Here is a 72089-nt window from a genome sequence, read left to right on the forward strand (position 1 = left end):
AGTATTATTAGGGCTCGGTACCCTCTTTCCTCGAATATTAGTAGGGTTCGGTTCCCTAGTTCTCGAATATTAGTAGGGTTCGATTCCCTCTTCGTTACCATACAACCATACATCATACCTCGAGTATTATTAGGGCCCGGTACCCTCTTCGTAACCATAAAACCATCCTTTCCTTCTTTTATTAACTTTATCACATTCATACAAATAAGCATACATATCATACTTACCTTATACTTAGCGTTACAACCTGACAGTACGTGCAATATCCGAAGATCGTTCACGTACCGTCAAGCCATCATTCATACATATCACATTATTCACATAAGGCATACACTTATCTCTTAGGATAAGCGTATTAACAAACATATCGAGTATGCACACAGCCCCGAAAACATAACACATAAATGGGGCTAGAAACTCACCTGAATCCTGTTACGCTCTCCGTTAATAGTTATTCCCTTCTTGAGCTGTGCACGGCTAACTGTATAATATTTACGCGTATCAATTAACTACTACTACTCATGTTGTATTTCTATCTTTATATGACCCACAACGAACGGGGGTCCGGGGGCAGCGCCCCTGGCAGCGAGGTCTAGGGGCGGCAGCCCCTAGCAGGGTCCAAGGGGCAGAGCCTCTGGCTAGGGTCGAGCTGCCAGGTCAGCTTGGAAAAATTTTATTTTCATTAACTGTCTTAACACATTTTTCATTAGTTTTTTAATTTATTTTCTAATCGAACTTAACTTTAGGCGAAGTTAAACCTTAAGCGAACTTAGCTTTAGGCGAAGTTATCAGTTAGGCGAACTTGGCCTTAGGCGAAGTTATCAATTAGGCGAACTTGGCCTTAGGCGAAGTTACCAGTTAGGCGAACTTGGCCGTAGGCGAAGTTATCATTTTGGCGAACTTGGCCTTAGGCGAAGTTACCAGTTAGGCGAACTTGGCCTTAGGCGAAGTTACAAGTTAGGCGAACTTGGCCGTGGGCGAAGTTATCAGTTAGGTGAACTTGGCCTTAGGCGAAGTTACCAGTTAGGCGAACTTGGCCGTAGGCGAAGTAATCAATTAGGCGAACTTGGCCTTAGGCGAAGTTACCAGTTATGCGAACTTGGCCTTAGGCGAAGTTACCAGTTAGGCGAACTTGGCCGTAGGCGAAGTTATCAATTAGGCGAACTTGGCCTTAGGCGAAGTTACCAGTTAGGCGAACTTAGCCGTAGGCGAAGTTAAGCTTTGAAGGCGAAGTTAAGCTTTTGCAGGCGAAGTTATCAGTTTGCAGGCGAAGTTGCCCAGTTCGCAGGCGAAGTTGCCCAGTTCAGCTACGGGTTTGGTTTTTATCAAGCATTTTGGCGATTTTAATACCCTTGTTATGGTTCGACATCACCCACTAACGTTCCCTAACCATTTTCGGTCGTATATATATCCCGTATATACTATAAAGCTTGGATATTTAAGCTTAAGGACATTCAAAAGGCTAAACGTTCAATAAAACGTAACCTTTAAAGGTCAAGAACATACCTTTAGCGCTCGTTCGATCTTGGTTAGCTTGTTTATGCACTCTAGATCTCGTGTAATAAGATCTAATACCAACTAACGTTTACTCTCTCTCGGGTCTTGCTCGTTTATGGTGTGTGTGTGTGTGTGTTTGGAGTGTGTAGAGATTATGATGGAAATGAAATGAGGGTTTAGGGTTTTAGCTTGGTTTAGGGGATATTTATATCCCTTAAAGCCCATGGACCTAAGGCCCATTCTCATTTAACCCATCTCAATTAATCTAAGTCCATGATCCGTTCTTTACTCGATATTAATTAATTAATAACGCGAAATCACTAAACGTAACTTTCTTTATTCAACATTATAAATTTTAGGATGTTACAAGTTTAGTGTTTTGTAGTTATCCTAAGGATACGTTATCTTGACAACAGTTAGAGGCTGATCACCTCCCACACGAACAAGATATCCTTGATATCTTCTAAGGTTTAAAGGTTTTCACCTTTCTAACGCCGCCTGGAGCGCACGAACAAGATATCCTTGATATCTTCTAAGGTTTAAAGGTCTTCACCTTTCTAACGCCGCCTGGAGCGCACGATGATTCGGATATAGTTTGAGGCAGGCGGACCAGACCAGCTGATAATCCGTTTGTTGTTGGCTATATACCAAATCCTTAAGATAAGTGGCAGACGTGTCACACATATGGTTTATAACATTTTCATGTTATCTAAGGTTTATAACATTTTCATGTTATCTAAGGATTCGGCATTTTCATGTCCACACGTTTTGGACTTTCCCCAGTTTTATCTAAGGTTTAGACATCTTCATGTCTCTCAAGTAAAGGCCTTGTCGCCAGCAAAGAGGCTTTATCGCCAGTAAAAAGGCTTTATCACCAGTAAATGGGCTTTATCGCCAGAATTATCTCACTTTGTCTTATCAGGTCGGAGATCGGCCAAGTCGCCAAGTGTAAAGATGTTACTAAATTGTTTTTAAAATTCCAAAAGCATAGCATGTAACAAGATCAAAAATTAGGGACATCACATGTAAGCTTATTAGATTTATAAATCTACCGATAAAGGTACTCTTTACACTCAGTCTTATTTATATTTCAAAGATATGATCTTTTGTTTGATTGTGACAACTCACACAAGGTATAAGGATATGTTATCCTTAAGATATTTTATACATAATAAGTCTTAAATACATGTTTTCTAAAATTATATAATCTTTAAGATATTTTATGTTTAGGATACATTATACTCAAGGTGTTTTACTAAAAGTCCTAAAGATAAATTTTATGGAGATATAATCTTTAAAATATACAAGAATTGTATTTTCAAGGCACGTTATCCTCGAGATATTTTATTTCAAAAAATTGAAAATATTTCACAAACATTTCAAAGCTTATTCTAATAAGACATACAGAACACAATGCTTAAAGCCAAAAGGTTATATTATTACTAATGATAAGTGCAGATAAACAAAAAGACAATGCCGGGGCTTCGTCTTCAACAAACGGAAGATCCCTCCACCCATGCATCATCACACAGTTATGTTCAGGAAAACATAGGTTTCGTCTTGAAATTTAAGATCCCTCCACCTATGTTTCCTTATTGTCAATTAACCTAAGCATAATTGTTTAAAGACAGAAAAGTAAATTGTTCAACAAACCACTACAACCCATCACCAACCAACAAACACATAAACCTTAAAAAATTGGGCTCAAGCCTTTTCTTTACTGCTATCATCGCCCAATTGCGCCTCGTCATATTTAACCGCCTTCACGACATCCTTGATTGCCACCTCCACAGCCTCCTCCGCTGCCTTCTCCGCTCCACTCGGACCAGCCTCCTCCACACTCTCACTATTGAGCTCAGCCAAGACTCTCTCCCAAGCAGCCACATCCCAGAAAGGAGTATCGACACCAGCATCCTTAGCCTCCTTGGCTATCTTGAAACGAGATTGGAAGACTGAGATCGCCGTGGATTTCTTAGCTCCATCGGCAACCTCTTGAATTGTAACATTTCGGATTTTTCAAACCCGTATTCGTTTACGTCTAACCCGACCGGAACAATTTTTAGATCTTCAATCTTAAATCAAAACAAATATTTAGGTTTCATATGTTTAATTTAGACATTCATGTGTATTATATTGATTATTCCTAAATTATTTCATATAAAATCCAATAAAAGACCAAACACCAAACTATAGGGGCTAATTGTAACAAAACTTGAAAACCATCCTAAGATGGCCGGAGCTCCACGCGGCCGCCACCATCACCTCCATCGCGCAGCACTTTGGGAGACCTGCACAGTCAGTTCGCGAGATATTGTTTCCTAGTTCGTTTATGGTATAAAATCGGTTATTTTAGGCACTTTAGAGAGAAATAAGGACCAAGTAATCATAATATAACTAAAACACAACTTCTAATTCGTTTTACCCAGCCCAAGATCAAATCTTACTGATTATTTCATTGATTCTCTCATTAAAACCATATTTACTTGCCTAAAAGAGTTATATGTCCAAATATAGTTCGTTCTTGCTATTCCTATATAAACACATCATAATTCCCTGCTGTAAACTTTAATCTAACCCTAATACACCTCCTCCAGCCATCACCGACCTCTGGTCATCCCCAAACCCTTCAGTTTTTGCATATTCGTTGAAGATACAAGACTTGTTCGTTGACTTTGCTTACTTTAGGACCTTTAACTTTCGTTTCTCATCGATCCTTTCACTTTCAGGGTAAGTTGTCAATATAGGAATCGTTCATACATATTCCCTAGTCAATAAACTTTAATCAATTTCGGTGGTTGAAGGGTGTTGACTAGTCAATTCGCTTAAAACCTGATAGAGGGCAAAACAGTCAACAAGTTTGACTTTACGTTTTCTCATACTTCTGACCGGATTCAACGTTTGGTCCAGAAGAATTTTATTCTCGAAACGAAATTTTAAGGCTACTAACCAAAACCCAACTTCCGACTCGCTGTTCGGATTCTGGTCAGTACCGGCTCGCTTAAACGTTTAATTCAACATAACTAGAGTTCTACCCATCCGTTTGGATTGATTCCAGTGGTATTAAGTTTTTTTTTATTTATAGTTTCATATCACAAAGTTTAAGGTTCTGGTTATTTATCTCGTTGACGCGTTAGTGGACGACTCGCTTAAACCTTACTCGTTTATTCGTAATTATATTCACTTGCCTTTAATCTAAGGTGAGTTTTATCATTCCCCTATTTTACTCAGTTTTCTAAAACGTTTTGGGGACATATGCGTATATCATACTATATATATACATATATATACATATATATATACATATGTATCAAAAATAGCAAACGTGTAATTGTGTGCGATTAATCAAATATACTTGTTATGTGCTTATTTGTCTTTGTATGCAATCATTTGACATATCCCCTTGGAGAGGGTTCACATATTGACAACCGCCCGATTCGCTTGGCAATGGTCTTACTCTTATTACTTGCTCATTGTTGATTACCAACGCCCGATTCGCTTGGCAATGGTTTAATCGACAACTTATTTGCTTATAGTTTGATTTCATTACCGCATTTATTATGTTTTGCTTATTTATTATATTAACATTATTTTTGGTGTCAAAAATTGGTGATAAACTCACTCAACATGTTTGTTGACAAAACTCCATTTTCTACGCATATGTAGGTTGCTTGAAGTTGAAGTATGTAGAAAGACCTTAGAGTTACATTGAAGACAAAACTTGAATTTAAATGATATATATATTTATTTGAATTGTTTGTTGTATTTGAATATTTTGTGCACATTTGAATAAAAATAATTAATTAGATATTGTCATGTTTATATCATGATAGTATCTTCGAGCTGTGAGCAATCGGATCACGCCCCGACATTTTCGCCTTAGGTTGGGGTGTGACATGAATCCTCATTAAAGCACTTGCCTCTTGGTGAACGAACTCCATCCTTGCCAGTGCGAGTTCCTGCTTCAGGTCCTCGTTCTCCTTGTCCTTCTTGTCGAGAAGATTGATATTAGCCGTCCCAATCTTCAACATATCGGCAACATGAGTGTTGGCCTCGAAGAGCTCATGATGGAGATCGTTGAATTTGGAGGATAACAATCCTAGCCCTTGCTCAAATCAAAATATCCTCAGCATACATTATCTACAGGATATAAGGATAAAATATGAAGACATACCTGGTTGAATTCAAGATCACATGTCAGATAGGAGTCGGAGGTATCCTGGGTCTTCCTCTTTTTTGACCCCTTGGCACGACTGCTTTCGGGTTTAGGAACTGGAGCGGCTTTTTTCTTCCTGGTGCTACGGGTAGAGACCATGCTGTCAATGTCGTCCAGAGCAAAGACTGAAGCGGATTTACCTACGAATATACAGGTTAGTATCCCTAATCCTTAAATTTTCCTACTAACATATCAATATTTCTTACCAGACATAACGGAGCCTGCTGATGGCGATGGTTCTTGGAGGCTTGACTGAAAATAAAACGTCATTTCCTCCTCGTCAATAAGAAAGAAAGAACTGAGCTTGGTCTCAGTGTCTTTGGTGGGAGGGGCAATCTCAAAGAACTTCAAAGCTGCAAAATAGCAAAGACAAAAACATATCAGTTACAAAGATATCAGCATACATCTCCGAAATAAGGTATCCTACTTTTGGAAACCCAGAGATAAGGAAGAGTATCAGACTGTGGGAGAGAATCTCTCCTAACAAAGAAGAATTGTCTCTTCCACTGGTCATTATTCTAGGTGTTTCTCAAAACGAGCGGGGTTCGGCCGGATTTGGTTTTGAGAAGGTATCTTGAAGATCCGTGGCTGTGAAGGTCATACACAGAAGCAAGCTCAGAAAGGGTGAAATCAAGAGCATAGTCGGCGATTAATCTCTCCAAAACGAACAAGGTCCTCCAAACCATGGGCATGGTTTGGCCAAAACTAAGACCAGTTCTGAAAAAGAACTCGGTGGTAAAGGCAGGAAATGGGTAAGAAAAGCCGATTTTAAACGGAAAATAGATCTAGGTTTTTGAAACAAGATCAGAAGAAAGAGTGACATCAAAGGGTCTAAAAACAGTTCCAGAGGAAAACAACCTCGAGATTGTAGATTAGTAATGTCGGTATTACCAAAAATACATATCTCACTCACAGGACTAGCAAGGAGATTTTGTGACAAAAAATCTTCAACACCAGATTTATGAAGTTTTGGACTCATGATTTGAGAAGATGAAGATCAAGAGAAATAAGAAAAATTACCTATGTAGACGGTTGATTGAATTGGGAAATATTTATCTTGGATAAATATAGATATTCGAGGGTCACTGATGATTGACACGTTCAATGAGATCTTCCAAGCATATAGAATTCAAAATTCAAAAATTTACAGTTGTTTCCCACTATTAACAGCCGTAAATTTTGGGGACATTGTTAGGGCTCAGATTTTCGGCATACTCAGCAAATAGTATATTCAGGGTAGCTTCAAGATATGGTATCTTCCAAGGTAACAGGTATCCTGAGTTTATTGTATAAATTAACAAGTTGTCCGCCATCTTTCCTTGTTTACCAGGTCAAGAGATTTATCGAGATTTCCTGGAGACCCGGACTTGCTGTTAATAGAACGTGGCCGAAAAAGAAACATGCTTAATAAAGGGGTTAACGGCTAATTGGATTTATCTATAGTTTCCTAATTTATAGGAAAGTTTGTTAGCGACTTTTTGTTATAAATAGAGCACCAAATCGGATCAATACACACACTTTAGCACACAAGACTTACTAGTACTCGCTCTCATTGTAATCACGATCCAGTTTGAGCTCCACCAATTGTAACCACTTTTTGTTATTAATAAACTGGTGGTGATAGTTTTCACCACCCGGGGTTTTTTTTCTTGTTATCCTCAGGATAACGAGTTTTTTCCTCGCAACAAATCTTTGTGTTCAAGCCATTTTTACAAGCATCTAGTCCTATTACTAATTTGGTTGTAAAATCACGTTTGTTAATTTTTGACCAAAACACCGTTTGGAAAAGAAAAAAAAGAAGGAAGAAAGAAAGAAGAAAAAACAAAATGTTGTGAAACTAGTCTAATAGCAAAACTATAAGAGATGGACATGTAGGGAGAAAGCGAGAAATTTCATTCATAAGGTATGTGTTACAATGAGGTAAATAAGATGCATATATAGGAGAAGATAACTTGGAGAAAAAGTCTAATCTATATTAGGTATTGATAACCACAATAAAATATATTTATAACACTCCCCCTTGGTTATCAACTTAATACGCTTGGATATGCTGCCTCATTAAACACCTTGCTAGGAAAACCTAGTGGGACAAAACCATAGCTAAGGGAAAAAGAGTGTAGCGCGTATTGTCTCCCCCTGATTTGCATATCCGTTAAAATGGTAAATATCGATCTTCTATGAAAGCTTCAAAACTTTTATACTCATACATTTATAATCGTTTACAGGTTACAACCAACTAACACACCAGCACAGTTGGCTGGTGTGTGTGTGTTCACTACAGCCTACCGGCCATAGGCGCGGGTTTGAGTCTCGGCCGGCCATGTTTTTTATATGTTTTTATTTTCATTGTTTTAACTTGTTTTAATTATTCTTAATATATAATAATTGATATTAAATATTCAGTAAGCAATATTTTAATTAAACTGACATCATAAAGTTAAACGGTTCGTGTAAATTAATCTCGTTACAAATTTTCGTATATATCTATATATATTTATATATATACTAGTTTGAGGCCCGTGTATTACACGGGAAATTAATGAAAATTACAATATTTAAACGTTAAACAAGATACAATCAACAACACAATTATCATATATTGTTAATACAATTACAACTTTCGTTAAAATTACAGGAAGTACAAAACAAACATTACGCAAGTAGTCTACAAATAAGAAAAAATTTCCTTGTACACTACATTTGTGGTTGTATTGGTCAGATTACTTTGTTTATCAAGAATCAGAATCAGAATCTTGAGCCCAAACCTGCTTGTAACTTTTGACAAGGCGACATATAACTGTCCATGTGAGAACATGGGTTCTTTCAAGTACAAACCAAACCCTAGATAATGATTAACCTTGGCTTTTGTTTATGGTCATCGCAAAACATACTGCAGGGGAAAACTGTCGTCTTTGAAATTTAAAATAATAAATAAATTGTGATGATCTTTTCCCTAACAAAGTATTACTAAAATAGTTTATTGATTTATATTTAACATAATATTTTGTTTTATCTAGAATATTCTATAATAATAATAATTCAATTGAATAGCAGTGACCTGACTAAATATAATTGAATTAATAAAGAATGTTTGAAAATTTAAATATAAGAAGTAGTTTCAAAATTTATTTGAATTGATAATATATTTCCCTATAACTATCTAAAGACGAATTCGGAATTATATGCAAATATCATGCTAAATTAGTTGAAAGGGTTCAATATATATCTTCCTATAATTATTTAAAATAATTAATAAATTGTTGATTTATATTTAGCATAATTGGTCATTTTGTTTAAAATATTCTATAATCTTAAATTTTACATTGTTCGTTATTTATTATTATTATTTGATTAGAGCAGTAAGATTCAATTTGATCACTAAACAAAACAATCATTTAAAATAATTTAAAACAAAAAAAATCAAATAAGAGCTTAATTATTTAAAATAATTAATAAATTGTGATCATCTTTTTCATAAAATAAAGTCAATCAAATAATTTGTTGGTTTATATTTAGCATAATTGATAGTAATCAACACCTACAAGTCTATTACGATACATTTACTCAAAGGGTGTTTAAAAAAATAAAAAAAATCAACTACTACTTGGTAATCTAAATCTACCAAGTAGTGTTGTACATTAGAAATCCAAAAAGATACCACCGAATGGGTCAAAGTTGGATTAACAATTGAGAATATCACCGGTTAATAAAAAATTGTAAATAGTAAGGACTTTCAATCATAAGCACCACTTTTTATTGATTGAGAAATTAGAGTACATAAAGACCTAAACCTACCATGTCCTAACTTCATGAGAACAGGTAAAACAATTTTTTTGCCTACTAAGTTGAAGTTACAAGTAATTAATAAGAAAATCAAAATGCAATAAATAAGCTTATTGGTGGTGATGATGGACGTGAGAACTTTATGACCCACCACCCTTCTTCGTGGTTGCAAATTGTTTCTAGGTATCGTTTGACCCATTTCCTACGATTAGTAGTCGTTGGGTGGGACGGTGTTAGCTCGATTAACTATTGATGTGATAAACATGATAATTTTATATATCAGAAATGTAAATCATATCAATTAAACAAATGAATTCACACAATCAATAGAAAGAATTGTAAATCATCACATATTCATGTAAAAAGAAGCATATTCCTGTATCTACTTCATGTTATAAATGTAATATATTGTAAATCCACTCACCTCGCCTAAGGAACATCATCGCGAACACCAAACCCATTAGTATCAACGCGTAAGCAAGACGGAAAGACTGCAACAACAAAAAAATATAGGGTCAACGCTCAACATGGACGAAAAACAATATAAACAACAGTAGGCTAAATTCTAAACTTGAACATTCTAGAGCAAATTCAAAATAATAATAATAAATAAGGAACAATGTAAAATTGTTCAACCATATCAAAATAATGTTACTACTCTAATCAAACCTACAAATTGACGATGGTGGCGATGACGGTAGGCGACGGCGGTGGCGATGAGGGTAGGAGACGGTCGTGGCGATGACAGTAGGTGACGGCGGTGGCGATGATGGTCTCGTAATGGAAAAAATACATGGATTCAACAACTGATAGTAGGAGACGAAGATAGCGATGGCGGTATCGTGGGTGGCGATGGCGGTATTGTAGGTGGCGATGACAGAGGTGGCAATGGAAGAGAGGAACGGCAGTTGGGATGAATGGGAATTAGGGTTTGCTATCTCTTTTGGCGTTGAATGAAAAGAAAGAAAGAATAATTAAAAATGATCCAGTTAGTATTATTGGGACGAGTTGACCCAAAAGAGATACCATTTTTTAAAAATAGGTTGAAATTTGTGAGAGTTGATAAGAGGTTGACAAGTGGCACATAGGAGTAGTTATTTATTAAAATAGTAAGATATATATATATATATATATATATATATATATATATATATAGATATATATATATATAGATATATGTATTATAAATGTATATATATTAACAATTATTTTATTAAAATCTTAACAACAATATTGATGATTCTCGTCGTAAATCATTTTTTATAAATTTGCTCATATTTATTAGCTATATGTTATAGGTATATAAAAATAAATATATATATATATATATATAGGGGTGGGATCTAGTGAAAACTCCTCTTAAAGAGAAAACTTAAAAACTCCTAAAAAACTATTTTTAACTTTTTAAAAAAAAAAATTTGAAGTTTCTTTTTTTTCCATTATTCTTATATGTTGTTATTGGTTCAAAAAATAAAAAATAAAAACTTGTCGGTAACCTCGTCGGTATAGTGCGCATGTGTAATAGTGTGCATTGCATATATGCAAAAGTGTTTGTATTGCATAGAATACAACACTATTGTACATATTTGATACACACTATTGTATATATGCAATATAAGACTAATACACACATCGAATACACATTAGTACGTATATGTAATACAACATTAACATACATGTGCACCACATCAACTTTTATTTTATTATTATTTTTTTTTCATATAATACAACACTACTACACATATACAATACACAAATATTGAATATAAGCAACAAAACACTATTAAACTCAAAAATACATAGTAATACACATGTGTAATACAACGGTATCACACAGTAATACGTATGTGCATCACAGCGGGTTTTTTTTATTTTTTTTATTTTTTTCCAGTGAAATATAAGAAAATATAAGAATAATGGCTAAAACAGAATTTTGAAAATATTTTTTTTATTTTTAATTACAAATAATTCTTTAAGAGTTTTTTGGAGTTTTAAGTTTTCTCTCTAAAGATGAGTTTTCTCTTGATCCTCTCCCTATATATATATATTATTTGTTTTAAAACCAAACTATAATAAACGTATTAATGGATTAGAAGTATTAATTATATTTTTGCCATCGAATTTTGTTAAAGATTCTAAAATATAAATTTTATGTTAATTATATATTTAAACGTTTATCATTATATATCTCGACTCATATTTATTCAAAAACTAATTATTCGTAAGTTCGATTATACGATAAACAATAATTTTATAATTAAACGATAATAAAAATCCGTAGAGATCAATCGTTCAATCCATAATATACCAATCATAATTGTAACTCAAATCACATCAAAATCTTAAATTCGTTATACATATTATATCATTATAATTCACTTGTAATATCATTTAATTAGGATCCTTGTCGGTAATTCTCGAAGAGCGTGATTATCGTTCTTGTCGTAAATATTCCCGTTTGGCTTAATCGATCAGGTGAGTTTGATCATTTCCCTCTTTATATACTGTTTTCAAATGTTTTGAGGACATATGCGTACTTATTTATATTTTCTATCATATATATATGAATCAATCGCAAACATGATCATTGTGTGTTGTATCAATTAAATGGTATTTGCTAATTGCCATTTGTTTAAGTGCGTTTGTTATCTATCAAGTCATGGATTCTCATTAGTATGATCATACGACCGTCTTAGTAACCGGAGCCTGATTCGCTTTGCGAAGGTAAACCGACAATCTCAGTCATTGTAATCAATGCCCGATTCGCTTGGCAACGATTCATTGGCACACTATCAAGTCTTTGGTTGTGATTTTTTTGTTATGATTTGATTTATTACTATCAAATGGTTGTTTTGCACATTTATCACTTATCATTTATCAATTATCTATCATATATATATATATATATATATATATATATATATATATATATATATATATATATATATATATATATAGTTCTTAAATATATTAGCGGGCGTAATTCGATGTGTCAGGACAATCCTGTTTTATGTCGTAATGCGATCACGAATACAATTTAATTTGAAATAATATCGCATGTAATTTGGTTCTGAATTTATTTTCAGAGTAAAACTGATGGAAACTATGTCCGAATAAGAATACGACATGAACGAGTATATGATATGAGATAATAATAATAACTTGTAAAAGAGAACTAACGAATGAAGTTAAAAAGCCTATACTATGCAAATAGTAAAGGAAGATATCCGCACCTTCAACGATTGGGATGTTTGAAATGGATACCCACTTGTTTACGAGCGTTCGTGACGACATACATATATTTAGTTGGATTTCAATTAGAAATTTCTAGATTATTATTCATTTATAATTGTCATGTATTATTTAGAATTAATTTATCAAGCTTTCGTTTATTATAGTATTGGCTTATATGCACATAACTAGGTATATATACAAGTATGAAAACTTCTTTCATAGGAAAATATATGGTTGTCAATCTCAATTAACATATATATTATTTATTTATTTAGTAATATAATAAAAGAATTTGTGATTTAAAACCTTTTTCTGGAAACAAAGTTTTACATGCATCTAAACTTATTCAACTAATATTTTGATTGAGTACTTTTTAGGTGTCTTCTCTCCGCTTGTGGAGGTGGTAGTTTGTGATGTTGGTTTTTTGGTTTATAAAATTTACAGTTTTGAAAAAAAAATATTTTGATTGAGTGACTTTTAATTAAATAATATCCACTACCTACTTGAACTAGTTTTCCATTTATTTAGTTTTCCATTTATTTGCTTATTTAATTGTATATTTGAACATCAAGTTTACTGAGCTCCATCTTTCTTTGGTAGGAATTTAAGTTTCTAATGTATAGAAGTAATCATATATGTAGGTAAATATGAGCACTTAATTATTTCCATACCTTTCCGAAGTAAAACGAACTTAATATGTGCTACAAAGTTCTCTGGGGAAAACGGACTCCTTCCGTTTATGATTCACCAGAAAGTTGTTTTGGTTTGTTTGACAAAAAGGATTTATGGAAGTGGTTAGCGTTGACTTTAAAAGAGATATGAACAAAATTTGGTTCGTGATTTTTGGTGGTACATTATGAGGATGTGATGTGCTAAAAATAGTTTAATATTTATTAACTAAATTAACTAAAAATAAACACTAAGTAATACTCTAGACTCTCTAAAACTCGACTAAACTACTAACCAGCAAGTGAACCGATCAACTCTAGCAAAGTTAAGTAAGTCTTGATATCGAACCCACGAGACTCTCTACATTACGTTTATTAGCTAATTAGACTCGACTACAAAACACGACTTATTAATTATATTTTTTTGGGGGCTTTATATTTAAAATACTAATTTAATATTATAATTAAAAACTAATTAAGAAAACAAGTAATTTAAACGAAAGCAAAGTTTGTTATGAAAATAAGATGATGATGATGATGAGAAAACTACATAGGCTAGAATCCCCTAAATTTCAATAATGAATTAACCCAGGACAATGTTTAGTTATGGATTGGGATCGTAAAATAGACACTTAAAAGAAAACCCGAACAGGACCCCTGACCTTTTTCAAGAGACACTATGGATTTCTAACAAGTTTTAAAGCACACCAGTATTAAAAATCAAGTTCCCTTACGGTTACCTAATTATTTATAATTTAGTTCTTTTATATGAAATGCTATCTTACGGCTCGGAAATCAAAGGCAATTTACTATACTTAATTGATTTGATAAACAATAATAAATAATCAATCCTAGCCGGACTCCTTACGAAGAACTAAATCTAGCAAGATTAAATAGTAAAGACTTATCAATAACCTAGCACTTTACATATTTTAGGTTAGCAGCACACTTAGGTTTGTTTGACAATATTATTCCTATGACCTTATCATGACATCAATCATAAAATAATCAAAAACACGAAATAATTGACCTAATAGCAATCCTATCATATGACAAACAATAATCAAGGAAAACTATGAAATAAAACTCATCAAACAATCCTAAGTATCCATATGCATCAATTAATTATAAATAAATCTTTTACTAAACCATAAAAACCATAACATAAATAAATCCCAAAGTCTAATCAAAACATCAAAGTAGGTTCATCATAATCATAGATAGTTCATGCAATTTAGCCTAACATCTCAAATTTAAGCAAAACAAACAAGTAAGAATTCATGACGGTAAATAAACGAAAACGAAAGAAATATAGGATAAAACCCGTGTTCTTCGCCTTCAACTAATATGCGCACCACCAGATGCTTCTTCGACTCAAAATCTGCCAAAAGCTGGTCTCGGACGCCTCGGAACTCACCAAATTCGGCTGGAACTTTAGGGTATGCTTAAGGGTGAGTTTAGGGATGTTTAAATAGGCAACAGGAGGCTAAAAATACAAAAGTTGGTGTAAAAAAATCTGGAATCTTCTGACTTGAAGCTGCCGCGCGGCGCGGCGGGCTTGGCCTCCCCGGTCGCGCGGCGCTCCGACATGAAAAAGGGGGCCGGTCGGCCTAGCCGGTCCAGTTCTCTTCCTGGTCTGGTCCGGTTCGTTTCCTGATGGTTCGGTTTTTTGGTTAGGCTTGTTTTTGCTCCTTTTTCGTTCTCTTTTTACCACAATTAAAACCCGAAGCCTAAAATATAAAAATATATTAGTAGTATACAAATCTTACGAGAAACCGAACAAAACTAATGAAATAATAAATAAAATGTACACGAGATTACTGTATTTTAAACGTTATATCAGGGTGTCGGAAAGTTGTTTCGGGTCAGAAAACAAACAGTGGAGATGCTCAAAGGAGTTGTAATGGTTATTTGTTTAGGTGTCTGAAAGTTAGGAATCATACATATATTTTGATGGAATATATATTCATGACACAATCTGATTGACGTGTTCTTATATTGAGTTTTTCTTTAATGGGATATGATACACGACTCATTCGATTTACCCAATCACTCTCTTATGATTATCTATTCTTTGTCTTTTTTTTTTCTTAAAGATAATTTATTATTCTCTTTTATGTATGTATGTATATCTTATATATCTATTCATTATTATCATTTATTTAATTTGTTTATTATCCATAATTATTATTTATTGAACAACTTTAAATTTTACTCACTACAATTTTGTTTGCATGACTTATATTCATATGTGTATTTATTATTATTATTATTATTATTATTATTATTATTATTATTATTATTATTATTATTATTTCAAATGGACTTCAAAGTTCATGAGAAACACACACCCACAATCAATAAATCAATAAATAGATCATATAAAAAAAAAAAGCTTGTAAAATATTGTGTACTGTTGATAAACTATATATGTGAGAAAAACAAAAATATCTACAAAAGAAACCTAATCAAATTATATGTTGTAACTATTGTAATGATATGACACTAAACCCTAACAATATATTATATCTAACAGCTTGTGGTATTCATGGTCTCATTTGGTTCGTTTTGATGTAATTTTAAGCCAAACATGCATCTACATATGGTTTTGAAAAGTAACAAATGTTCAAAACGGGTAAGGTTGGGGTTCCTCTTTTGAACTTACTTTTCTTGTCCAAGCCTACAGAGCGTATAAAAATATTTAACTAATAAAGACACTTGATTGAGATGTTACGTATGATATAGAAACAAGCTAAACGACAGTTCTAAGCTCCTAACCATTGTAAAACCGTCAAAATCGAACAATAAAATAAATCTCAAACGGCCCAACTTGCTTCCGCTTGGACATTTTGATTTGTTTCGACGGCCAGGGTGATGAAAGATCAAGTTGAACATACCTAGAACAATTGGTTTTGGCACTGATCATAGGAACTTTAATATTGATCAAGCAGGCCTTTGGATGACAAGAGATATCAGAACCATGTAATCTATCTTTTACTATCGCATAGCTACATGTCTTTTTCGCATCCTCGTCAGAATCTATTTTCCTAGGTACCCTTCCAAGGTTTAGACAACATGGCAACGGTGGAGATTCACACGCTAGATGGCAAGATGGGGTTTTACAAGCGTGGCGACAATGTTTCAAATGCAAAAGACAAGCCAATAATGGAACCTTCCGATTTTCACATGAATGCATGTGGCCTTTGAGTTGTGAGTTTGGCCTTGCAAGTAGCAACAGAATCACCACATAACATATTACTTTGACAACCTTTTTCATGTAAAGTTGAAGCTTTATAACTAGAGAACCTTATTACTTATAATATATGTATGTATGATATTACCTGCCCATATAATGAATCTTCTCTTGCTAAGTGATTCTGATGCAGAGCGTGATGTCATCTTTATTTTTGTATGCCGAAAAAAAAAACGAATTTGTTTGCAAAGCACACATCTCCGGCCAAAGTATTGAATTAGGCTGTATGTCCCAACAAATGGTTTTAGTAAGTTACATTACATAAAACACCCTTGGGTGTAAAAGGGACTGAATTTGAAATGCCCTTCCATTTAACAGAAAAACCTAACAAAGTTTTGTTTCTCTAGCTGTGATCGCATTAAACTTGACTACTATACATCTCTAATCATACAAGCACAAACACCGCCACAACGTGTGGGTAAAAAGGCTAGTTTTAATTAATTAAAAGTTAGACCATACGTCGCTAGAGCAAAACACACACGTAGGAGAGTTTACATCATTCGTAAGTCATTACTTAGAAAAAAAAGAATAAAGAACAAAAACAAAAACAAATGCTACTAGAGTCAAAACTGTCTAAAAGTAAGGTTCAGACGGCCGCTCGGTTTAACAGCGGTTAAGTCAATTAGTGGCTCGGGACATGTGTACCATATGATTTCCTTTAAGAGTTACAAGCAAACCTATATGTTACCTTATCAAGAGTTACAAACATACATGGACTAAAGATTTTGTTTTTTGATAAATAATGTATACCGACCAATACGACAACAAATTCGTGTACAAGGAAGTGTTTTACTTTTTTGTAACATATTTGACTGAATTTCACTTAATGGCTAAAGTTTAAAATTTTCATCAATTACCAGTGTAATACACGGGCCTCAAACTAGTGTTGTATATATAATTACACTAATTGATTCGTATAGTTAGCATGTTAATTTAATTTGCATTTGATACAAACACTTAATATATACACACTTAAAAAAAACAACCTACTACTTAAATGTTTTGAATATGGTCAAATTTGTTTTTATTTTGAACTTTTATCAAGTGACATTGTAGCTACTTTAAATTTGTATTCGGGTCTAATAATTATTATTTTGGTCTTTTGATTTATTGATAGTTTATTAATTTAGTAGCTTAATATTTTTTATGTTAAAAGTAATTAATTTGTGGTATTTTTAAAACTAAAAATAAAAGTAAAATGATTTATTATTTAGGATGAATATAAATAGAATTGAATTCGATTCGAATTTGAGTTTCAAATACGAATCGAATTAGGCATAAAATTTGAATACAAATTATGGTAAAAAAAGTTAATAATTAGAAAAAAATTGGATTCAGCTAATTCAAAATTCATTTATTTGATTAGTTGTATTAACAATTGTATTAACAATATATGATCATTTTATTGACTGAATTTCACTTAATGGCTAGAGTTTAAAATCTTTATCAATTACCCGTGTAATACACGAGCATCAAACTAGTAATAAATAATATATAAATAATATTAATAATAATAATAACAAAATAAAAGAAAACAAAGAAAAAAAAGCATAATAAGACAAAATTGGTGTGTTTTTCTAGAAAAACCGACCAATACGCCACGTATAGCTCTATGCGCGGCGTGTTGGTCGGTTTTTTAGCAATTAGGGGCTTGGCTGTAGAAAATCCGATTCTTTAATAGTTAGGTTCTATGAGAATTTATAACACCCAATTCAATTCTTGAATAGTTAGATTCTATGAGAATTTATAACATTTTTTTTTGAAAGATAAGAATTTATAACACCTACATTTAAAAAGAAATGTTTGAAACTTTTTTTAAATTGAATTTATAAATAGTAATAAAAATATTATTATTATTATTATTATTATTATTATTATTATTATTATTATTATTATTATTATTATTATTATTATTATTATTATTATTATTATTATTATTATTATTATTATTATTATTATTATTATTATTATTATTATTATTATTATTATTATTATTATTATTATTATTATTATTATTATTATTATTATTATTATTATTATTATTATTATTATTATTATTATTATTATTATTATTATTATTATTATTATTATTATTATTATTATTATTATTATTATTATTATTATTATTATTATTATTATTATTATTATTATTATTATTATTATTATTATTATTATTATTATTATTATTATTATTATTATTATTATTATTATTATTATTATTATTATTATTATTATTATTATTATTATTATTATTATTATTATTATTATTACAAAACTGGCCAAATTAAAAGCGGGTGGTGTTCCAAACTACAACTTTTAAATTGAAGGTGGCGGGTATCCTAACTGCCCAATCTTGACATTGAACTTGTACCCCTGATAGCCTGTATGAACCTTCCTCAACCATAAATAAGTTTTTTTAATGATTTTTTTCCACCTTTCCATGTATTATACAATTTAAGATCAGACTACCCTATGTATGCATGCTGGCAGGTATGATCAGAACTCAATCTAGGTTATACAAAATGAAACACAACTAGATATAGTTAACAACAAATATTTGTATTTATGTTTGTTTATTTAAAAACTGAACATATTCGTGTTCGTTTATGTTTGTTTAAAATCTAAATGAACAGCTCACGTGCATATATGAACACAAACTAACATAAACGAACACAAATGAACAAATACAAAATCATTAAATAGATGGCTCATCCATGTATATTTAATATTTAAAAATGTATTTTTTATTTATATGGATATTCATGATATTTGGCATATGTATATTACCCAAAATTAAGTTTCTTTATATTTATAACGCTCGAGTACTCCTAGTACACCCAACTCTCAAGCCGACCACCTATAGTTTACCTGGCGACTTTTACAACCTTGAATCTAAGTCGTTATTATTATTATTATTATTATTATTATTATTATTATTCATAAATGGTTTCCTCTCCTCCTTTACAAACAGCTAGGCAGGCAGGCAGCAACATTTTTAGTTCTAGTTTATTGTTGAGTGTTGATCCCGGAACCGGATTTTTTAAACCCGAGTTTTTAATACCCGAATCTGAACCCGACCCTACCCATAGGGTACGGATAGGGTATGACGTTCAATGCCGAAACCCGAACCCGTACCCGATCCGATAATACCCGAAACTCAGTTCTGGTTATACTTGAAACCCGGGCTTTTTGCATACCCGAACCGGGTTTTTTTGCATACCCGAATATTAATGTTTGTGCACCTGTGTCTGTGTGGCACTTGGCAGTGGCTGCCCACAGATCTATATAAATACTTTGTTTAGAACAACACCTTTTGATATACCAAACAATTAAAACCGCAAAAAATATATCGCAACTAGGGATGAGCATTTGGTACTTGGTACCGGTACCGGTACCGAAATCGGTACCGATTTGGTACCGTCGGTACCGAATCGGTACCAAAGTTTGAGTTTCGGGATCGGTACGGTACCATACTGGTACGGTATTTTCCGAATTTTTACCTTCAATACCGGTACCGTCCCGGTACCGAACCGAATATTTCGGTACCGGTACCAAGATTTGGCGATTTTCGGGATCGGTATTTTCTGTACCGGTACCGTACCGAACTCATCCCTAATCCCAACAATCAAATAAACGCAAGATGTAATCATCCCATCACAAATACTCTTAAAAAAAACCACTTTCATCAACAATACTTGAAAAGGCTAGCCTTTTCAGAAATGCATCGCCGCCTCAGCCTCCGCCAAGACCATTTGCACCGCTGCCATTGCCATTAGCGTCATCGCCTCCTTTAACATAAAAATTAAATTAGGTAAAGGACTCTATGTTCCAACTATTAAATAAAATGGGTTTAATAAGTTACCAAAAACATCCTTGGGTGTAAAAAGACTGAAATGCCCTTCCATTTAACATAAAAATCTAACAAAGTTAGTGCTCGGGGTGAAATTGGTAAAATACAACAAAAGATTGCATTTTGGTAATATGACAAAAAACACAAAGCGAATAACCACCGATTAGCCTAAAAACTTTCAAAATTTCATGTTCCAAAGCAGTAACAAAATGAGAGCCAATTTATCTAAATGAATTGACTACCGGTTTTCAAGAATTTGGCTTTAAACCAAGTAGTTGCAATAATGAGTTTTGAGCTTTTGAGTATAAGTTGAAATAATCAGACAAAGTTACAAAACTTCATAAATGCAATCATGTTCAGAGTTCAGACTTCAGAGGTCAAGTTTAAGCATGCAAAAGTTCTAATAGAAATATGAAAGTCTACAGGTGAAACAAGTTATTTTCATGTGCGGGTCAAAACAAGTCAGGTGTTTCCATTGCACGTAACATACTTTAAAGAGTTTCACTGCAGGTAACATTCTAGAGGTGGTAAACAAGTCAAGAAGCACGTAATAGAGATGTTTTCGACTGGTAATCTAAGCATCTCGATGTTTATAAAAAGAAGCAACTAAAGGATTTATTAAATTAAGCGTTTCATTCCAAGTAACCTTGGAATCTCAAACTGGTTATTAAAAGCCACTTATTTCACCTTATAGAATAACCTTCAAGTAACATCTCTTGGATATGGATTTGGGCGGGATAAGTTATGATGTTTAAGAGTTTATGCAGCAAGACCTGTACATTGGGCTTAATATATTGTAAAACTCTTAAATTTTCGACATCACAACAGTCTTTCTCCAAGATTTATTATTTATAGTAATAGTAAAAAATATTCAGGATCAAGCAACAGGAAAGCTAAAACAAACCGGGGGGGGGGGGGGGGGGGGGTGTTCTTCCTAGAGAAGGTGCACCGATGCCAGCAAACCCATCACTTGAACCATTATATAGGAAATACATGCTTTAGTCACATTCGTCTTCCCAAAAAAGCCACTGCTCGGGTAAACATTTTCCATTTGAATCGAGCCAGACATATAACAAGCGCATGCAGCCTGCCTGCAAACGATTCACGCTGTTAGACACACAACATATGCAATTCAGTATATCACCTATCACAGCGCATGCATTTTACCCAAATTCACGAAGCGCCGGCCATGATTATGATGGATAGATGCCAACATCACTACACACCGACTGATTCGATGCAAAATTTCACATCATGTGAGCAGAAACAAATATATTACCATAACCTAAATCCAGGCTGTAGGACAACTTCACTGTTGCAGTAAACTCAAAATCAAACCGGATTATTCCTCTTAAATAACGCCTCACGAAAATATAAGAAACCAAATTAGAACCTAAACCTAAATTCATAACATGTTCTTCACTGTTGCAATCAAATTTAGTTACCGCTACCTCAAAACCACACCTGATTCCTAGGGGTGTTCTTTGGGTTGTTTTATCGGGTTTTAATTCATGTTAAGTAAATGAAAGGCTGAAATTATTTGGCTGAAATAAAAGAACAACAAAGGCTGCACTTTTGTTCACATATAGCATCTGTGTGTTCGTATGCACTTTCACCGAATTCTTGTTAACAGCATACATAGTCACCAAAAACACTTAAAGGACTCCATACTGAAGCATATTAAAAACTGGATATAAAGACTAAAAATCACCAGACACTTAAGAGTTAATCATTTATTTAATAAGGCAAAAACAGAATCGCAGTTTGTATTGTGGTTTAATCATGGAGTTGAATTGTAACTACAACGGATAACTACCTAGAGAAAAAAAAAAGAAAAATGATTTTCGGGTCAAGCAAAAAAACACATCCAGCTACCGAACCAATTAAGAGACCTTGGGTTCGGGTTGGGGTTAAATGGGTCAACTAATTAGTAAAATTCCACTAAGAGACATTTAATCAAACACTTGGAGTGCAATTCTTTGGTTACCAGATGCAGATGATGTTTTTGCCCAAATTGATTGATCAAAATTCTTCCTAAATAAACATAGAAGCAGAATTTAAGCAAGACCTAAACCTACAGTCAGCACATGAGAAAAAAACAGAGCTATAAAACACAACAGCAAATTGAAATCGAAGAAGATGAATGAACACCTTATAGAAGAAGAAGATGATGATGATGATGATGATGATAATGAAGATGATGATGATGATGATGATGAAGAATGGATGGACGGAGTCGAGTAGGTTCAGTTCAGCCGACGAAGATGAGTGATTTTTGTCATCTCTGCCGTAAGCAAAGAAATTTGACAATATATATAATAATAAATAATAAAATTAATGAGAAAAACATTTTAAACAAACATACAAAGTCAAACAACATTGCATATTGGATAACACCATACGATAACAATACCCATACCATAATACACAAACAATAACATGGAAACATACTATACCAAACATAGAAACATACCACTAACAGAGAAACACCATACTGTAAATACAAACATTCCACCAACAGAGAAACATACTACAAAAAGAGAAACACCATGCCATATCCACTTGGCCACTCCTCATCATCTACTCATCATCCTCTCCATACTCCCTCATTCCCTCCCAGTCCCCCACCTTCTTGAAGGTGTGGAAGTTAACAAAATACTCCCTCCTCCCCTTTATCCAAGACACCCTTGATATCTCCTCATACGTCAACCCCAACGCTTTTGCCATTGAACCCACTAAGTCCTTCACCTCCCCCGTGTCCAGCTCCGACCCGGCATCACGGAGCAGATGAATTCTTCTTCCGTGTGTCGGGTTGCCGGTGAGAACCTTGCCGGCGTAGAGGCAAGTGAGCACATCATCCACATTTGGATCAATAAACACAGCGCGGTCGTAAGTAGTCTTCATATCCGCACCCTGTATTCTGGGGTGGCTCAACAGCTGGTACTTGGCGATGTCCTTGTGGACACCGCCGAAGTTCACCGGAGGCTCTTGGTACTTGCGACCCTTGTTTTGTTTGTTCTTGCATAACTCCTTCATCTCTTTAAAAGAAGATCCTTTCAAGTTATAGCTAGTGACCACCATGTTTTTGCGGTGCAGGTTAGCCCTGTAATGAGGGTTGAGTGGAAAAGGTTGAAGGTGTCGCCATGAGTTAGGATAGACTGCGTCTTGTGCAGCAGTCCATGGTGGCAAAGCTCCTTTAGAAATCTAAACTGTTTTATAATCGGAGATGCCATTACGGTGTGTGTGTGTGTAAGACCCCGAATCCCGGGAATCCTACAGTTGGTGATCATACACGAAACTTACAAAATTCTTAAACCCAAAACAATTCATTTCATTTCGAAAACCATTTAAGAGTATAATTCAGCGGAAAATCATAATTATTAAAACAAGTTCCCAAAACCCGGGAATTATGCCCAAAACCAAACTTCAATGTATTTAATAAAACTTTAAAAGAAAAGTGTTCATCATTAAAACTTCCGACTAAGTATGCACTCCACCGTCCAAGTAGCCTCGTGCACATCCAAGCGGAAACGCATCCTCCTCCTAACCTGAAACTCACACTAACATGCACACAAAGTCAGCTTGAGCTGAGTGAATTCAAGTTTTAATAATTGACATCTAAAATAATAATAGTCATAATCATTCCAAGAGTTTTTAAAATAAAACGGGTTACAACAGTTAGACCATCATCAATAATAAGTAATCATCCTTGTATATGTATATAAACATCCTTATAATCATATATGAACATCCTTATAATTATATATAAACATCCTTGTAAGTATATATGAACATACTTATAATTATATATAAACATCCTTTTAATTATATATAAACATCCTTATAAGTATATATAAACATACTTATAATTATATATAAACATCTTTGTAAGTATATATGAACATACTTATAATTATATATAAACATCCTTATAATTATATACCTACATATACTTCATCCTAGTAATAACATCAGGGTCGAGCACGCGTACAACCCAAACACGTAACATCTCATCCAAGTAATAACATCAGAGTCGAGCACACGTACAACCCAAACACATAACCTCTCATCCAACGTATGCAAACACAAAGTAGGCATAGGTAACATCCGTAGTCGATAACGACTACTAACATCGCCAAATATTGGCCATACAATAATACATACATAGATACGATAATATCATCTCAAGGCCTACCCTATACAAGTAAGCCCATCCAAAATAGTTTTAAACAATTCATCAAGCAAAATCGCTTAGGTGTGCATGCTAGCCCAAAATCTTAAAAGAGTAAAAAGGGGGTATCATGAACTCACATGACACAAGACACGTATTCACCACGAGCTAGATAATCCCTAAGAAATCCCAAAACTCAAACACCTGTCGGGTTACATACAAACATTACAAACGATGTTGAACGAACTCGTTTATCCTATGAGATGTTCTAACATGGTTCTAGTTATCTAAAACCTCGACCTCATCAAATCGCTTAGGTGTGCATGCTAGCCCAAAATCTTAAAAGAGTAAAAAGGGGGCATCATGAACTCACCTGACACAAGACACGTATTCACCATGAGCTAGATAATCCCTAAGAAATCCCAAAACTCAAACACCTGTCGGTTTACATACAAACATTACAAACGACGTTGAACGAACTCGTTTATCCTATGAGATGTTCTAACATGGTTCTAGTTACCTAAAACCTCGACCTCATCAAACTCAATCATAACAGCCTCCGGAGCCTTACATTCACCAACACGACCCTTAGATACTCCTGGGAATAAAGAATTCCCAATTTACCCCCCGGAAGCACTAGGTGACACTAACACGCGCGTCTAAGAGTCGTTTAGGCCATTAACATCCAACTTAGCCCCGTGTGGACCCAACATTATAAAATCACAGCCAACATGTCCATACGACACTACACGAGTCAAATGGGTCGGTAACTCGCAAGTACAATGCACCAACTATTCAATAAACGCAATTGCGCGTTGTACCGACCCGTTTGAGCAACCGACAATCAATTCAGCCACATAACTTATAAAAATGATTTTCCAACGGCCCGTACTTCAAACCAAGTTCCCCCGAGCTGAATTGGTCATTAATCACTTCGACCCTCGCGTTAAACGCATAAAACTACAATTCTAGTCAATCGAACACTAACAATCAAACTACAACTAGTTGACCAATCTAACGAACACCAATGAACATGATTTTAAAGTATGATATATGGGACATACCTAGGAAGATTGCGGTGCAAAAACTCACTTCAAACAGCCCCGACAAGAACACAATAGAACATCCACCGGTTAAGCCTAAAACGAACTTATCGATCAATAACAAGTAAAACGTGCAGATTTTAGCATGCGAAGATGCATTTAATTACAAAGGATAACCTTTGAAATAAATTATTAAATTTTTACCAGAATTTAAAAAATGTCTTAGGTTTATAAAAATATTTTTATTATATTTTTCTAGTGGACACAAAAATCATAAAAATTCCTCCAACACAGAAAGGTATGTGCAGCTATTTCAGTGCGCAACAAAATGATTTTATTTTTATAAAAATCATTACCCAGCTAAATTAAACGATTCCAATTGGGTTTGGTTCATAACTCAAAATACTAACCTCCAGAATTGGAACCAACCAATTTTGACTTGTCAAAAAAGGGTTATGACGTCGGGAAGACAGACCAGAATCCGTCATCCCGCATCAGCTTTGACACTCGATCTTATAAAATCATAAAAAGCATTCAAATATCGTTCAAAAATTACATATTATACCTTTCTGGAAACTAGACTCAAAGTAGAAGATCATAGAAACAAGAATCGATCAAACAAACTATATTTTCATCGAGTTACAGACCGAACAATAATCGAGTACGAATCTGTCAGAAATCGTTATAACCAAAACTCAACCCTAACGACCACTAAGCGCGTTAAAATGATCAATTAAGGTGTAAAATACTTGTAGGGACATAGTACGAACCTTCAATTGAAGTTTTATGATCACACCTTGGCTGTAAAAAAAGAAAAATTGCAGCTCCTTGGCTGCTCTCTTGTCCGATCGGGAATAGGGAAGGGAGGGGGCTAGGGTTTTTAGTTTTATGATATAAAACAACAAGTTACACTCTAGCCCTTATAATTTGAGAGATATGGCAACATGAAAGGAAAGTTTAAATAACTTAACGTAACGGTATGACGAAAAGGTTTCCGAGAAATGTCGGTTAAATCCCGAGGAATATACATACTCTACAAGCTTAAACCCTTTGAACTGAAAAATTAACGGGTGTTACAGTGTGTGTGAGATATACGGTGGGGTGAAGTGGAGAGGAAGATGTGAACGTGAAGTGAAATTCAATGTGAGTCATGCAAACCATTTTATGCTAACTTCAAAGGCTTTCTTAGAATGCAATGGTCCTTAGAATGTCAAGTGATCTTAGAATGCCAATATAATAATAATAATAATAACAATAATAATAATAATAATATATGTATGTATGTATGTATTCCCTTCTTTTGCTATGCACACAACGATATATAACCAAAGGGAGACGTGCAACATTTTAATTTCTCATGAGTTCCCGGTCCCAAGAGAGTGATGTGTTGGTTGTAATTCGGTAGAAACCGTGTCTTATTCTTATTCATAAATAAAACTAATATAAATACAATTTACAACAAGATAGGATAGGAAAATCTTGCTATACCAATTAGGAAAAATATGTTAATACGATAATAACAAATAAAAGATTAGCTACACCTTTAGGAACACACCCACCAGACTACAACAATCGTCACTCAAAACATGCATGCTTCAGGTACCAAAAATAGAAGACCATGCATACACAATTTCCTAGCAAACCTACTAGCTAGGTGTGGACTCGTGGTGAACCGAACACTAAAACTCGTAAACTTCTTTGAGACGCTACACTCATGTCATAGGAGTCTGTCGGACGAACCACATTAGCCAAAAAGAAATACTGGCTGACTTGACAAAGACGAGTTGCAGATTTTCATATTTTAGCACATAGAGAACCGATAATGTTTACAATCCCACACTTCAAAAAAAAAAACAACTGTTGTACGTAGCTTTCACATTTAAAGCTATAATCGATTATGTATATTCTTTAATTAACCTCCACATGCGTTAAAAAAATAGATCACGATCAATAATGGCTAATGGTGTAACACCCAACCCGGCTATGGGCTGACGTGTCTGTTAGGTTGCAATAAATGGTTTATGCTTTTAAATATGTTGTTGGGCCTTCTTTTGTAAACCGAAAAGGGTTTTCGGTAGGCTTGTGTTGGTGTTGGGCTTAGATATGGTATATGTCTATAAATACCATGCATTTCACATTGTCGTTGGTTGTTGATTGTTCGTCCATTATTATTCAATCGTGTAAGTTAAGGACTTAAGCATCCGACGTATAATATACGTGTGTTTTGAAGCTTCTTCGTTGTGTTTGGTGTGTTCTTAATTGTTTCTCACAGAATCAACGTAGTGGTTAGTTTCCGCCTAACCATTAAGTATATTGATATCGCATTGAAAGATCCGTCACGGGACTTACAATTGGTATCAGAGCCTATTGACCTATTCTAGGCTCGGTTTAAGGTGATATCAAGGATTTTATCGGTGACTTTCGGGTGTGTTCGTGGTTGAAGATTTCTGGATCTTGAAGAACTGTTCTTCGTGTTCTTCGGACTGGTGAAAGTTTTCCGAAAAGATTTGGTTGAATCTTTGAGTTTAATTCAAATCCCTGCATTTTCGGGATTTGATTATATCTTCTAAGATCACCATATCTTGTGTTAGTTCTCGGGATATTTTCAAGGTTCTCGGGAAGATTTTGGAGTTTTCGGGAAAAGATTTGGGTAAATCTTTGAGAATAAATTCAAATCCCTTCATTCTCGGGATTTGATTCTATCTGAGTTCTCTGTCAATAATCATAGTTCTCTGTTAAGTATCGGAGTTCTCTGTCAATAATCAAAGTTCTCGGCCATTGTTCAAAGTTTTGGTTAAATTTCAACGTTCTCAGCTACTTTTCAAGGTTCTCGGTTACTTGTAAGGTTCTCGGGTTTCTTGTTGCGTTGGGCCCAACTTAGGTGGGCTTTGGATTTTGTTCAAGTGGGCTTATGATTCATTGGGCCAGTCATACGAGGTAATTTCATGGCCTTCACCTCCACCAAATCCTCTGAGGTAAAATCTAATTTATGTTATTAAGCATGCATTAGAAAGGTAGAGCTATTTCGTGTGCATAATAGTAATCTCGTTAGGGAAATGGAAAATATAAAACACGAAAACTATACACTTAAGAAACTTGAGAAGGGTCTTACAGAAAAACTTGAAGCATCAAACAAAGACTTTTCAAAACTGCAAAGTGATTTCAGTGTCAAGTGTTGTCACATCTTAGATGCCAATAAGAAAATTGCTGATCTAACCGTCAAACTTGAAGCATCTATTTTGGAAAACGCTAAATTAATGAATAAATTTGAAAACGCTGAGTTTAATTTTAAAAAGTTTGATGTTTCTAGTGCGGTCGTTGAGTCAATAATTGAAAAGCAATTAAGATGGAAAGAAAGAAGGGTGAGGGAATTGGGTATAATGAGGTTCCACCTCTATACAATGATAATTATACTCCCTCTCCTTTTGTTATTGAGGAAGATAAAGAGAAATCTTTGAAATATGGCAAACCTGAAATTAATGAAAAGACAATACCTGGGCTTGTCAAACCAGCTCAATCAGTTGTGAAAGTGAATGATACTAATGTTTCTACTTCGCGTGCAGATGAAGTAATCATTGAGGATTAGGTGGACAATGAGGAAGATTTACTTGTTTTGCCAAATAAAGACAATTTTAATAATGCTTGTTTTGAATTGTGTGATTTATCTTCTGTTAAGACTAATGTTTGCGTGAGCTCTGTTTTAAAAACCAAAGACAATTGTGTGGTTGATTTTTCTAAAACTTCTGAAAGCATTGATCTGCTTTTTAATAAACTTGATAAAAACAAGAATTTGCATAAATATTTATCATCTAAGTTTGTTAAAGAAGGAAGTTCATGTACTTGTAATTGTGGAAAACCCAATGCTAAGTCCACAACGGGACAAACAAGCTTACACAACAGAGCAAGACCGGGAATCGGCTATAATGATTTTTTTGTTAAAAGGCAAACCTGTTTAAATTGTGGAATTCCCGGTCACATTGCTAGAAATTGTTCACGTCTCCTGTATGTTCCATATTATAGACGCCATCAGAGGACCATGCCTCAAAATACCTACAGAAACTTTCATTCATATAAAATGAGGTATTATAAGGCAAAGCCCTCTGACGGCAATTGGAGGAAAGACGAAGCTCACAGGTCAGGTTCTCATCAGACCAAGTCTAAGCCCATTGTGACTCAAAAGCGGAAGGGAAACACGGTCTCGGTTCCAAGACCAAAGTGGGCTCCTGAACCGAGAATGCTTAACCAGTCAAAGTCAAATGTGTCTTTCGTCCGCAAACCAGAGACAAAATCAACGGTTTATACAAATCATAAAGTTTTAAAACCTAAATACAAATGGTTGCCTAAATCTCTGGTGACCAAGTCATCAAAACCTTCCAGTTCAATCTTCGATAATCAGGAAGACATGTCATGGAAATCCGTGACATGTTCGAATAAGTCAGGTCTACCCAGAACGACTATGGACTGGGTTACCTAAAACTAACTAATCTCGCACATCGTGTAGGAACAGCTATGGAGGAATATCATCAGATCGTGGTATGTTGATAGTGGTTGTTCCAGGCACATAACAGGAGACATATCTCAACTGCATGACATTCAAATCTTTAATGGAGGGTATGTTTCCCTTGCGAGAGGGGAGAAGGGAAAGATTACACAGAAGGGTACTTGTCTATCAGATTTGTGACAAAGGTTATCTAGATGCAACATCGATTGATGGACTATGGTTTGGAATTTCTTAATACTCCTATTTTCTGTAATAATGATGCTGCAATTGCCATTGTTAAAAACCCGGTTTAACAATCTAAAACCAAGCACATAGATATTAAAATTCATTTTATTCGTGATTGTTACGACCTGAAGCTAATTCATCTTGAACAGGTCCACACTGATTATAATGTGGCGGACCTATTTACGAAACCGGTCGGAACAGCCAGATTCAATTTGCTTGTAGGGTTTCTTAAGATGTTACGTTTTGAAGACTGAGTATTTTTTAGGTTAAATTTGTACATAAATATTTTTGAGGTTAAGTTTGTACAAATTTAGTGGGAGAAAAACAAAAAAGTACAAAAAGAGTGTGCGTGCGTGCTTAATTTAAAAAAAAAATCAAAAACATTTTGATTAACGTTTTTGATTAATATGTTTTCATATGTTTAAAATCATGCCGATTACTCAAGTTCAACAGACATATTTCATATGTTTGGTCCTGTCATCAATTCTTGACTCACGGGATAGCCATTAACCTTAGGGCTGAAAGTGACCGGGGCAACTGAACATACATAAAAAAAAATTGTTTTTGTTTAACTATCGTTTTAAGTTCTCTCACTGAAAATTATGTCGGCCGCCTAAAGTTTGAGGGACACATTTTATGTGTTTGGTCCTATTGTTTACCTGTAGACTCATAGGATAGTCATTCACCTAAAAACTGATGGTAACTGGGGTGATTGGATATAAAATTGTCTTCGGGATTATCATCTGGGAAGTGATATTATTATTCAGCTAAAAGCTTTTTAGAAGCTCAAAATATTTTCAAATGAAAATTGATCCAACCTTTGAAAAATGATAGATAAATTGATTTTGCGTGCCTAACGTGTGAAGTTATTAAGCTAATAAAGGCTTTTGATAAGTCATTGATGTGTATGGTAGCTTTCCATGATAAGTAAAAGTTTGAAGTGATATAAACTAAATCTGCTAAACTTATTGTGGAGGGTCATTTTGAAGATGTTTGCATGTCCCTAGATACATCTCTCCGAATGATAGGCAGAAAAGCAATTACCCAGTCATACACGAGCCCGTTAGTGTCTTGATCACCAAAATATTATATTTCATTCGAAGAATTAAAAAAAAAACTATAAATATATATGAAAATTATTGTCATTCAAATTTGTTTTCCAAAAGCTTAAAGGGGTCCCAGGGAACTACAGGTCTGGGGCATTCAAGTAAGTTCTAAACACCCTGAATGTATGGCTTGTAAGTCAGGGTGGCGTGTAAGTCCAACGTTTAACCTTAAAGCTTAAAATTTTTTTGTATAAAGAAAATTATTTGATTAAGCATTAGGGGGTTGGAGTCAAATTGGGGTGATTTGGGGAAAGCCAAATACGCCTTGAAAATAGATAAGGGGCATCATGGGTCCATAAGTGATGTCCATATAAGCTTTATGCCTAATTGAATCTAATCATATCACTAGCGCAATGAAAAAATCATGCTAAGTTTCTAAATACCTGCCATCAACCTTTTCACTATGTCAAAATAACGCTGAAAATGGATCATTGTGAAAGTATCTTAATCAATTGATTTCATGTTCGAATCTTTTCTTAAAAAGGGGTTGCTTGCATTTAAATCAGCTGAAATTTGATCCCAAAATATGTTAAATCTTCTGAAGGCTAGATAGGTAAATTAATTTTGTTTTAGTTTAGTTTTCACTCTAATTTTATTTTATTTTTAATTTTATCTTTTACCTCATATTTACTCGTGTCGAAACAAATGTCTTTAAGAAATCGTTTTTATCAGGAATCGGGATTGTTTTTAGATCATGAAATTTCACGACGGCTAATCTTGATCCTTGGGTCATTATGTTTGACCAAATGTGTCCATAATATTGTGTTCTTGGCCCGGCCATCTTTGGCCCAAGTTGTTTGTGTTAATGGTGTTCTCGGCCCATCCGGGTTCTCGGCCCAGATGGGTATCTCAGAAGTTCAAAAGGTTTTGTTTACAGATTTGATTAAGTTTGGAAGGGAGTAAAAGTGGTTTATCAAGGTCTTCATCCGTTGGTCAAGTTTGGAAGATTTGCTGAGATCGAGGCAGATGTTGATGCTGCTGGTGCAGCTGTAGCTGAGGAACATATGGTTCCCGCTCAAAGGTACAACAGTTAGTACCTACTGCTGAATAAGTAAGTTAAAGAGTTCGAAACGTCCAAGAAAAAGCTCCAGTTAACTGCATTGAAACCTCCTCAATCAGTCACTGTGACACATGAAGAAGAGCTAGAAGAGGAAGCAGACATCGATCTCGTACCACGTAAAAGAAGGAAGAAAGATCCTAGACCGGGTGTACTGATAACTTAGGCTACAACTAAAACAACACCACCAACAGAAACAACTACACAACTAGCAACCCCAACAACAGCTCCAACCGTATCTGCTGCATCACCACCACTAGTTCGTTCACCACCGGCAGCTCAATCTTCACCACCTGAGCCAGTTATTCAACCTCAGGTGTCACCAAGTTCTGTTCATGATCCACAACCTTCTCAAGATCTGTTATTTGATGATGTCTTTCTATACTATGACGTTGAAACTCAGGTTGAGTCCATTTCTGTACCCTCAGGACCATTCGATCCGGTTGGTCAAGGGAGTTCTAGTGCGTCAGAGAAGGTGGCCCAAATTCTTGCCATGCAAGACAAATTTTTGCAAGACAAGGGCAAGGGGATAGCACTAGAGCAAGCACCAGTTGATATACATGCTCTACAACAGCGGGTTTTTGAATTGGAGCAAGACTCGGCTGTCAAAGATGTAACACCCGTTAATTTCCGGTTTAAAGATTTAAAGCATGTAAAGTAAGTATAATTATCGGGATTTAACCGACCTTTCTCAGAGGCCCTCTCGTCATCCCGGTACGTTAAAACATTTAACTTTTCTTCCAAGATGCCATATACTTCAATTTGGAGGGTCTAGGATGAAACTTTTTATATTATAACATTAAACAAAAAACCTTAACCCTCCCTCTCCCTGTTGTCCGATCGGCGCAGCTAGCAGGCCCCCCCCCCCCCCCGCGATTTTCTTCTTTCCAGCCACGGTGTAATCATAAAACATCAATTAAAGGTTAGTCCTACAATTCCCCAAGTCTTTTACACCATAATTGGTCGTTATAACACGCGTATTGATCGATTAATGGCTTGTTGTAGACTAACCGGGTGGCTGTCCAAACGAGCATTTCCGGGACTGTTTTGTGTGGGGTTTTTGCACCAAAATCCTCCTAGGTATGTGTAGTATATCATACTTAAAAATCATGTTCATTGGTGTTCGTTAGATTGGTCCACTAGTTGTAGTTTGATTGTTAGTGTTCGGTTGACTAGAATTGTAGTTTGATGCGTTTAACGCGAGGGTTGAAGTGATTAACCACCAATTCAGCTCGGGGAACTTGGTTTGATGTACGGGCTGTTTAAAAATCATTTTTATAAGTTATGGGGCTGAATTGGTTGTCGGTTGCTCAAACGGGTCATTACAATGTGCAATTGCGTTTATTGAATAGTTGGTGCGTTGTACTTACGAGTTACCGACCCATTTGACTCGTGTACCGTCGTGTGGACTTGTTGGCTGTGATTTTATCATATTGGGTCCACACGGGGCAGAGTTGGATGCTAACGGCCAAAAGGACTTTTAAACACGCGTGTTAGTGTCACCTAGTGCTTCCGGGGGTAAATTGGGAATTCTTTATTCCCGGGAGTATCTAAGGGTCGTTTGGGTGAATGTAAGGCCTCGGGGGCTGTTGTGATTGATTTTGATGAGGTCGAGATTTTAGGTAACTCGAGCCATGTTAGAACGTCTTGTAGGATAAAGGAGTCATCTCGATGTCGTTAGTAATGTTTGAATGTAAACCGACAGGTGTTTGAGTTTTGGGATTACTTAGGGATTCTCTAGCTCGTGGTGAACACGTGTCTTGTGTTAGGTGAGTTCATGATGCCCCTTTTAACTCTTTTTAAGTTTTGGGCTAGCATGCACACCTAAACGATTTTGCTTGATGAAACGTTTAAACTATTTTATATAGGCTTGCTTGTATATGGTAGGCCTTGGGATGTTATAGTATATATGTATTATTGTATGGACAATATTTGGCGATGTTAGTAGTCGTTATTGACAACGGATGTTACGTATGCCTAATTTGTGTTTGCATACGTTGATGATATGTTACGTGTTTGGATTGTACGTTTGCTCGACCCTGATGTTATTACTTGGATGTTATATATATATATTTATATATATAGGGATGCACTTATAAAGATGTTTATATATATATATGTATATATATATAAGGATGATTATTTATTAAAGATGATGGCTTAACTGATGTATCACTTTTATGGTTTAAAACCTTTGGAATGACTGTTATGATTATTAATTATTGATGTTATTTACTAAAACTTGAACTCACTCAGCTCAAGCTGACTTTGTGTGCATGTTAGTGTGAGTTTCAGGTTAGGAGGTGGATGCATTACCGCTTGGACGTGCACGAAGCTTCTTGAACGGTGGAGGGCATGCCTGGTCGGATGTTTCAATAATAACAAACATTTTCTTTTTAATATTTATTTTAATACATTTAAATTGGTTTTGGGCATAATTCCCAGGTTTCGGGAACTTGTTTTATCAATTATGGTTTTCCGTTGAATTATACCCTGAGATGTTTGATTTAATGAAATGAACTGTTTTCAAGTTTAAGTATTTTTACAAGTATTTTGTATGAATACCAACTGTAGGACTCCCAGGGTTAGGGGCCTTACAAGTTGGTATCAGAGCCATGGTTTGAGGGATCCGAGCATCCCCGAATGCTTGGACTCGAACTGTAAGAAAAGAGACTAGTATGCCCATCGCGAGTAGCTGCACGCCAAGAGGTAAATTTAAATTATTTATTCATTCCTTTGAATTTAAAAAGTTTCCAGTATGTGATTAACTGTTTAAGTGTTAGATAGAAGGCTAATGTGGTTAGGGGCAGAGGGTGATTAGGATGGGCGGGTAAAGTAAACGACTAATTACACTTGATCAACGTCATTAGCAGTTTACCCTTACCTTACATGTTCTAAATGCCACTTGTACTTGACCGTGTTAAAATTCTTTCTTTGTAGGGATAAGTCATGGTTAATACTCGAGCAGCTAAGAGAGACCGTCCTAGTGTACGTGGTCGTGGTCATGATCAGAGTGAGAAGTTACCGCCGACCGAGACTAGGAAGACATGGAACTCAAATTCGTACGGTGAGCGGCCCGGGGGAAACAATTTTAATTCGTTTGAGAAAGACTGAAACTTCTGAATTTAAGAGGGATGCGGCGTTCGGTAATTGCCAGAAGTGTGGGAAACCGCACAAGGGGGAATGTAAGAGTGGGTCTGGCTCCTGTTTTCGTTCTAATAAGGTTGGACACCCCCATTTCGAGTGTCTGACGTTGACTTGTTTCCTCTGTAAGGGTGCTGGTCACTTGGCATCAAACTGTCCTACCAGTAAGGCGGTGGGATCCGGTCAGGGGACTTCCTCAAGGGGGAAGGTAGAAGAGAAGCCGAAGGCCAGGGCGAGGGCCTTCAGCATCTCCAAGAGAGAGGCCAAGGATGATGCAGATGTTGTTTCAGGTATTTTTTCCTTAATTATCTTTTATTCCACCGTTATAATTTCTCATTCCTTTGGAATCGTATGTGATGATCTTGTAGCTAAGCAGTAGTATAATATTATCCCAGGTACCTTTATACTTGATGAATTACAGGTGTCGGTCTTATTTGATTCGGGTGCCAGTAGGAGTTTTGTGTCTACGCTTTTTGTTCCTCGTTGAATAAATCACCCAAGCACGTAGTCGATGTGTTTGAGGTTGAAGTCGCCGTAGGAAAATCCGTTTCCGTGTCTAGGGCTATTCAGGGTTGTTCCATCGAGTTGTCCGGGTATAGATTTTCGGTGCGGTTGTACTTGATGCCGCTTGGTTGTTTCGATGTGGTGCTCGGGATGGATTGGCTCGTGAGTGTTGATGATCAGATCATTTGTGGTCAGAAACTTGTTCGTCTGAGGGCCCTGGATGGGACCCAAATTACGGTCTTTGGTGATCGGAATGGTGCGACGCCACGTATTATATCTATGCTTAAGGCGGGAAGGTTGATGCAGCGGGGTTGCGGGGAGTATCTAGCGTATGCTATAAATACGAAAACCAAGGTGGCTACCGTCAGTGATGTTCCTATAGTTCGGGATTTCCTGGATGTATTTCCAGATGATTTGTCAGATGTGCTGCATGATCGCGATGTCGAGTTCCAGATAGACCTTGTACCGGGCGCAAAACCCATTGCTCGAGCCCCTTGCCGGGTAGCACCGAATGAAATGAAAGAACTTATGGCTCAGTTGGAAGACTTGCTCGACAAGGGCTTCATTCGACCGAGCATCTCACCTTGGGGTGCCCCGGTCCTATTCGTTAACAAGAAGGACGGTAGCATGCGGATGTGTATTGACTACCATGAATTGACCAAGAAGAGTGTTAAGTTTGTTTGGGGTTCTAAGCAGGAGGAGGCTTTCCTCGAGTTGAAGAACAGGTTGACGCATGCCCCGATTCTAGCTTTACCTAATGGCACCGATGATTTAGTTGTTTATTCTGATGCCTCTTACCAGGGGCTTGGGTGTGTTCTGATGCTGCGAGGTCGAGTCATCGCTTATGCCTCACGACAGTTGAAGCCTCATGAGGCGAATTATCCTACTCACGATTTGGGGCTGGAGGCAGTTGTGTTTGCGCTTAAGTTGTGGAGGCATTATTTGTACGGCGTTCCTTGCGTTATCTATTCCGATCATAAGAGCTTAAAGTATTTCTTCGAACAAAAGGAACTCAATATGCGACAGCATCCATGGTTGGAGTTGATTAAGGATTATGATCTGGAGATTATGTACTATCTCGGAAAGGCTAACGTGGTAGCCAACGCGTTGAGCCGGAAGGAGAGACCGAAACCCATTCGTGTAAAATATTATTAGCTTATTCTTAAACCCGATATTTTGAAACAGATAGCCAACGTTCAGAACGAAGCTTTCATGTGGAATGGATTATGTCAGAGCGTATTTGGGGTCAAGAAAAATTGTTGGAAGACGTCGGTGATGGGGTGAAGTATAAGGATGGGCGTTTATGGGTACCGAGGTATAGGGGATTCAGAGGTAAAATTTTGGATGAGGCACATAAGTCGCGCTATTCCATTCACCCGGGCGCGACCAAGATGTACCAAGACCTGAAAAAGAATTATTGGTGGCCTGCGATGATGTTTGAGGTGGATCAGTATGTGAGTAAGTGTTTGACGTGTCTACAAGTTAAGGCCGAGCACCAGAAGCCGTTCGGGAAGCTTCAACCATTGGAAATATCTGAGTGGAAGTGGGAACATCTTACGATGGATTTTGTGACTAAATTGCCGCGTCCTAGAGGTAGTTATGACACCATTTGGGTAATCGTTGATAGACTGACCAAGAGCGATCATTTCTTGCCAATTCGAGAGACTTTTAGTTCGGAGCAGCTGGCCAATTTGTTAATTCGTCAGATCGTCTCTACGCACGGGGTGCCGGTATCTATTGTTTCGGATAGGGATACGTGTTTTACCTCTAGGTTTTGAAGAAGTTTCACGAGGAGATGGGTACCAAACTCCTCATCAGTACCGCTTATCACACGCAGACGGATGGTCAGTCCGAGAGGACCATTCAGACTCTTGAGGATATGTTGCGGGCTTGTGTTATCGATTTTGGTGGTAGTTGGGATCGTCACTTACCGTTGGTAGAGTTCTCGTATAATAACAGTTATCACGCCTCGATTGGGATGCCACCGTTTGAGATGTTGTATGGTAGGAGGTGTAGGACTCCAGTCTGTTGGGGTTCCATTGGTCAGAAATAGTTGGGTACTTTGGAGGTGGTTGAGGCTACGACTGAGAAGCTCGATAAGATTAAGGCTTTTATGAAGGCCGCTCAGGATCGTCAAAAGTCCTATACGGATAAAAGGAAAAGACCTATTGTGTTTGTGGTTGGGGATTGGGTTATGTTGAAAGTTTCTCCTTGGAAGGGTATTATTCGTTTTCGTAAGAGGGGGAAGCTTAGTCCGACGTTCATTGGTCCGTTCCGTATATTGTCTCGTGTTGGTGAGGTAGCGTATAGGCTGGAATTTCCCGATGAGCTCGCGGGGATTCATCCTACTTTCCACGTGTCCTATTTGAGGAAATGTTTAGCAGATGAGGAGGCCCATGTGCCTCTTGATGATATTGAACTTGATAGTAAATTGAACTACGTTGAAGAACCGGTTGCTATAATTGATCGTCAGAAAAAACGTTAGAGGAATAAGGTGGTTAGGCAGATGAAGGTGCAGTGGAGGCACCGTAGGGGCTCCGAGGCTACTTGGGAGTCCGAAGACGGGATGATGAAACTCTATCCGCAGTTGTTCCTGTCGCATCGGGACTCGGGGACGAATCCCATTGTAAGGGGGTGGACTTGTAACACCCGTTAATTTCCGGTTTAAAGATTTAAAGCATGTAAAGTATGTATAATTATCGGGATTTAACCGACCTTTCTCAGAGGCCCTCTCTTCATCCCGGTACGTTAAAACATATAACTTTTCTTCCAAGATGCCATATACTTCAATTTGGAGGGGCTAGGATGAAACTTTTTATATTATAACATTAAACAAAAAACCCTAACCCTCCCTCTCCCTGTGGTCCGATCGGCGCCGCTAGCAGCCCCCCACCCCCCGGCGATTTTCTTCTTTCCAGGCACGGTGTAAGCATAAAACATCAATTAAAGGTTAGTCCTACGATTCCCCAAGTCTTTTACACCATAATTGGTCGTTATAACACGCGTATTGATCGATTAATGGCTTGTTGTAGGCTAACCGGGTGGCTGTCCAAACGAGCATTTCCGGGACTGTTTTGTGTGGGGTTTTTGCACCAAAATCCTCCTAGGTATGTGTAGTATATCATACTTAAAAATCATGTTCATTGGTGTTCGTTAGATTGGTCCACTAGTTGTAGTTTGATTGTTAGTGTTCGGTTGACTAGAATTGTAGTTTGATGCGTTTAACGTGAGGGTTGAAGTTATTAACGAACAATTCAGCTCAGGGGAACTTGGTTTGATGTACGGGCTGTTGAAAAATGATTTTTTTATGTTATGGGGCTGAATTGGTAGTCGGTTTCTCAAACGGGCCGGTACAACGCGCAATTGCGTTTATTGAATAGTTGGTGCGTTGTACTTGCGAGTTACCGACCCATTTGACTCGTGTAGCGTCGTGTGGACTTGTTGGCGGTGATTTTATCATATTGGGTCCACACGGGGCTGATTTGGATGCTAACGGCCAAAACGACTCTTAAACACACGTGTTAGTGTCACCTAGTGCTTCCGGGGGTAAATTGGGAATTCTTTATTCCCGTGAGTATCTAAGGGTCTTTTGGGTGAATATAAGGCCTCAGGGGCTGTTGTGATTGAGTTTGATGAGGTCGAGAATTTAGGTAACTCGAGCCATGTTTGAACGTCTCGTAGGATAAACGAGTCATCTCGATGTCGTTAGTAATGTTTGAATGTAAACCGACATGTGTTTGAGTTTTGGGATTACTTAGTGATTCTCTAGCTCGTGGTGAACACGTGTCTTGTGTTAGGTGAGTTCATGATGCCCCTTTTAACTCTTTTTAAGATTTGGGCTAGCATGCACTCCTAAACGATTTTGGTTGATGAAACGTTTAAACTATTTTATATAGGCTTGCTTGTATATGGTAGGCTTTGGGATGTTATAGTACGTATGTATGTATTATTGTATGGCCAATATTTGGCGATGTTAGTAGTCGTTATCGACTACGGATGTTACGTATGCCTACTTTGTGTTTGCATACGTTGATGAGATGTTACGTGTTTGGGTTGTACGTTTGCTCGACCCTGATGTTATTACTTGGATGTTATATATATATATATATTTATATATATAGGGATGAGTTTATAAAGATGTTTATACATATATATGTATATAAGGATGATTATTTATTGAAGATGATGGCCTAACTGATGTATCACTTTTATGGTTTAAAACATTTGGAATAACTATTATGATTATTAATTATTGATGTTATTTACTAAAACTTGAACTCACTCAGCTCAAGCTGACTTTGTGTGCATGTTAGTGTGAGTTTCAGGTTAGGAGGTGGATGCATTACCGCTTGGACGTGCACGAAGCTACTTGGACGGTGGAGGGCATGCCTGGTCGGAAGTTTCAATAATAATAAACATTTTCTTTTTAATATTTATTTAAATACATTTAAATTGGTTTTGGGCATAATTCCCGGGTTTCGGGAACATGTTTTATCAATTATGGTTTTCCGTTGAATTATACTCTGAGATGTTTGATTTAAGAAAATGAACTCTTTTCAAGTTTAAGTATTTTTACAAGTATTTTGTATGAATACCAACTGTAGGACTCCCGGGGTTTGGGGCATTACAAAAGATGTCCGAATTCAAGAGCTAGAAGCAAACAACTCAGGCAAGGATTCCAAGATTAAGAGCTTCAAGCTAGTATGGGAGGCCTCATTGCCCTTTACTATGATCTCCAACAAAGGCTTGTGAGTAAATTTGGAGATGAATTCAAAAGTGCTGACGAAAGAGAGAATGTTCCAACAGCTCAAGATGAGTTTCGTCCAGCTTCAGACATTGAGACTTCTGTGGGTCTACAACGATATATGTCTGCTCCACCTAGAACCACCGAACAACAACAAAGACTTGTACGAAAAACTCTGATTCGCAAAAACTCAAATCAGAATGTAACTTCGTCTGATCATCCAGAAAAGTTTGTTGTTGAGCTTCAAAAGGGGTTTTCTGGTAAATACGGCGATCGTTCTGGGATTGTGTCGTGGGGATTTGATGTTGACAAACATAGGTGGTGGGTTAAAAGGAAGTCTGGAGGACTCAAGTATTACAAGAAGATGAAGGACTTCGGTTCATGGACAAGGGTGGACTTAAGTGAATTAATCAAGGCACCTTTCCATAACCCAAGTAACGATTCAAAGGCCACTAACTTCTGGATGTATTTAAGCAATCAGGTTGAGAAAGGATTTCCTTCGATGCCTACTGCTGAATCTTTTGTGAAGAAGGCCAAGGGTGTTCTCGATTCGAACACTGGAAAGACGATGATGAATGTAATGTGGCCACCCACCAAGAAAGCGTCTTCAATTTCTCTAAATTCAAGACTACCTGATGGTGTTCTTAAAGGCATGAGGTTTTAGACCTATGACGGTGTGACCGAAAAAGTTATCATTCGTTAAAAGAAGGGATCATTTAGATTTGTTGATCCATGAGACTTACTTCGCTTTGGTGAACAAGACATCAAGACGCTTAGTGGTTTTCAAATCACAGCTGAGCCTTTGTATGAGCCTGCTGCCAAAGAATACACACGTATGGTGGGATCGATAATACGTACAAAATTGTGGGCTGGAGCTTATAGGGACGCTAATAAAGAAGCTGATGCAGAGATACTCGAGCATGAAGTCTAGTCAAGCAATAAACCAAGGGGGAGAATGTTAGGTTACAATAAATGGTTTATGCTTTTAAATATGTTGTTGGGCCTTCTTTTGTAAATCGAAAAGGGTTTTCGGTGGGCTTGTGTTTGTGTTGGGCTTAGATATGGTATATGTCTATAAATACCATGCATTTCACATTGTCGTTGGTTGTTCGTCCATTATTATTCAATCGTGTAAGTTAAGGGCTTAAGCACCCGACGTATAATATACGTGTGTTTTGAAGCTTCTTCGTTGTGTTTGGTGTGTTCTTAATCGTTTCTCACAGAATCAACGTAGTGGTTAGTTTCCGCCTAACCATTAAGTATATTGATATCGCATTGAAAGATCCATCACGGGACTTATAGTGTCACTATTTCAGAATCATATACAAAAGACATATTTTTATATAACAACCGAACTTTTTTACAAAATTATTTCCTAACAATTTATTTCATACATTATTAAACATTAATAATGTAACATCTCGGATTTTCCAAACCCGTATTTGGTATTCATAACCCGACCCGTTTTAGACTCGGGAAATTTTAACACCGAAAAGGATCGCGTTTATCAAGTAATTCAATTTATATTTGTTTATTTTATTTACTTTATATATATTTAACTATGGAAATATACATTTTTAACCCAAAATTTAACTTAAAACCCATATTGTTCCCACCTTGAATCAATAAGCACTAAATTGCAAAATCTGTAAACTTAATTTATCATCCTTGGTCCCTGAACCCGTTAACCCGTGATCCAAGACCTGTTTAACCATACCCATGACCCGTTTAGTTAACTTGTGCCACAATTATCGTCATTAACTAGGAATCAAATCGTGTTTTTGATTTCCTTCACTGTATGCGGCCTAACCGTTCTAACAATTTAAGAAACAAGATCCTTTATAATACGAATTTATTTATATTATGAATCGACTAACCCTAAAATCTGTTATATAACCTAGACTTGATCATAACTCAATTAATCTCTTCTGCACCTTCTCTACAACCCGACGAAACAAACCCCTTTGGTTAATTGGATTATTATTGGCTGTTCGTACTCTGTTCATCATCGTCTATAGCTGGCCCTATTGACTGTAAATTGATCTGTGTTTAAACATCGATAAAGGTAATAGATTATATGTATGAGTTCGTTATGATATGTTGACCAATAACCCTAATATTAATTAAACAAACGATGAACGGATTGATCAATTGGATAATTAGGGTTTATGATGAAATTGGGATTAATTATCTTTTGTATATATATAATCGTTTACAGGTTACAACCAACTAACACACCAGCACAGTTGGCTGGTGTGTGTATGTTCACTACAGCCTACCGGCCATAGGCGCGGTTTCAAGTCCCGGCTGGCCATGTTTTTGATATGTTTTTATTTTCATTCTTTTAACTTGTTTTAATTATTCTTAATATATAATAATTGATATTAAATATTCAATAAGAAATACTTTAATTAAACCGATATCATAAAGTTAAACGGTTCGTGTAAGTTAATCTCGTTACAAGTTTTCGTATATATATATATGTATTATAAATGTATATATATATTAACAATTATTTTATTAAAATATTAACAACAATATTGATGATTCTCATCGTAAAACATTTTTCTTAAATTTGCTCATATTTATTAGCTATATATTATAGGTATATATATGTATATACACATATATATATTATTCGTTTTAAAACCAAACTATAATAAACGTATTAATGGATTAGAAGTATTAATTATATTTTTGCCATCGAATTTTGTTAAAGATTCTAAAATATAAATTTTATGTAAATTATATATTTAAACGTTTATCATTATATATCTCAACTCATATTTATTCAAAAACAAATTATTCGTAAGTTCGATTATACGATAAACAATGATTTTATAATTAAACGACAATAAAAATCCGTAGAGATCAATCTTTCAATCCATAATATACCAATCATAATTGTAACTCAAATCACATCGAAATCTTAAATTCGTTACACATATTATATCATTATAATTCACTCACAATATCATTTAATTAGGATCCTTGTCGGTAATTCTCGAAGAGCGTGATTATCGTTCTTGTCATAAACATTCCCGTTTGGCTTAATCGATCAGGTGAGTTTGATCATTCCCCTTTTTATATACTGTTTTCAAACGTTTTGGGGACATATGCGTACTTATTCATATTTTCTATCATATATATATCAATCATCGCAAACATGATCATTGTGTGTTGTATCAATTAAATGCTATTTGGTAATTGCTATTTGTTTAATTGTGTTTGTATCTATCAAGTCTTGGATTCTCATTAGTATGATCATACTACCGTCTAAGTAACCGGAGCTCGATTCGCTTGCCGAAGGTAAACCGACAATCTCAGTCATTGTAATCAATGCCCAATTCGCTTGGCAACGATACATTGGCACACTATCGAGTCTTTGGTTGTGATTTGGTTATATACATGTTTTGTTATGATTTGATTGATTACTATCACATGGTTGGTTTGCACATTTATCACTTATCATTTATTAATTATCTATCATATATATATAAATTATTATTTGTTGTGTCAAAGTTGGTGATCATCTCACTCAACATGTGTTGTTGACAAACTCCATTTTCTAAGCATATGCAGGTTGTTTGTATTGAATATTGAAGTTGGACATGTAGACAAGACGTTAGGATATAATCAAGATAAGCATAATTTGAATTTAGATTTATACATTTAAATTGTTTGTTGTATTCGGATTTTGTGTAGATTATTTGAATAAAATAATTAATTAGATATTGTCATTTATATTCAATGATAGTATCTTCGAGCTGTGAGCAATCGGATCACGCCCCGGCATTTCCGCCTTAGGTTGGGGTGTGACAGATTGGTATTAGAGCCGAAGGTTATAAGATAGGTCGTTAGAAATGTTCCTAGACATATGATTAGGAACCCTATACGTGCTTATCTGACTGCCTTATGTGCTATTTAATAAATTGTTTACAGCTTGTTTAGATTAATTATTTAATTGTACTTATCTTATTTATTTATTGCACGCACACACAAATTCTGAGGCTATGCCTCACGTTCAAATATTTTTCTAAATCTTTTTAATTTAGTATATTGTCTTTTATTGTGGGAAGTTCCTTAAGAATTCCCGTGTTTTGTTTTGTTCCTTCACCTTGAAGCGTGGGGGTATGACAAATGTCGTGCAACCATGACTTCAAGTGGTACCCATAATTGTGTAAACGGTTGCGTGGTAAGCATAACCGGCTAAACAGTTATACTTCTAAATTATGTGTTTGGTTATTTTAAGTTTATTTAATTCATTGATTCGATATTTAGTTGAGTCGGTTAAATGCCTAGTAACTCTCATGGTCCGAACGACTCCACTGATGCGATAATTCGTTAATTAGTTGGTCAGTTAAATGCCATGTACACGCTCATGGGCTGAACAACTCAATTGTTTGTTATTCGTTATTTGAACTGGGCCAACAAATTGCCATGGAACGCTCATGGGAGGCCAATTCACAAACTTTATGTTGCTTTATCTAGTTGGGCCATTCAAATTTCCATGGAAAGCTCATGGGAGGCCAACTAGTTTGATATGCTTGATTATTTTATTCTTGGAAAATCTTATAAACATTGTTTATTTATTTAAATGCTTCAAACACATACATATTATTTTAAATCCTGACTCGTCCTCGAGTCTTCACTAGCACTAATTCATATACATACATACGCATATACATACGCATCCCCATTATTTCATATCAACTCATTCCTATAACTCACTTGTCATTTTATACATTTTTATTGTTAATCCTCATAGAATGTCTTCTCGCTCTCATCGTCGTAGTCACCGTCGTTCGTCGACCCCTCACTGCTAGAATCACTAAGGAGTTTACTACTGCTTTACCTAAGATCGTGGCTCAACTGCAAAATATCAACTCTAGTGGATCCACTACTTTGGCCACACCAAACAATTTCCACTACAAGAACTTCACAAGTGCTAAACCCCCTTCTTATCTTGGCGAGGAGAATGCTACTAAGCTCCTTCGCTGGTTTGAACAAATGGAGAACAAGTTTTTCCACTGCGAATGTCCAGAAGATAAGCGTACTAGGTTTGCAACGAGCGTCTTTGAAGAACGAGCTCTCACTTGGTGGAACTCTTATAAAGCCTTCCATGGTGTTGATGAAGTTTTGGCTATGTCTTGGGAGGAACTCAAGGATGCGATGAAGAGAGAGTTTTGTCCCGAGCATGAACTGCAAAGGCTCGAGACGGAGTTTTGGGAGCTTAAACAAATTGGTGGTGACAATTCAACTTACTCGAATCGTTTTAAGGAACTTAGCCTGATAGTACCTAACCTTGTGACTCCTTTGGATCGTGGTATTCGAAAGTACATTCGTGGGTTGCCGATGATTTTCCGTGATGCTGTGGTTAGTCGAAACCCTTTCTCAATCGAGGAAGCTATCACTCTTGCTGCTTCACTGTCTAATGACCATGTTAGAGATGGAACCCTTCCTAGTAAGGATGCTAAACCTACCCTTGACAACTCTAAATCTGATTCCTCAACCAATGCTAAGGCCGAACCCAAACCCACTAGTAACCCTTCTCACCACAAACGTAAAGCCAACCACCGCAACTATGCTGTTCACAAGACCAACCCACATCCCTCCAATCAGGATGCTCCGAACAAGAAACCTTATACTGGACCTTTCCCATTGTGCTCCACTTGCAACTATCATCGCCCGCCTCAATCTCCATGTCGCTTGTGCACCAATTGCAACCGTTATGGTCACCTTACTAACTCTTGTCGTGCATAGTCCGATACTCAAACTACCCCACCTACTCAAACCAGTGTTCCTAAAACCCGTATACTATAATTGTGGAGATCCTAGTCATCTTCGCAATGTGTGCCCTCGACTTATCCATGCACATCTAGCTCAAGCTATGCCTGCCCCCTACTACATCCCTAATGCTTCTCAAGTCCCAACACATCAACCATATCCACTGCAAGCTCCAATCACAAACATGACCCATCCTTATCCAACTCCATATCCGCAAGCTCAAGTTTACCCAACTCACTTCAACCAAGCCCCACTTATGCAAGCCGTTCAAGTTCAACCTATCCAAGCTATCCTAAATTCGTCTACTGCTGCTGCTCAAGTCATCATGGATCCAAGTAACTTAAGTGCTCCAAGTTAAGGAAACCAAGCCAACCGTAACTGAAGTTCTCGGAGGACCATGAAGTTTTTATTGCTTTATTTATTTATGTTTTAAGACTATTCTATCTTTTCTGTTTTTGCATCGTATCAACACTCTGGATATTTTGTGACGTTGAGTGATTTTTACGTTGAACTATGTTGCACGTTTCATCTTATGAATGACGTTTCCTTTTATACTTTTGTTGGGTCGTATTTTGTGGTTTATGCTTGTAGTTTTGGGCTTACTATTGGATAGTTTGGGCTTTTGATTGTAAACCGAGATCTGTTGATCTCGGTGGGCTTTTAGTAGGTTTGGGCTTAGATGGTAGAATATATATAGAACATATGTTAACGGTTTAGGGGGTTCGTTCATTGCCATTATATTTTCACCCGTGTAAGTTATTAAGGGCTTAAGCACTCGACGTATAATATACGTGTGTTTTGAAGCTTCTTTATTGTGTTTGGTGTGTTCTAGGCTGTTTTTCACAGGATCAACTTAGTGGTTAGTTTCCGCCTAACTGTTAAGTATATTGATATCACATTGAAAGATCCTTCACGGGACTTACAATTGGTATCAGAGCCTATAGACCTATTCTACACTCGGTTATTGGTGATATTAAGGATTCTGACATTGATCTAAGAAGGTTTATTGTGTTGAAGGTTTTTGGATCTAGAAGAAGGGTGTTCTTCTTGTTCTTCGGCTGGTGAAAGCTGTGTTTGGAGTAAATTCTGGTATATCTCATATTTAATTTAAATCCCATCATTCTCGGTATTTAGTTAAATATTCAAGATTTACCATATCTTGAACTATCCTTAGTTCTCTGGGTGATTTTGCAGTTCTCGAGAAGATTTCAAGATTCACCGCCAGCATTCAAGGTTTTCGGGAAGATTTACAAGTTTTCGGGGTGATTTCATCGTTCTCGGGCAACTTCGTGTGTCTTCGGATACTGTTGACAGTTCTCGGTCAACATTCCGTGTTCTCAGGCAAAATTTGTAGTTTTCGGTCCTTCCATTTAGTTTTCGGTCAAGGATACTATGGATCAATAAGTTGTCAGTACGTCTTCAAATGCAACGTTCCATCAAGAGCTTGATTCCATTATGGGAACTACTACTCGTGTGCCCCGCTTACTGACATCAGACGGGTTTGCTGAGTGGAAGTTTTGGTTTGAGAAGTATGTGAAAGCGAAGGATGCGAAAATGTGGAGAAACATAATCAAAGGTCCTCAGGTTATTACTTATCAAAGAGAAGGCTCCGAAGAAATTGAGACAAAGTCAATTGAGTTGTACACTAATGCTAACTTTGACCTTGTTGAGGAAGATGAGAAGGCTTTAGCTATTTTGACCATGGCACTTTCACCTGAAATTGCTTTGTGATTTAGAGAGTTGAACTCTACAAATTTAAAATAATATGTATGTGTTTGAAGCATTTAAATAAATAAACAATGTTTATAAGATTTTCCAAGAATAAAATAATCAAGCTTATCAAACTAGTTGGCCTCCCATGAGCTTTCCATGGAAATTTGAATGGCTCAACTAGATAAAGCAACATAAAGTTTGTGAATTGGCCTCCCATGAGCGTTCCATGGCAATTTGTTGGCCCAGTTCAAATAACGAATAACAAACAATTGAGTTGTTCAGCCCATGAGCATGTACATGGCATTTAATTGACCCAACTAATTAACGAAATATCGCATCAATGGAGTTGTTCGGACCATGAGCGTTACAAGGCATTTAACTGACTTAACTAAATATCGAATCAATGAATTAAATAAACTTAAAATAACCAAACACACAATTTAGAAGTATAACTGTTTAGCCAGTTATGCTTACCACGCAACCGTTTAGACGATTATAGGTACCACTTGAAGTCATGGTTGCACGATATTTGTCATACCCCCACGCTTCAAGGTGAAGGAACAAAACAAAACACAGGAATTCTTAAGGAACTTCCCACAATAAAAGACAATATACTAAATTAAAAATATTTAGAATAATATTTGAATGTGAAGCATAGCCTCAGAATTTGTGTGTGCGTGCAATAAATAAATAAGATAAGTACAATTAAATAATTAATCTAAACAAGCTGTAAACAATTTATTAAATAGCACATAAGGCAGTCAGGGTTCCTAATCATATGTCTAGGAACATTTCTAACGACCTATCTTATAACCTTTGGCTCTAATACCAATTTGTCACACCCCAACCTAAGGCGGAAATGTCGGGGCGTGATCCGATTGCTCACAGCTCGAAGATACTATCATTGAATATAAATGACATTATCTAATTAATTATTTTATTCAAATAATCTACACAAACTCCAAATACAACAAAAAATTTAAATGTATAAATCTAAACTCAAATTATGCTTATCTTGATTATATCCTAACGTCTTATCTACATGTCCAACTTCAATCTTCAATACAAACAACCTGCATATGTGTAGAAAATGGAGTTTGTCAACAACACATGTTGAGGGAGATGATCACCAACTTTGACACAACAAATAATAATATATATATATGATAGATAATTGATAAATGATAAGTGATAAATGTGCAAACCAACCATGTGATAGTAATCAATCAAATCATAATAAAACATGTATATAACCAAATCACAACCAAAGACTTGATAGTTTGCCAATGAATCGTTGCCAAGCGAATCGGGCATTGATTACAATAACTAAGAATGTCGGTTTACCTTCGCCAAGCGAATCGGGCTCCGGTTACTTAGAAGGTCGTATGATCATACTAATGAGAATCCAAGACTTGATAGATACAAACACACTTAAACAAATAGCAATTACCAAATAGTATTTAATTGATACAACACACAATGATCATGTTTGCGATGATTGATATATATATGATAGAAAATATGAATAAGTACGCATATGTCCCCAAAACATTTGAAAACAGTATATAAAAAGGGGAATGATCAAACTCACCTGATCGATTAAGCCAAACGGGAACGTTTACGACAAGAATGATTATCACGCTCTTCGAGAATTACCGACAAGGATCCTAATTAAATGATATTACGAGTGAATTATAATGATAATTTGTATAACGAATTTAAGATTTCGATGTGATTTGAGTTACAATTATGATTGGTATATTATAGATTGAACGATTGATCTCTACGGATTTTTATTATCGTTTAATTATAAAATCATTGTTTATTGTATAATCGAACTAACAAATAATTAGTTTTTGAATAAATATGAGTCGAGATATATAATGATAAACGTTTAAATATATAATTAACATAAAATTTATATTTTAGAATCTTTAACAAAATTCGATGGCAAAAATATAATTAATACTTCTAATCCATTAATACGTTTATTATAGTTTGGTTTTAAAATGAATTATATATATATATATATATATATATAAATATATCTATTTTTATATACCTATAATATATAGCTAATAAATATGAGCAAATTTATAAAAAAATGTTTTACGATGAGAATCATCAATATTGTTGTTAAGATTTTAATAAAATAATTGTTAATATATATATACATTAATAATATATATATATCTATATATATAGATATATACGAAAACTTTTAACGAGATTAATTTACACGAACCGTTTAACTTTATGATGTCGGTTTAATTAAAATATTGCTTATTGAATATTTAATATCAATTATTATATATTAAGAATAATTAAAACAAGTTAAAACAATGAAAATAAAAACATATCAAAAACATGGCCGGCCGGGACTCGAACCCGCGCCTATGGCGGGTTGGCTGTAGTGAACACACATACACCAGCCAACTGCGCTGGTGTGTCAGTTAGTTGTAACTTGTGAATGATTATATATATACAAAAGATAATTAATCCCAATTTCATCATAAACCCTAATTATCTAATTGATCAATCCGTTCATCGTTTGTTTAATTAATATTAGGGTTATTGATCAACATATCATAACGAACTCAAACATATAATCTATCACCTTTATCGGTGTTTAAACACATATCAATTTGCAGTCAACAGGGCCGGCTATCGATGATGATGAACAGAGTACGAACAGCCAATAATAATCCAATTAACCAAAGGGGTTTGTTTCACAGGGTTGTAGAGAAGGTGCAGAAGAGATTAATTGAGTTATGATCAAGTCTAGGTTATACAACAGAATTTAGGGTTAGTCGGTTCATAATATAAATAAATTCGTATTATAAAGGATCTTTTTTCGTAAATTGTTAGAACGGTTAAGCCGCATACAGCGATGGAAATAAAAAACACGAGTTGATTCCTAGTTTATGACGATAATTGTGGCACAAGTTAACTAAACGGGTCACGGGTATGGTTAAATAGGTCTTGGATCACTGGTTAACGGGTTCAGGGACCAAGGATGATAAATTAAGTTTACAGATTTTGCAATTTAGTTCTTATAGATTCAAGGTGGGAACAATATGGTTTTTAAGTTAAATTTTGGGTTAAAAATGTATGTTTCCAAAGTTAAATATATATAAAGTAAATAAAATAAACAAATATAAATTGTATTACTCGATAAACGCGATCCTTTTCGGTGTTAGAATTTCCCGAGTGTAAAACGGGTCGGGTTATGAATACCAACTACGGGTTTGGAAAATCCGAGATGTTACATTATTAATGTTTAATAATCTATGAAATAAATCGTTAGGAAATAATTTTGTAAAAAAGTTCAGTTGTTATATAAAAATATGTCTTTTGTATATGATTCCGAAATAGTGACACGTCAGTCCATAGTCGGGTTGGGTGTTACACCATTAGCCATTATTGATCGTGATCTATTTTTTTTTAACGCATGTGGAAGCTAATTAAAAAATATACGTAATCGATTTTAGCTTTAAATGTGAGAGTTGCGTACAACAGTTGTTTTTTTTTTAAATGTGGGATTGTAAACATTATCGGTTCTCTATGTCAAGTCAGCCAGTATTTCTTTTTGGCCAATGTGGTTCGTCTGAGAGACTCCTATGACATGAGTGTAGCGTCTCAAAGAAGTTTACGAGTTTTAGTGTTCGGTTCACCACGAGTCCACACCTATCTAGTAGGTTTGCTAGGAAATTGTGTATGCATGGTCTTCTAATTTTGGTACCTGAAGCATGCTGTTTTGAGTGACGATTGTTGTTGTCTGGTGGGTGTGTTCCTAAAGGTGTAGCTAATATTTTATTTGTTATTATCGTATTACCATATTTTTCCTAATTGGTATAGCTAGATTTTCCTATCCTATCTTGTTGTAAATTGTATTTATATTAGTTTTATTTATGAATAAGAATAACACACTGTTTCTACCGAATTACAACCAACACATCACTCTCTTGGGACCGGGAACTCATGAGAAATTAAAATGTTGCACGTCTCCCTCTAGTTATATATCATTGTGTACGTAGCAAAAGAAAGGAATACATACATACATACATACATATATTATTATTATTATTATTATTGTTATTATTATTATTATTATATTGGCATTCTAAGATCACTTGACATTCTAAGGACCATTGCATTCTAAGAAAGCCTTTGAAGTTAGCATAAAATGGTTTGCATTACTCACATTGAATTTCACTTCACGTTCACATCTTCTTCTCCACTTCACCCCACCGTATATCTCTCTCACACACACAGTAATGGCATCTCCGATTATAAAACAGTTTAGATTTCTAAAGGAGCTTTGTCATCATGGACTGCTGCACAAGACGCATTCTATCCTAACTCATGGCGACACCTTCAACGTCTTCCACTCAACCCTCATTACGGGGCTAACCCGCGGACACGACGAAAACATGGTGGTCACTGGCTATAACTTGAAAGGATCTTCTTCTAAAGAGATGAATGAGTTAGGCAAAAACAAACAAAACAAGGGTCGCAAGTACCAAGAGCCTCAGGTGAACTTCGGCGGTGTCCACAAGGACATCGCCAAGTACCAGCTGTTGAGCCACCCCAGAATACAGGGTGCGGATATGAAGACTACTTACGACCGCGCTGTGTTTATTGATCCAAATGTGGATGATGTGCTCACTTGCCTCTACGCCGGCAAGGTTCTCACCCAAAACCCGACACACGGAAGAAGAATTGATCTGCTCCGTGATGCCGGGTCGGAGCTGGCAACGGGGGACGTGAAGGACTTAATGGGTTCAATGGAAGCGTTGGGGTTGACGTATGAGCAGATATCAAGGGTGTCTTAGATAAAGGGGAGGAGGGAGAACTTCCACACCTTCAAGAAGGTGGGGGACTGGGAGGGAATGAGGGAGTTTGTAGAGGATGATGAGGAGTGGCCGAGTGGGTATGGTATGGTGTTTCTCTTTTTGCAGTATGTTTCTCTGTTGGTGGGATGTTTGTATTTGCAGTATGGTGTTTCTCTGTTGGTGGGATGTTAGGCAAAGAAAAGAGAAACATCCCACCAACAGAGAAACATACTGCAAAAAGTTGTTGGCTGAACTAAACCTACTCGACTCCGTCCATCCATTGGCTGAACTATTTGCAGAGATGACAAAAATCACCCATCTTCGTTGGCTGAACTAAACCTACTCGACTCCGTCCATCCATTCATCATCATCATCATCATCATCATCATCATCATCTTCTTCTTCTTCTTCTTCTTCTATAAGTTGTTCATTCCTCTTCTTCGATTTCAATTTGCTGTTGTGTTTTATAGCTCTGTTTTTTTCTCATGTGCTAACTATAGGTTTAGGTCTTGCTTAAATTCTGCTTCTATGTTTGTTTAGGAAGAATTTTGATCAATCAATTTGGGCAAAAACATCGTCTGCATCTGGTAGAATTGCACTCCAAGTGTTTGATTAAATGTTTCTTAGTGGAATTTCAGACTAATTAGTTGACCCGTTTAACCCCAACCCGAACCCAAGGTCTCTTCATTGGTTCGGTAGCTGGATGTGTTTTTTTGCTTGACCCGATAATCATTTTTCTTTTTTTTTTCTCTAGGTAGTTATCCGTTGTAGTTACAATTCAACTATATGATTAAACCACAATAGGAACTGCGATTCTGTTTTTGCCTTATTAAATAAATGATTAACTCTTAAGGGCGCGTTCGTTTCACAGACTTTTTTTAAAGGATTTAGAATTGGAATTGGAATTGGAATGGAATGGAATGTTTGAGAATCCTAATCATGTATTTGGTTGGTTAATATGTATTGGAATTGGAATTGGAATTGGAATTGGTTTCGAGCTAACAAGAGTTTTTGCACTAGATGGGTCGGGTTTCGGTTTCTTTTGTTTCTTTTTGGTTGGTTTCGGAGCACTGGACGGATTGGGTTTCGATTTCTTTTGTTTGTTTTTGGTCGGTTATGGATTCGTTTTCGGCCTTTTGTTTCGTTGTGGTCGGTTTTTCAGTTTCATTTCTACTCGGTTTCAGTTTTTTTGTTTCGTTGTGGTCGTTTTTTCAGTTTCATTTCTGTTCGGTTTCAGTTTTTTTGTTTCGTTTTGATCGATTTTTTCGGTTTCCATCAATCCGGTTCAGTTTTGGTTTGTGTTTTGTTTTGGTCTACTTTCAGTTTCGGTTCATTTTTGTTTTTTTTTTTTTTTTTTTTTAAGAATGAGGGCAAAGGCGGAAACGTTTTAGTTTTTTTACATTTTTTAATTTTTATTTATATTTTGAGTTATGATTTTTTATTAATTTTTTTTGGAGGGGTTTGTGTTGTTAATAAGGAAATCCTTAACAATCCTTTAAAATAGGTGGGATTTTAAAATCCCATGAAATGTGGGATTTGATAGGATTTAGTTTCCATTCCCATTCTTTCATTTAATGAAACAAACATATCAATTCATGGGATTTAAAATCTCATTCCTTAGAATTCCTTCCAAATCCTTGAAACGAACAGGCCCTAAGTGTTTGGTGATTTTTAGTCTTTATATCCACTTTTTAATATGCTTCAGTATGGAGTCCTTTAAGTGCTTTTGGTGACAATGTATGCTGTTAACAAGAACTCGGTGAAAGTGCATACGAACACACAGATGCTATATGTGAACAAAAGTGCAGCCTTTGTTGTTCTTTTGTTTTAGCCAAATAATTTCAGCCTTTCATTTACTTAACATGAATTAAAATCCGATAAAACAACCCGAAGAACACCCCTAGGAATCAGGTGTGATTTTGAGGTAGCGGTAACTAAATTTGATTGCAACAGTGAAGAACATGTTCTGGATTTAGGTTTAGGTTCTGATTTGGTTTCTTATATTTTCGTGAGGCGTTATTAAGAGGAATAATCTGGTCTGATTTTGAGTTTATTACAACAGTGAAGTTGTCCTACAGCCTGGATTTCGGTTATGGTTATATATTTGTTTCTGCTCACATGATGTGAAATTTTGCATCGAGTCAGTCGGTGTGCAGTGATGTTGGCATCTATCCATCTATCCAAACCTACTAAAAGCCCACCGAGATCAACAGATCTCGGTTTACAATCAAAAGCCCAAACTATCCAAAACTAAGCCCAAAACTACAAGCATAAACCACAAAATACGACCCAACAATCTCCCCCTTGGTTTATTGCTTGACTTCAGCCTTTCTCAAAAGAGCCAACCGGAAACGTTTAACATGCATATATATGTTCATCTTATGCCTTTCGGCGTATATACTTTGGCTTCTAAAAAGACACTTGGAAGTTGAGTGTCTTATTTAGGGCCTTTATTCCGGTAATAATAGCCCTGGCCGGTAATCCAGCACAAGTCATGCTACTTCCCATAAGAAGTGGATAAACATGACCTCGATTATCATAAACAGCAGCGAGTATTAGGCTCGATTGACTCAGAAAAGTCAAACATGATGTATCTTTGGTAGAACCAACAAGGCCTTGGTCAAGGTATGACCGAGAATGCATCAAAACATCTTCAAAACGAAGATCTCTCTAATTGATCAAAAGAATCTGATCAGTCCATGCTGAGAACTTCAGAGCACTATTCATCATTATGATCACATCACCAATCGCCATTGATGACCAAACCTGTAACTGCAATAACAACTAAACCAATAATCAGTAACCTCAATATAAAACAAACATACATTCCGAATAATAAATCAAGTAAATCCAAAGATCACCGAAAACCCTTTAATAAGATTTCTTTACCTTTTAAAGAAATCTACTTGGGAGCACAAAAGAGACAAGAATGGATGTATGGCGGCGGGTAGATGAAGAATTTGATGGTTATAATGAGAGAAGATTTTGGAAGATAATGGAAGTTGTGAGCTTCAAGAATGATCTATAAGTAGCCATGAGTGCCTTTTAAGCTACCTGGTCACATCAAACTTGGCCAAAAACATTCACTGACCGAAAACATCTGGCCAAGAACTGTTTACTGAGAGCCGAGAACTCTCTAGACTGAATTCCCAAGGCCAAAATGACCTGGCAGAAAACTAGAAAATCCATTTGACAAAACTAACCATCCCGAGAAAAAAACCCACTCACTCAGAAAAATAACCCCAATGAAAAACTGATTTCTTGAAGACACATGTTTTAATATAAGCAAATATGAGGTAAAAACAAAAATTAAAATTAAAATAAAATAAAATAAAGTAAATAACCTTCCGAAGATTTGCATGTATTTGGGATCAAATTTCAGCAAGTTAACAACAACCGGCCTTTCAAGAAAAGATCTGAACATGAGATCACATTGATTAGGATACTTTCACAGTGATTCATTTTCAGCATTATTATGACATAGTGAAAAGGTTAAAGGCAGGCAATTATAACTTAGCATGACTTTCATCACGCCAGTGATATGCTTAGGTTCAATTAGGCATAAGACTTATATGGACATCACTAATGGACCTCTGATGCCCCCTATGTCTTCTCAAAGTTTATTTGACTTTCCCCAGATCACCCCAATTTGACTCCAACCCCCTAATGCTTGATCGAAATAATTTATGTACAAAAAGATTTTAAGCTTTAAGGTTGAACGTTTGACTTACATGCCATCCGGACTTACTTTCCTTACATTCTGGGTGTTTAAGACTTACTTGTATGCCCCACCCCTGTAGTTCCCTGGTGCCCCTTTAAGCTTTTGAAATGAAATTACTTTAAAGTAGTTTACATCTGTATATGCAATTTTTTTTTTCACGATCAAGACACTAACGGGCTTGTGTATGACTGGGTAATTGCCTTTCTGCCTATCATTCGGAGAGATGTATCTAGAGAAATGCAGACATCTTCAAAATGAGTCTCCACAGTAAGTTTTGCTGATTTAGTTTATATCACTTTAAACTTTTACTTATCATGGAAAGCTACCATACACATCAATGACTAATCAAAAGCCTTTCTAGCTTAATAACTTCACACGTTAGGCACACATAATCAATTTATCTATCATTTCTCAAAGGTTGTATCAATTTTCATTTGAAAATATTTTTAAGCTTCTGGTAAGCATTTGCTGAATAGTAATATCACTTCCCAGATGATAACCCTGAAGAAAATTTTAAATTCAATCACCCCAGTCTCCATCAGTTTTCAGGTATATGGCTATCCCATGTGTCTACAAGTAGACGATAGGACCAAACATATAGGAGTATATGTCCCTCAAACCTAGGTGACTGACATAATTTTCAGTGAAGGAATCAAAATAGATTTTTTTTTTAAATTAAGACTGCACACACACTCCTTTTTTTTTATTTTTCTCCCCCCTAAATTTGTACAAACTTAACCTAAAAAATATTTATGTACAAATTTAACCTAAAAAATACTCAGTCTTCAAAACGTAACATCTTAAGAAACCCTACACGCAAATTTAATCCGGCTGTTCCGACCGGTTTCGTAAATAGGTCAGTCACATTATTATCAGTGTGGACCTGTTCAAGATGAATTAGCTTCCAGTCGTAACAACAACGAATAAAATGAATTTTAATATCTATGTGCTTGGATTTAGAATGTTGGACCGAGTTTTTAACAATGGCAATCGCAACGTCATTATCACAATAAATAGGAGTATTAAGAAAGTCCAAACCGTAGTCTAGTAATTGATGTTGCATCCATATGACATGAGAACAGCAGGCAGAAGCAGCAACATATTCAGCTTCAGCAGTACTTGTGGACACCGTTTGTTGTTTCTTGCGTTGCCACGAAATAAGCCAATCCCCCAAAAATTGACACCCCGCAGACGTCGATTTCCTGTCAATGTCATAACCTCCATAATTGATGTCAGAAAAAGCATAATGATCAAATTCTGATGTCTTGGGATACTAAAGACCAAGCTTTGATTGCCCTTTTAGATATCTAAAAATTCGTTTAACGGCAATTAAACGAGCAAGTTTAGGATTAGCCTGGAAATGAGCACACTAAAACACTGCGAACATAATGTCAGGGTGAATGGCAGTCAGATACATTAAGGACCCGATCATCGATCGATAGTATGTTTGATCAACGGGTTTCCCACCAGGATCCGAGGAAAGAAGATGTCTTTCGGCCATAGGAGTCACCGCACTTTTGGAGTCCTGAAACTCAAACTTTACCAACATATCCTCGACGTATTCCCTTGATGTAGCAGAATGCTTGTCGAGCTTTGACGAACCTGCAAACCCAGAAACATTGTCATCTCCCCCAATGAACTCATTTCAAATATTTTTTTCATCACATCCTCAAATTAAGAACAGAGGGCAGTGCAGGTAGAACCGAAGATAATGTCATCCACGTAAATCTGAACTAAGATCAGATCCTTTTCAACAGTCTTTATAAACAGCGTCTGATCAATGGTTCCACGATTGTACCCGTGCTCCAACAGATGAGCAGTCAACGTCGCATACCATGATCGAGGAGCCTGATGAAGGCCGTAGAGAGCCTTATTCAACTTATAGACAAACGACGGATGCTTGGAGTCCACAAAACCCGGTGGCTGATCCACATAGATTTCTTCCTTCACCTCACCATATAGAAACGCTGTCTTGACATCCATCTGATAGACCGTGAAATCCATGTACGATGCATATGCCAAGAAAATCCAAATAGCCTCAAGACGAGCCAATGGAGCGTACACTTCAGTATAGTCTAAACCCTCCACTTGACGAAAACCACAAACCAAAAGCCTTGCCTTGTTTCGAACAATGACCCTAGTATCATCCTGCTTGTTGCGAAAAACCCATCTTGTATCTAACGACTTCTTCCCAACAGGTAACTCCACCAACCTCCAGACCTTGAGTTTTTCAAATTGATTTAGTTCTTCATGCATTGAATCAACCCAGCTTGGTTCTTGTAGAGCCATGTCGATAGACTTGGGCTCAATTTGTGAAATAAAGCAAGAATACAGACAATTGTTCATCGTTCCAGTCTGACTTCTGGTTGAAATCCTAGCGTCAAGGGGACCAGTGATACTTTCAATTAGGTGATCCCGTTGAATTCTTGAAGGAACAGAATGATCAGGAACAGAGCAGTTTGCTGGTAGATTAGTTGGCTCTTCGAGAACCGCAGTGAGAGGGTTTCTCCGTCCCAATGCAGCGGTGATATGAGAGTACGAAGTACTGGCGATGTACTCGTTTGAAATGACATTGGGGAATAGAGTACTACCAAAAATTTGTTGAATGGCACTCTCCCCCTCAACCGGTAACGTCTCTTCAGTAGAAGGTTCCTGTGGCGACACAGTATTAATCACGTTTTCTTTCAAGTTTTCTGATGATGGCTGAGTGGTTTATGAGGATTCAGATGGTTCCACACTCAACATAGGAGACTTTTGAACATCAGAAAAAGAATATTCTTCATCATAGACCACAACATCATTTCCTTCTTTTGAGTTATTTGATTCAATCACTAGAAACAAATTGAATGGCTTAAAGCGGTTGTCATAGTCAAATAACCAATCAGGCCCCACGTGGGCATCTGTTTCATTTTCTTCTAACCAACGCACATCATACGACTCGACAATTTGTTTGGATGCCTTTTTGTAAACTCTATAGGCCGTCCGACCAGCATACCCAACAAAGTAAGTCATTAGCTTTGGCTTCGAATTTTGGAGTTGATTCAAGATTCAGCAAAGTACACTGGCATCCAAAAGCTCGAAAATGTGCGACGGTGGGGTTGTGACCATAAACTATTTCATAGGGAGTTTTCATTTGAGATTTGTTAATCAACACCCAATTTTGCACATAACAGGCGGTGTTAATCGCTTCAGCCCAGAAGAAGAGTGGTAACTTTGAGTCACACAACATTGTTCTAGCTGCTTCGATCAGAGTGCGATTTCGTCTTTCAGCGACACCATTTTGCTGAGGAGTACGAACAGAACTGTACTGACGAAGAATTCCCTTTTCGGCACAAAAATAGTTCTGTGTGGAATTCTTGAATTTCGTGCCATTGTCATAGCAAATTCCCTTGAGCTTTAAGTTCAATTGATTTTCCATAAATACAACGAACTTCTTGATCAAATCAGCTGTCTCACCCTTATTTGATAAGAAGAACACCCAGGTGTAGCGGGAGTAATCATCGGTGATGACCAGACAGTGATTACTACTGGATAGACTCAAAACATGAACTGGACAGAACAAATCCATGTGAAGCAACTGAAAGAAACTAGAAATGGAGTTTATCGGTTTTGGCTTGTGTGATTTCCGATGACGCTTTCCTAACGCGTTGTAAGGCCCTGAACCCCGGGAGTCCTACAGTTAGTATTCATACAAAATACTTGTAAAAATACTTAAACTTGAAAACAGTTCATTTCATTAAATCAAACATCTCAAGTATAATTCAACGTAAAACCATAATTGATAAACACAAGTTCCCGAAACCCGGGAATTATGCCCAAAACCAACTTAAATGTATTTAAATAAATATTAAAAAGAAAATGTTTATTATTATTGAAACATCCGACCAGGCATGCCCTCCACCGTCCAAGTAGCTTCGTGCACGTCCAAGCGGTAATGCATCAATCTCCTAACCTGAAACTCACACTAACATGCACACAAAGTCAGCTTGAGCTGAGTGAGTTCAAGTTTTAGTAAATAACATCAATAATTAATAATAACAATAGTCATTCCAAAGGTTTTAAACCATAAAAGGGATACATCAGTTAGGCAATCATCTTCAATAAATAATCATCCTTATATATATATATACATACATATAAACATCTTTATAAGTGCATCCCTATATATATATAACATCCAAGTAATAACATCAGGGTCGAGCAAACATACAACCCAAACATGTAACATCTCATCAACGTATGTAAACACAAAGTAGGCATACGTAACATCCGTAGTCGATAACGACTACTAACATCACCAAATATTGGCCATACAATAATACATACATACATACATACTATAACATCCCAAGGCCTACCATATACAAGCAAGCCTATATAAAATAGTTTAAACGTTTCATCAAGCAAAATCGTTTAGGTGTGCATGCTAGCCCAAAACTTAAAAAGAGTTAAAAGGGGCACAAGACACGTGTTCACCATGAGCTAGAGAATCCCTAAGTAATCCCAAAACTCAAACACCTGTCGGTTTACATTCAAACATTACTAACGACATCGAGATAACTAGTTTATCATACGAGACGTTCTAACATGGCTCGAGTTACCTAAAGTCTCGACCTCATCAAACTCAATCACAACAGCCCCCGAGGCCTTACATTCACCCAAACGACCCTTAGATACTCCCGGGAATAAAGAATTCCCAATTTAACCCCGGAAGCACTAGGTGACACTAACACACGTGTTTAAGAGTCGTTTAGGCCGTTAACATCCAACTCAGCCCCGTGTGGACCCAATATGATAAAATCACAGCCAACAAGTCCACACGACGCTACACGAGTCAAAGGTGTCGGTAACTCGCAAGTACAACGCACCGACTATTCAATAAACGCAATTGCGCGTTGTACCGACCCGTTTGAGAAACCGCGGGGGGGGGGGGGGGGGGTGCTGCTAGCTGCTCCGATCGGACCACAAGGAGAGGGAGGGTTAGGGTTTTTTGTTTAATGTTATAATATAAAAAGTTTCATCCTAGCCCCTCAAAATTGAAGTATATGGCATCTTGGAAGAAAAGTTAAATGTTTTAACGTACTGGGATGACGAGAGGGCCTCTAAGAAAGGTTGGTTAAATCCCGATAATTATACATACTTTACATGCTTTAAATATTTAAACCGGAAATTAACGGGTGTTACACGCGCAAGCCATACACTTCTCTATAGTCACGAAGTCTTTAACTGGTAACCCTCGCACAATGTTGTTCTTCGCAAGGTGGTTTAGGTTTTTCACATTTGCATGGCCAAGACGACGATGCCACAACATGGCATTGTGTTCCGACATTTTAGAGAATAGACATGTAATTTCTTCGGGAATTTTCTTGATCATATCAATCAAGTAGGCATTATCTTTCCTCTGAGATCTGACCAGTATCCTCTCCTCTGGTATGACAATACCAGGCTTTAGAATTAAGCATTCCTTGTTGGTGAAATGAGTGGAAAATCCCTTATCATAAATCTGTGACACACTGAGCAGACTGTGCTTTAACTCTGGAACATAGTTAACGTTTTCGAATTTCAGAACACATTACTCACAGTACCCTTTTGAGTAATCTTTCCTTTTTCTCCTCCCGCAAACGAGACATATCCGCCGTTAAAGATTTGAATGTCACTTAGCTGAGATATGTCTCCCGTCATGTGCCTGGAACAGCCACTATCAAAAAACCATGGTCTGATAATATTCTTCCATAGCTGTTCCTGCACAGAGTGCAAGTTCAGTTAGTTTTCGGTACCCAGTCCATAATAGTTCTGGGTAAGCCTGACTTAGTTAGATGTGTTACGGGCTGCCAAGTCATATCATCATTGTTATCAAACATGGAGTTATGTGATGATACGGACTTTATTACCGGGTACTTTGGCAACCACATGTATTTTGGCTCTTTAAAACCTTTTGATTTATGCAGGTGGTTGAATTGGTCTCTGGTCTGTGGATAGAAGACACGTTTGACTTTACCCTACCAGCTGCTCCGAATTAAAAGTCTCTCGAATTGGCAAGAAATGAGCGCTCTTGGTCAGTCTATCAACGATTACCCAAACGGTGTCATAACTACCCCTAGGAGTACGAGGCAATTTAGTCACAAAATCCATCGTAAGATGTTCCCACTTCCACTCAGGTATTTCCAATGGTTGAAGCTTCCCGAAAGGCTTCTGGTGCTCGACCTTAACTTGCAGAAACGTCAAACACTTACTCACGTACTGAGCCACCTCAAACTTCATCGTAGGCCACCAATAATTCTTTTTTAGGTCTTGGTACATCTTGGTCGCGCCCAGGTGAATGGAATAGCGCGACTTGTGTGCCTCATCCAAAATTTAACTTTGAATCCCCCATACCTCGGTACCCATAAACGCCCATCCTTATTCTTCTCCCCATCACCGACGTATTCCAACAATTTTTCTTGACCCCAAATACGCTCTAACATAATCCATTCCACATGCAAAGCTTCGTTCTGAACGTTGGCTATCTGTTTCAAAATATCAGGTTTAAGAATAAGCTGATAAGATTTTACACGAATGGGTTTCGGTCTCTCCTTCCGGCTCAACGCGTCGGATACCACGTTAGCCTTACCGGGATGGTACATAATCTCCATATCATAATCCTTAATCAACTCCAACCATCGACGCTATCGCATATTCAATTACTTTTGTTCGAAGAAATACTTTAACCTCTTATGCTCGGTATAGATAACGCAAGGAACGTCGTATAAATAATGCTTCCACAACTTAAGCGCAAACACAACCGCCGCCAGCTCCAAATCGTGAGTAGGATAATTCGCCTCATGAGGCTTCAACTGCCGTGAGGCATAAGCGATGGCTCGACCTCGCTGCATCATAACACACCCAAGCCCCTGGTAAGAGGCATCTGAATAAAACACTAAATCATCGGTGCCATTGGGTAAAGCTAGAATCGGGGCATGCGTCAACTTGTTCTTCAACTCGAGGAAAGCCTCCTCCTGCTTAGAACCCCAAACAAACATAACACTCTTCTTGGTCTACCTGGTCAATGACGAAGCGATTTTTGAAAAATCGGGAATGAAGCGGCGGTAATACCCCGCTAAGCCCAGAAAACTACGAATTTAGTCGGGGACTTAGGAGATTCCCATTCATTTACGGCTTCCACCTTTGCAGGGTCAACCAAAATACCACTAGGGTTAATAACATAACCTAAGAACTGAACCTTGCGTAACCAAAAGGAACACTTAGAAAATTTCGCATACAACTTGTTCTTTCGCATAGCTTCCAAAACATCCGAGAGATGACCGGCGTGATCAGATTCGCTTTTGGAATATACAAGAATGTCGTCGATGAACACAATAACCGAACGATCGAGCATCGGTCTACACACCCGGTTCATAAGATCCATGAACGCAGCCGGTGCGTTGGTCAAACCGAAAGACATCATGAGGAATTCATAATGCCCATAACGAGTGCGGAAGGCAGTCTTAGGAATATCCTCCTCCCGAATCTTCAACTGATGATACCTGGACCTAAGGTCGATCTTCGAGAACCAACTAGCTCCTTGGAGCTGATCAAATAAGTCGTCGAACCTTGGGAGAGGGTACCGATTTTTAACAGTGAGTTTCTTCAATTCACGGTAGTCAATGCACATCCGCATGCTACCGTCCTTCTTCTTAATGAACAGGACCGGGGCACCCCAAGATGAGATGCTCGGTCGAATGAAGCCCTTGTCGAGCAAATCTTCCAACTGAGACATAAGTTATTTCATTTCATTTGGTGCTAGACGGTAAGGGGCTCGAGCAACGGGTTTTGTGCCCGGTACAAGGTCTATCTGGAACTCGACCTCACGATCCGACGGCACCTCTGACAAATCATCTGGAAATACATCCGGGAAATCCCTAACAATAGGAACATCACCGACGGTAGCCGCCTCGGTTTTCGTATTTATAGCATACGCTAGATACGGCCCGCAACCCTGCTGCATCAACCTTCCCGCCTTAAGCCTAGATATAATATGTGGTGTCGCACCATTCCGATCACCGAAGACCGTAATTTGGGTCCCATATGGGGCCCTCAGACGAACAAGTTTCTAACCACAAATGATCTGAGCATCAACACTCGCGAGCCAATCCATCCCGAGCACCACATCGAAACAACCAAGCGGCATCAAGTACAACCGCACCGGAAATCCATACCCGGACAACTCGATGGAACAAACCTGAATAGCCCTAGACACGGAAACGGATTTTCCTACGGCGACTTTAACCTCTAACACATCGACTACGCGCTCGGGTGATTTATTCAACAAGGAACAGAAAGCGGTAGACACAAAACTCCTACTAGCACCCGAATCAAATAAGACCGACGCCTGTAATTTATCAACTATAAAGGTACCTAGGACAATATTATACTACTGCTTAGCTACAAGATCATCACATACGATTCCAAAGGAATGAGAAATTATAACAGTGGAATAAAAGATAAATAAGGAAAACGTACCTGAAACAACATCCGCGTCATCCTTTGCCTCTCTCTTGGAGATGTTGAAGGCCCTCGCCCTGGCTTTCAGCTTCTCTTCTACCTTCCCCCTCGAGGAAGTCCCCTGACCGGAACCCCCCGCCTTACTGGTAGGACAGTTTGATGCCAAGTGACCGGCACCCTTACAGCGGAAACAAGTCAACGTCGGACACTCGATATGGGGGTGTCCAACCTTATCACAACTAAAACAGGAGCCAGACCCACTCTTACATTCCTCCTTGTGCGGTTTCCCGCACTTCTTGTAATTACCGAACGCCACATCCCTCTTAAATTCAGAAGTCTCAGTCTTTACCATTTTCTCAGATGAATTAAAATAGTTTCCCTTGGGCCGCTTACCGTACGAATTTAAGTTCCATGTCTTCCTAGTCTCGGTCGGCGGTAACTTCTCTCTCTGATCATACAATGTACCTGCTAGGGTAACCACCGAGTGAAAAGAGTTCATGTCGGTAGTCACCACACCCCTACGAATATCTGCCGGAAGCCCCTTCACATACTTTTTAATCCTCTTGGCTTTGGGAGTAACCAAACCGGGACATAAACGGGCCATCTGGTTAAACTTTGTGGTGTACTCCCGATGCGTCAAACTACCCGCCTCCAAGGTCAAGAATTCCTGTTCCATCTTATCTAATTCATGCGGAGGACAAAACTGATCAAGAACCAATTTCTTCAACTCATCCCATGTCATCCTCCTAATCGAACGATCACCCATAGCCTACGCCAAGTTATCCCACCAACACAATGCCTCGGAATGAAAAGAGGCAATAGCATAAGTCACCATGTCATCCCCCTTACATTTACTAACCCTTAGAACGGCCTCCATCTCCCTCACCCACTGATGTGCTGCCAACGTATCCTTGGTACCATCGAAAGAAGGAGGGTCACACTTCTTAAAGTCTCTATAAGAGCAACCCCGGGTAGATACACTAATAGTCCACACCTCATCTTCATCCCCACTCGGCACACACACCTCCTCTTCCTCTTCGACCTGCACCTCCTTACTCTTCCTTCCTTTATCCGAACTCTTACCAATGACTCCTCCATGGCCCTAACGGCCTCAGCAACAATCTCGGGAATGGTGCTATGAAGCACCTGGTAAACCTCATCCGCGATTGCCACGTGCATAGCAGGATCTAAGGCGGGGTTATCCCCCTCCTCATGAATCGGGGCTTCCTGCTGGGAAGTAGGAATCCCATTCTTGGCTTCGGCACGTGGCTTACGACCACGAGCACGTACACTAGGACGGTCTCTCTTAGCTGCTCGAGTATTAACCATGACTTATCCCTACAAATACAAAATTTTAACACGGTCAAGTACAAGTGGCATTTAGAACATGTAAGGTAAGGGTAAACCGCTAATGACGTTGATCAAGTGTAATTAGTCGTTTACTTTACCCGCCCGTCCTAATCACCCCCTGCCCCTAACCACATTAGCCTTCTAGCTAACACTTAAACAGTTAATCACATACTGGAAACTTTTTAAATTCAAAGGAATGACTAAATAATTTAAAGTTACCACTTGGCGTGTAGCTACTCGCGGTGGGCATACTAGTCTCTTTTCTTACAATTCGAGTCCAAGCATTCAGGGATGATCGGATCCCTCGAACCATGGCTCTGATACCAACTTGTAAGGCCTCGAACCCCGGGAGTCGTACAGTTGGTATTCATACAAAATACTTGTAAAAATACTTAAACTTGAAAACGGATCATTTCATTAAATCAAACATCTCAGAGTCTAATTCAGCGTAAAACCATAATTGATAAAACAAGTTCCCGAAACCCGGGAATTATACCCAAAACCAATTTAAATGTATTTAAATAAATATTAAAAAGGAAATGTTTATTATTATTGAAACATCCGACCAAGCATGCCCTCCACCGTCCAAGTAGCTCCGTGCACGTCCAAGCGGTAATGCATCCACCTCCTAACCTGAAACTCACACTAACATGCACACAAAGTCAGCTTGAGCTGAGTGAGTTCAAGTTTTAGTAAATAAAATCAATCATTAATAATTATAATAGTCATTCAAAAAGGTTTTAAACCATAAAAGGGATACATCAGTTAGGCCATCATCTTCAATAAATAATCATCCTTATATATATATATATATATATATATATATATATATAAACATCTATATAAGTGCATCCCTATATAAATAAATATATATATATATATATATAACATCCAAGTAATAACATCAGGGTCGAGCAAACATACAACCCAAACACGTAACATCTCATCAACGTATGTAAACACAAAGTAGTCATACGTAACATCCGTAGTCGATAACGACTACTAACATCGCCAAATATTGGCCATACAATAATACATACATACATACATACATACATACTATAACATCCCAAGGCCTACCATATACAAGCAAGCCTATATAAAATAGTTTAAACGTTTCATCAAGCAAAATCGTTTAGGTGTGCATGCTAGCCCAAAACTTAAAAAGAGTTAAAAGGGGCACAAGACACGTGTTCACCATGAGCTAGAGAATCCCTAAGTAATCCCAAAACTCAAATACCTGTCGGTTTACATTCAAACATTACTAACGACATCGAGATGACTCGTTTATCCTACGAGACGTTCTTACATGGCTCGAGTTACCTAAAGTCTCGACCTCATCAAAACCCTTCAGTAAGATTTCTTTACCTTTTAAAGAAATCTACTTGGGAGCACAAAAGAGACAAGAATGGATGTATGGCGGCGGGCAGATGAAGAATTTGATGGCTATAATGAGATAAGATTTTGGAAGATAATGGAAGTTGTGAGCTTCAAGAATGATCTATAAGTAGCCATGAGTGCCTTTTAAGCTGCCTGGTCACATCAAACTTGGCCGAAAACATTCACTGACCGAAAACATCTGGTTGAGAACTGTTTACTGAGAGCCGAAAACTCTCAAGACTGAATTCGCAAGGCCAAAATGAGCTGGCAGAAAACTAGAAAATCCATTTGACCAAACTAACCATCCCGAGAACCAAACCCACTCACTCAGAAAAATAACCCCGATTAAAAACTGATTTCTTGAAGACACATGTTTTAATATAAGTAAATATGAGGTAAAAACAAAAATTAAAATAAAATAAAGTAAATAACCTTCCGAAGATTTGCATGTATTTGGGATCAAATTTCAGCAAGTTAACAACAACTGGCCTTTCAAGAAAAGATCTGAACATGAGATCACATTGATTAGGATACTTTCACAGTGATTCATTTTCAGCATTATTATGACATAGTGAAAAGGTTAAAGGCAGGCAATTATAACTTAGCATGACTTTCATCACGCCAGTGATATGCTTAGGTTCAATTAGGCATAAGACTTATATGGACATCACTAATGGACCTCTGATGCCCCCTATCTCTTCTCAAATCTTATTTGGCTTTCCCCAGATCACCCCAATTTGACTCCAACCCCCTAATGATTGATCGAAATAATTTATGTACAAAAATATTTTAAGCTTTAAGGTTTAACGTTGGACTTACATGCCATCCGGACTTACTTGCCTTACATTCAGGGTGTTTAAGACTTACTTGTATGACCCACCCCTGTAGTTCCCTAGTGCCCCTTTAAGCTTTTGAAATGAAATTACTTTTAAAGTAATTTACATTTGTATATGCAATTTTTTTTTTCACGATCATGACACTAACGGGCTTGTGTATGACTGGGTAATTGCCTTTCTGCCTATCATTCGGAGAGATGTATCGCACTTTCTCTATTTCCTTCATTAGCCGGGTTTGTGCATTCATGAGCAAAATGACCCGGCTCATGACAGTTGTAGCACCTTAGAGAATTCTTGTTGAAACCCACTTTCTGATTTGTAGGCATATTCCAATTGTTCCTGCCTGTTCTTTTGGTGAATTTTTGGCCCTGAAAACAGCCATGGCAATTTGCCATAAAATGTCCATCTCTTCCACATCATCAGGATGTATCTGATCCAAATCTACAGCTACCACTGGTTGCACTAAGTCTCCAGCAAGAAAAGCATTATAGCAGTTCATAAAACCTGCCATTTGGGCGATGTTCTCTTGAGTCTCCTTTGAAATAATGGGAATTTGAGTGTGAGACTGGCTGGAGGTGGCCATAGAGGCCTGTGATTTCGGTGTAGTAGTTTTTTGCGGAAAGAAAATAGGGGTAGCTGGTGTAGAATGAGGAGAGGGTTGACTTTGTGAAGATCTAAACATGGAAAAAGTCCGTTGAGGCTGCTGTGGTTAAGGTGGCTGACTCTTGAACAGAGAGAAGTTCTCTTGAGAGACTAGTGCATTATTTGCTAGAGTGCCCATAACCTGCAGTGTTGTAAGTACTGGCATGATTAATGGCACGTTGCTTGTCATCCATGTCACAAGCCTTGATGATAGCCATGACCTCCGAGAGAGTCAATTTGGACAGATCCTTGGTCTTCTTAATGACAGCCACATTCAAGTCCCAGCTCTGAGGCAGTGAGTTAACCAGCTTGTTGTTGATCTCGGCAGAAGTGAGATTTATATTTGCAGATCTAATCTCCATGATCAACGAGATGAACCGGTGAAGCTGTTTCTCTAAATATTCTCCTAACAAATGATTGAACATGTTAAACTGTTGTCTTAGGAGATCTTGCCTACTTCTCCTCATGTCCTCATTTCCTTCAAACACTTCAATGAGAGCCTCCCAGAGTCCTTTGGCAGAGTTCAACTCTCTAAATCCCAAGGCTATTTTAGGTGAAAGTGCCATGGTGAAAGTAGCTAAAGCCTTCTCATCTACCTCAACAAGGTCAAAGTCAGCATTAGTGTACAACTCAATTGGCTTCGTCTCAATTTCTTCAGAGCCTTCTCTTTGATAAGTAATAACCTGAGGACCTCTGATTATGCTTCTCCACATTTTTGCATCCTTCACTTTCACATACTTCTCAAACCTAAACTACCACTCAGCAAACCCGTCTGATGTCAGTAAGCGGGGCACACGAGTAGTAGTTCCCATAATGGAATCAAGCTCTTGATGGAGCGTTGCATTGGAAGACGTACTGACAACTGATTGATCCATAGTATCCATGACCGAAAACTAAATGGAAGGACCGAAAACTACAAATTTTTCCTGAGAACACGGAATGTTGACCGAGAACTGTCAACAGTATCCGAAGACACACGAAGTTGCCCAAGAACGATGAAATCACCCCGAAAACTTGTAAATCTTCCCAAAAACCTTGAATGCTGGCGGTGAATCTTGAAATCTTCCCGAGAACTGCAAAATCACCCAGCGAACTAAGGATAGTTCAAGATATGGTAAATCTTGAATATTTAGCTAAATCCCGAGAATGATGGGATTTAAATTAAATATGAGATATACCAGAATCTACTCCAAACACAGCTTTCACCAGCCGAATAACACCCTTCTTCGAGATCCAGAAACCTTCAACACAATAAACCTTCTTAGATCAACGTCAGAATCCTTGATATCACCCATAACCGAGCCTTGAATAGGTCTATAGGCTCTGATACCAATTGTAAATCCCTTGAAGGATCTTTCAATGTGATATGAATATACTTAACAGTTAGGCGGAAACTAACCACTAAGTTGATTCTGTGAAAAACAGCCTAGAACACACCAAACACAATAAAGAAGCTTCAAAACACACGTATATTATACGTCGGGTGCTTAAGCCCTTAATAACTTACATGGGTGAAGATATAATGACAATGAACGAACCCCCTAAACCGTTAACATATGTTCTATATATATATTCTACCATCTAAGCCCAAACCTACTAAATGCCCACCGAGATCAACAGATCTCGGTTTACAATCAAAAGCCCAAACTATCCAAAACTAAGCCCAAAACTACAAGCATAAACCACAAAATACGACCCAACAAAAGTATAAAAGGAAACGTCATTCATAAGATGAAACATGCAAACGTAAAAATCACTCAACGTCATAAAATAACCAGAGAGTCGATACGATACAAAAACAGAAAAGATAGAATAGTCTTAAAACGGAAATAAATAAAGCAATAAAAACTTCATGGTCTTCCAAGATCTTTAGTTACGGTTGGCTTGGTTTCCTTAACTTGGAGCACTTGAGGTACTTGGATCCATGATGACTTGAGCAGCAGCAGTAGACGAATTTGGGATAGCTTGGATAGGTTGAACTTGAACGGCTTGCATAAGTGGGGCTTGGTTGAAGTGAGTTGGGTAAACTTGAGCTTGCGAATATGGAGTTGGATAAGGATGGGTCATGTTTGTGATTGGAGCTTGCAGTGGATATGGTTGATGGGTTGGGACTTGAGAAGCATTAGGGATGTAGTAGGGGGCAGGCATAGCTTGAGCTTGATGTGCATGGATAAGTCGAGGGCACGCATTGCGAAGATGACTAGGATCTCCACAATTATAGTATACGGGTTTTAGGAACACCGGTTTGAGCAGGTGGGGTAGTTTAGGTATCGAACGATGCACAACAAGAGTTAGTAAGGTGACCATAACGGTTGCAATTGGTGCACAAGCGACATGGAGATTGAGGCGGG

The sequence above is a fragment of the Bidens hawaiensis genome, unplaced genomic scaffold (genome assembly GCF_021521415.1).
Source record: "Bidens hawaiensis isolate Kalapana, Puna unplaced genomic scaffold, B.hawaiensis_p1.1 tig00010163_1, whole genome shotgun sequence".
Classification (NCBI taxonomy): domain Eukaryota; kingdom Viridiplantae; phylum Streptophyta; class Magnoliopsida; order Asterales; family Asteraceae; genus Bidens; species Bidens hawaiensis.